This window comes from Neofelis nebulosa, chromosome 1 (assembly GCF_028018385.1).
Source record: "Neofelis nebulosa isolate mNeoNeb1 chromosome 1, mNeoNeb1.pri, whole genome shotgun sequence".
NCBI classification, from domain to species: domain Eukaryota; kingdom Metazoa; phylum Chordata; class Mammalia; order Carnivora; family Felidae; genus Neofelis; species Neofelis nebulosa.
In genome coordinates this window covers 114654167-114726255 of record NC_080782.1, presented here as the reverse complement: position 1 = coordinate 114726255, position 72089 = coordinate 114654167, and the positions used below count along the sequence as shown (strand labels likewise).

Genomic DNA, 72089 nt, shown 5'->3' with positions numbered 1-72089 from the left:
TCTCTCTGTCTCAAAAATAAATAAACGTTAAAAAAAAATTAAAAGTTGTCTTCAGCAGAAGAGTTTATTTGAATGATCTGGTCTGTCTTTAATGGAAATAGAATTTGAGAACAGTTCTGTAAAGGCTGGCTGGTGTGTGTCTTCAAGGGGAGAAACTCTGAGCTGCTTGTTCTCTGCTTCTATGCCATCAGAAGTCAGGTGTATGCTCACCGGCTCCCCCTACAGCAACAAAGGAAGCACCTCACCTGGGGACCTCCGGTCTTGTCATTCAGTATCATATACCCAGGGCTGGCTTGAGGATGTAGCAGGTGGCAAATTCAGAACACAAATAGTAGTACAGAGTATACTCTTAGGCTCTCAGTGTAGTGGCAAAATCCTGAGTCTATGAAATGTGAAGAAAGGGCATGGTGTCTGAGAGAAGGCAACAAAACCGCGTCTCCAGAGGCAAGCTGGAGTGGGCGGCCAAGCAAGAACCTACTCCCACACCGCCTTCTACCGTGGACCAGGCGCTTATATGATCATCCGTAACTTCTTGTATGTGTCTACTTCACTGGCTTTCGAACTTCAGCATGCATGAGAATTATTGGAGAGCTTGTTATAACACACAAGTTGTTGCCATCACCTGCCGTCCTAGAGTTTCTCATTCAGTAGGGCTAGAGCCTGAGAATTTGCATTTCTCACAAGTTTCCATCTGGTGCTGCTGGTTTTGGCACCCCATTTTGAGAATCCCCAGTTTACTCTATCCTTTAACTAGATTATACATCTCTTAACAATGGGGACTTTAGCTCCTCCTTGGTCTCTCTCCACCTAGCTCAGTAGTAGGACCCACACAGAACCTGCTTATGTAATACTCACTGACCAAATACCTTCAAGGGTTGTTGTGTGTGTTGGGTTTCATGGTAGCTCTGCTGTCTGTGGTGACAGTCACTCGGACACTTGATCTATATGTTTCCCCTGCTTGGGTTGTAGAGACAAAAGTGTTCTGGGCCGATAACTGCTGTTAAAGCACTTTCCCTCTTAAGGGCATTTCTTCACTTGTTGCTTTGAGAAATGAGCATACTCTCTTTCATGAACAAATGCTGCTAGTGACAGGCCCTAATTTCTAGAAATCAGGGCTGGTTAAATTTAATCTAATCACAAGGACAAAAGAACATTCACCCAGAAAGAGAAGCAAAATAAATGTGAAGATAAACAGTCAAGAAAGAGAGGAAGTAAGAACCTTCAGAGTCTGAAACAGGTGGCTCACATACAGCGTTTGACCACTGTCTGAGTGTGTCTGGAGAAGGATCCTGGCAGTTTGGCCCTTGGCAGTTTGGCCTTGGTGTTTACTGTCCCCAGCTGGTGGGTAGGGAAGGCCGGCCCAGTAGGTAGGTAGTGAGAGAAGCTCACCTTTTCTCAGGCACTTGCTGGTCTTCTCTGAGGGCTCTTTCTACCCTCTGTGGCCCAGTGTTTTCCTGATGTTAGGGGTCCCTCCCGTCTGGTGAACTGGTAGGTGGCCAGACATTAGAGTATTAACGACTGAAGGGCATTTTCATGTTGTTTAGTTAAGTTCCACAAATTATTGATTACCTTCCAGATGTCAGGTATCTCTAGCTACTGGAAGTAAAGAAGGAAATATTGCCCAGCCTCTTCTTTCATTCTAGTGGGAGACCCAAGGCCTTGTGGCAGGGGTGGGCAGTAGGCAAGAATGGGCTCAGTTGACTGGAGCACTTTAGAAACTGAAAGGAGATACTAAATTGAAAAAAAAAAGTTTTTGAAATGTTTATTCATTTTTGAGAGACAGAGGAAGACAGAGCACGAGCAGGGGAAGGGAAGAGAGAGTGGGAGACACAGGATCTGAAGCAGGCTCCAGGTTCTGCGCTGTCAGCTCAGAGCCTGATGTGGGGTTAGAATCTCTGAACAGTGAGATCATGACCTGAGCAGAAGTTGCCCACTTATCTGACTGAGCCCCCGCCCCCCGCCAGGCACCTGAGCTTTTGCATTTTAAAGCAGGACCCTGAGGAAGAGGAGCAGCTCTTTCCTTCAAATAACTCTTCTGGTGGAATTTAGGGTGCCCTGGCCCCTGGGGGTGCACAGGAGGAAAGCTTTCAAATGAAACTACTCTAGGTGACCACTGATAGGACCTTCTTTACTTAACAAGTATTTATCATTTGTAGGGGCAGCAAAAGTCACTTGATAGTTCCTTGTTCCTCATTTCAGAAAAATAAGAGACCAATTGATTAACTCAGAGCTCTTGAAAACAGGGAGAAGCCCTTACCCCACCTTTCCCATACATACCTCTGTCTCTCTCCCACTCAGTAGAAAGTAAGTAAAGCCAAGGTCAGTAACAAGGTAAGCCAAGGTAAGTAACAAGGTCAGTCCCAGGCTAGGAGATATCTCATCATATAGCTCTAAACATTTAGACAAAGCTAAGTTCTTTGCATTACAGCTAAATGGCATCTACTGGGCTTGTCACTCTCTCACCTGGCCTCTGCCCCATGTCCTCCCTTCATTGCCAGGTTTCTTTTCTAATCACCTGGCCTGGGCTTGCTTTCTCACCTGCTGAGAGCACATTCTCACAGTAGTATAATTGCATAGCTGTGGCTTATATTTTGCTACTACTTTGGGTACAGTTTGCTGCAAGTAAGGACATTTACAATCCCTGGGAGATGTTGAAACAGTCCCAAAATGGCAGACATGCAAATGCTCTGCCTGATTAGCTGCTACTTATTAAAACATATGGTTTAAGGACTGAGTACCAATTTTATGTTTCCATATAGTACTGTATGGTTTTATATAACAAGGAAAATTGCAGAATGCTGATGTTTATGGAGCAGTCAAATCTGTGCATTTCATAGGCATAGACCATGAATTCTAACTAGGAGTTTCATGTTTATAGAGGCTTTTTGCATTATTTATTTTTAACATTTTTTATTCCGATGAGGATTGAGTTCTGTTTGTTTCCCTTGTTGGATTATACTTCTATCCACTGTCTTTCCTTGAGATTTTTCTGGGTATGCTAACAGTATGAAAAGCTTAAGGTTTTTCTTTCAGAAAAAAACTAAGAGCCCAGCATCTGGTTAGGTAGATGGTTGTTACGGGTTGAATTGTGTTCCCTGAAAAAGATGCATTGAAGTCTTGGCTTATAGTCTCCAGAATGTGACCTTATTTGAAAATAGGGTTATCACAGATGTAATTACTTAAGATGAAGTCATGCTAGAATAGGGTGGGCTCCATATCCAAAATGACAAGTGTCCTTATAAGAAGATGGCAATTTGAAGACACAGACATTCATGGAGAATGCCACATTGAAACAGAAAATGGCCCTGTGGACACCTTGATCTTGGACTTTTGGCCTCCAATGCGGAGACAACACATTTCCATTGTTTTAAGCTGCCCAGTTTGTGGTAAGTAGTTAATACCCCCTTATCTACAGTTTTGCTTTACGAGGTTTCATTTACCTGTGGTTAACTGTGGTCAGAAGCAGGTGGTCATTCTTCTGACAAATTGTCAGGTTGGTAGTAGCCTAACATTTTGTCACAATGCCTGCGTCATTCACCTCGCTTCTTCTCATCACAGAGGTCTTTTATCATCTCACATCATCACAAGAAAGGGAATGTAGTACAATAGGATATTTTGAGAGACAGAGGCCACATTCACATAATATTTTTTTTAAAGTTTATTTATTTATTTTTGAGAGAGAGAATGTGAGTGGGGCAGAGAGAGAGGGAGACAGAGAATCCCAAGCAGGTTCTGCTCTGTCAGTGCAGTGCCCGACGTGGGGCTTGAACTCCAGAAAGTGGGACAGCCATCCTTCACACTGTGGGGTTCCTTTGTGTGGATTGTTTTAAGCCTCCTATTCTGCTCAGTGGCTTTTCCATTTCCTTCCTTCTTGGTTTCAGCCCCTTGATAATGGGTAGGATGATGGGTAGGATGCTCATGGTCCTGACAAGACCAATCATTATGATGTATTCCTTGGCAACAGTGGCACATAATTCAGAGCCAGAAAAGGTATAATGTCCTTCCCCGTAGTGGATAGAGAAGCATTGAAAGTAAGTGCTTCCTTCCCATTGGAATGCTAACTGGGACTACAGGAAGCCATATGTATTTTTTTTTTCCTGAGGTAGAGAAGGCCTGTCTGCAGTGAGTGAACTACTGAGAAGTCCTGAGTTTTTGAGTTCCCGGGTCTCATCTCCAGGCTGCCAGTCTTGCCTTTCTGACCTCCATTTTGTGACCTACTGTCAGATTCTTCCTAACTACAAGATTCACTACATTCCATTTCTACTTGCACTAGTTAGAATTCCTTCTTGTCATTTATAACAATCCAGCCCCACCTGCAAATCTTTCCTGAATCTTCTTCCTCTCCCTCTTTCCAGGTAAGGAATTATTTTCTTTTACTTCCATTACACCTTATAAATCCTCTTAGAGTATCAGACAATAATTTTTTTTTTTTTTTTTTGGTTTGTACATTGCTGGATCCCAACAGACCATGAGTTTCTTGAGAACAGAGGCTTCATCTTATTCATTTTTATTTCTTAGTGCTGTGCCTGGATTATATCTGTGACCCCCATTTTTAGGGAGCTTGACTGGCTACATGATCAAATGAGTAATGAACTAGCTCTAATGGGATCACAAAATGTTAAAGCAGTAAAGGAACCTAGAGTTTTTCCTACTGTAATGGTTTTCAAATTCTAGAAGCTGAATCCTTTCTTCAAGTGAAATCTTAGGTTGAAAGTATCCTGTGGTTCACCCAGGATACTGCCTGCCCATCCTTTTCTCTGACCCTCCTGCCCCACAAGGTGACCTCTGTGGAACTTTTAGGGTTTTGTGGATCATTGTTTGGTAACCATGTTTTCTTTTTTTTTTTTTTAATGTTTATTTTAATTTTTATTTTTGAGAGAGGGAGAGACAGAGCACAAGCAGGGGAGGGGCACAGAGAGACACAGAATCTGAAGCAGGCTCCAAACTCCAAGCTGTCAGCGTAGAGCTTGGCCCAGGGATCAAACTCACAAACGATGAGATCATGACCTGATCCAAGATCAAGAGTCAGGCGCTTAAACATGTTTTCTTAGAGTCATTGAGCTTGGGTTTCTCCATCTGGCTTCCTTTCCTTATAAAGAGATTTTGACATGTCATAAGGTGATGCTATTATACCACAAATACTTCCTTCACATACGTGCATGCACTCAGGTACACATACACATCCCTCTCTCAGGTCCTGGTGAAAATATTGAAGAAGATGATGTACATAACTCAAAGTCTCATAATCTGTGGAATTCACAGTGGCTATTGACATTCTGGCAATAGGACCAGCTCAAAGGATTAAAGCTTGACCAGAGTTTATGTGGGAGAATCTACTTTCTGAATTATAACACCTTTCTCAAACCCCTTTCCAATTATGCTCCTCAATCTACTACTCAACATCATCAGAACACCTCATGTCCTATCATAAACCACTGACCTGCCATGAGAGATTGAAAGGCAGCATATTAATACGATATTCCTCTTCTATTAAAAAATGTTCTTGTTAAGGTTTTAACTTACCTTACCTTTTCAGGATTTTGGTATCTGGTATCATATAGCTTCTACTTGTTTACAACAGTGAAGTCCTCAAGTATATTTGGGTGCTCCCAACATCTTGCTACCAGGATGACCCTTTCCTATGCTTGGTATTAGGGAATAAATGTAAATTTTGAGGTTGCTGGTACTATCAGTAGGAGACTCTTGAATTCACATTAGGGCAGGGTGTCTGAACTCATTTGAACAAATGATACTCTACAAATTATAGTGAATTTAAAAAGCACCAAAAGAACTTATTAAATGAAATTTGCATGTAAATTACAGTATATAGCAAATATGGAATCACTATGAATTAATTGCTGCAAGAAATAAATTTTATTAAATTTTTAAAATAATATTAATGGGACAAAATTAGATAAGTGAAAATTTTGTTAAGAATAAAAAATAGGGGCATCTGGGTAAGCATCTGACTCTTGATTTCAGCTCTGGCCATGATCTCATGGTTCATACGATTGAGCCCTCTCAGATGCCGTGCTGAGCGTGGAGCCTGCTTGGGATTCTCTCTCTCCCTCTGCCCCTCCCCCTCCATAGGCATGCTCTCTCGTTCTTGCTCTTTCCAAATAAAAGTAGGTTGAATTTTTCATTTTGTTAATGATTACTTTTTCTGGCAGAAACTTTTTAGTTTGATGTAGTTCCTTGTTTACTTTTGATTTTGTTCCTTTGCTTTTGGTACCAAATCCAAAAAATAATCTTGGCCCAAACCTATGTTAAGGAGCTTACATCCTGGATTTTCTTCTAGGAATTTTATGGTTTTAGGTCTTACATTCAAGTCTTTAATCCATTTGAATTGATTTTTGTGTATGGTGTAAGAAAGTGGTCTAGTTTCATTCTTTTTCATGTGGTAGGCTAGTTTTCCCAATTATTGAAAAGACTGTCCTTTCCCCATTGTATATTCTTGGCTCTTTGTTGTAAATCAATTGATCATGTAAGTGTGAGATTATTTTTGGGGTCTCTATTCTGTTCTATTGATCTACATGTCTGTGCCTATACCATACGGTTTTAATGACTATAGCTTTGTAGTATAGTTGAAAATCAAGGGGTGTGATGCCTTTAGCTTAGTTCTTGTTTCTCAAGATTGATTTGGCTATTTGGGATCCTTTGTGGTTCCATACAAATTTTAGGATTATTTGTTCTATTTCTATGAAAAATGCCATCGGAATTTTGATAGGGATTGCACTGAATATATATGAAAGCAGTGTTTTAAAATTTTTTTAAAAAATGTTTAATTATATTTGAGAAAGAGAGAGAGATAGAGTGAGACAGAATGCAAGTAGGGGAAAGGCAGAGAGAGAGGGAGACACAGAATCCAAAGCAGGCTGACAGCTCAGAACCTGATGTGGGGCTTGAACTCACCAGCTGTGAGATCATGACCTGAGCCAAAGTCAGACGACTAACCGACTGAGCCACCAGGTGCTCTGAAAGCAGTGTTTTAAATAATTTTTCTATGTCTGCTAAATTTTACAATGATATTTCTGAGTCAGACTCCCACATCAAAAGCAGTTTAGAACCCATCCATATATATATATATATATATATCCATATATATAATATAATATATATCCATATATATGTATATATATTATGTATATATATGTGTATATATATGGATATATATTTTATATGGGTGTATATATATATTTATATTTGTAATGTGTATTTATTTATTTGTTTTGAGAGACAGAGAGCGACAGTGTGAGCAGGGGAGGGGCAGAGAGAGAGGGAGAGAGAGAATCCCAAGCGGGCTGTGCATTGAGTGCAGAGCCTGATGCAGGGCTAGATCCCATGAACTATGAGCTCATGACCTGTGCTGAAACCAAGAGTTGGACATTCAACTGACTGAGCCACCTAGGCACCCCCCCCCCCATTCTTATACATTTTAAAATTACAGTCTAATTTGGAAATTTCATTTTGCATTAGGAATGTTGTAGCAGAATGAAGATGAATATCACCTATACATTTTCTAATATTCAAGTCAATATGAATTAGATTGCTTTAAAATTCATTAATTGCTTTGTATTGGACAACCTCTTTCTCAGTTTCTTAGAAACTCAAGACAGAAATTTTTCATTTTTACTTTGGAGAATTCCAAACTTTTGCATGTTTTATTTGGACACACTTTGAGAGCTACAAACCTGTCTACTTTTTATGCAAAGTATCTTTCTTTTAGAAATAGCATTGTGGGGAGAATGTGTGTGAGGTATAGATGTTCAGTACCCAATAAAATAAAAAATATCAATCCATATCCTAGACCGGCCATCATTTATGAGATGACTGTTGGTAGACAACCTGCCTTGGAGATATGGTTTGCCCTGCTTACAACACCAAGAAGTGCTCTGCGAGCTCACCATTTAGAAAAATGCCTGGTACCTAGTGTCCCAGCTGTCTGTGGGTTAGGTGAGGTAATCTCTCATATAGTATTTCATTGCTTTGAGACACCAGTGGTTGCACCATTGATTTAATAATAGCTTTTTAGGGGGCACCTGGGTGGCTCAGTCAGTTTAGTGTCTGACTCTTGATTTTGCCTCAGGTCACGATCTCACTGTTGGTGAGTTTGAGCCCTCATCAAGTCCTGAGTCTGGCTCTATGCTTACATAGACTTCTTGGGATTCTCTCTCTCCACCCCCCTCTCTCTCTGCCCCTTCCCCGCTCGCACACACTTGCATGCTTGCATTCTCTCTCTCTCAAAATAAATAAATAAACGTTAAAGAAAAATAATTGCTTTTTAGGAAAAAAATCTGCCACATCAATTACTGATTGCGTTGATTCTAGAAACTTTAAAATGTGAAAAAAATTTTCATTTTAGAATCAGAGAAATAATAAAGCTACACACATGTGCCTAGCATTTTTCTAATTTTTGTATATTTAGAAGAAAAATATTGCCTCCTACATATCTCTATCATACATATAATTTATTGGAGCATGGTTTGGAAATATTACTGTAAATTGAGAGGGGATACAGAATGTCATTGAACAGAAAAAAAAAACTGTCATAAAAGTGGTACTAGCCAAAGGAAGCTGAAATGGTAAGGAAGGCAAGCTAAAGGCAGCAGATATTCAATGAAATATTTCAGGACTAGTAAAATAAATAATATTCACTGACAGCAATCAGGACCCCATAAGCAGATTGCCAGCAAACTGTTCTCTGCTCCCAGGGAATGTCCCCACAAAAAGAAATTAGTGTAAAATTTGGGCAATTGTTTTGCAAACCACAAAAGAGCATCTGAATGTTGTGTTGTTTTCCACATTTGTTCTTGCTTAGCTGAGAACAGAAAGCTGCAGATGGCCATCAGTCATGAATTTTGAGGCTGAGAGTGATTTCTTGGCCATTACGGATAGTTTTGGGAGGGGCCAGACTCCCACGGCCTTGAATTCAGTCATTGCCCTTTCTCTCTCTTTCTGTGGCCCCATTCCTCCCAACCCAAGGTATCAATCCTGCCCTGTTACTGTGCAGGATGGAATATGCCTGGAGGGTGTGTGTGTGTGTGTGTGTGTGTGTGTGTGTGTGTGAATATAGCTTCACATTTCTTCAACTGCTGATTCTTTGGGGCCAGATTAGGAATTTGCAACTATCGATTCCGGCTCCCTCAACCTCCAGGCTTTTAGTTGTTCCGTTCATTAGCACTTCCCCCAGAATTTGGCCAAAATACAGAAAGGACATGGTTTCAAAGGTACATATTTCAAAGTATCCCAAAAAGATTCATTGGAGAAGTAGGTTAAAATTGATAAAGAGAAGTTTTCAGATCCTGTGTTAGGATGTTGGCTGACCTGAGCCAGTTATCAGGTTCAGACTTAGGAGTGTGAAGGATGCCATGCCTGAGTGTCTACAGAATTCTAGTGCAGCTGTTCTGGCCCTGTTAGAAGACAATTGATAGTTAGCAACAGAAATTTTTTCACCCCTTGTTTATTGTTGCTTTTCATTATTATTATTTTAATTTTTGTTGTGGTAAAATCCATATAATACAAAATTTATCATCTTAACCATTTCTAAATGTATATTTTAGTAGAACTAAGTACCTTCACACTGTCATACAGCCAAGCTCCAGAAACGTTCATCTTGCAAAACTGAAATACTGTACCAATTAAACAACAACCTCCCACATCTCCCTTCCCTCAGCCCCTGGCAGCCACCATTCTATTTTCTGTGTCTGTGAATTTGACTATTTTAGATATTTCATATGAGTGGACTCATACAGTATTTGTCCTTTTGTTTCTGGCTTATTTCATTTAGCATAATGTCCTCAAGGGTCATCCATGTTATCATAGGTGTCAGAATGTCCTTCCTTTTTCAGGCTGAATGGACAATTTTAAAGAATCCAGAGAGTTGACCACATTGGCCAGGCACATAGAGGGCACTTAATAGCTATAGGATAATTTTTATTTTTCAGGTCATGTTTCTTAAAGTGATTTAAGTATTTGTGTTTCCAAGTTTCAATAAGCAGAACCAGTAAGAATGCCTTGTGGGTGTGGATGATGGATGGAGGAGACCTATCTGAGGATGCTCTCAGAGTTGCCAAATGTTCTACAAATGGTCTCTGCCCTTGCTGGCTTTTGTAAAAAAACAAAACAAAACAGAACAAAAAAAAAAAAACACCTTCCTTTTTCACTTTGAGTGGTGGTCTCAAGTTAGGTGGGTCATGATTCTGCCCTCCTCCATGGGATATTTGGCATCGTCTGTAGGCATTTTTTTTAATTAAAAAATTTTTTTGTTAAAAAAACTTTTTAAAATGTTTATTTGTTTTTGAGAGAGAGAGGCAGAGCATGAGCTGGGAAGGGGCAGAGAGAGGGAGACACAGCATCTGAAGCAGGCTCCAGGCTCCGAGCTGCCAGCACAGAGTGCGACCCGGGGCTCGAACTCACGGACTGCAAGATCATGATCTGAGCCGAAATCGGACGCTCAACTGACTGAGCCACCCAGGTGCCCCTGTAGGCATTTTTGATTGTCACAACTTGGGGTGTGGTGGTGTGCTGTTAGCATCTAGCGGGTAGAGGCCAGGGATGCTGTTAAACATCCTACAATTCACGGGACAGCCCCCCACCGCCTCCCAAAAAGAATATCTAGTCCACAGGTTAATAGGGCTGAGGTTGAGAAACCCTACCACAGAGGCAGAAATTCAAGAAGGTCACACTGTGTATGTAAGTTCAGTCAACAGAGAACTTCCAATCATTACACATACTGATGATTCTCCTCTCTGAGATCTGGCATATACTGAAATAGAACAACGTCCATCTACGTCAAATGCTCAAAGTTGATACAAAAGATCACATCAACAGAGGCTTTCTTACCTAAACACCATTTATCTAAACACAAAGCCCTTCAAACAGCTGACATTCAGGGAACACAGCCTCTGCCCTGCTCTGGGAGCCCCAACCCAGAATATTTCATGCTAACGTAAACAGGATAAGTCTTTTCAGCTGCAGTGCTGTTTACCAGGAACCTGCTAGAATAAACTAGGTTGTTAAGTTTAATTTAGTCAGCAGCAGTAAACACCAGGGTTCTTCCATTTGTTGAGAAGCAACAAATGTGTGGGCACATCTGACAGATGCTGTAATCTGGATTTGCCAAATTCTGAGGAGCACTTTGGAGGGCTTTTTTCCAAGCAAATGATGAACTTATCGATAATAGCCTCACTCCCTGACAGCAAAGAGCCAATTTAAAAGTGGAAGAATAAAGTCTCATGGCTTTGCTCTGATTGGGGGGTGGGAATGGAAATGACCCCTGGTGTTTCCCATTACAGCTGGGAATCAGTGAGTCAGTGATTGAGTTGAAAATGAAATAGGAAAGTTTTGTATATAATTTTTCTCCCCATAGGTGGAGAAAATACCATGTAATAAAAATCGTACAAGACTTTTTCATCTTTGCCACATTAGAATTCCCACCTAGAGGAGAGCAGGGAAAAAACTCTCAATACTGAAAAGAAATGCCATGTAGCTCAGCATCCCTTAGAGGTCCAGTGCCACCCTACTTAAGAGCAGAGGCATCCCTTTTTGTTGTAAGTATATTTCCATGCCAAAATGGACAGACTTTGGTCTAAATCTGGCCAATCTGGTTGAACTAGAGAAAGCTCAAGTTCAAGTGTGGTAGGTAAATGCCTCACAGGGAAACACAAGTGAGTTCACTTCCAGGGGCTCATTTCACTTATGCCCTTTCTATTATTTCCTCCTGTCTTTTGCTCCATTTGACATATTAGAGTTATAGTTGGTCCTCAGTGCAGTGGTTAGGAGTCCAGGCTGTAGATTAGAATCTGCAGGTTTGAATCTTGGCTCTGCTACTACTAGCTGAGTGTGTTTTTGCATATCATTTTCCTCCCTTGCAAAATAAGGATGAAAATACCTGTACCTACTTCATGTGGTTATGCTGGTTTAAATGACAGTATTTGTAAAGCACCCAGAACAGCTCCAGGTGAATGGTGAATACTGTACTTACTAAGTAAATAAAATGACATTTGACATCTTAAACTGGAAGCTCTAAATTCAGGCATTAGACTGCAAGCAGACTTGGAGTCTGGAGCTAAATCGTTATGGGGTGCAGGTATCCTAAAAGTTAACCTGAATTTACCAAATAGCCCACTTCTGCAGGTCTGATTTTAACTGATTGTAGAAGCCTCCACCCTCTTAGGCCTGCCCTGCTAAGGGTGCCAGACATCCTGGAAAAAGTGGGAGGTGGTTTTTATCAGACCAGCAAGGGACAGATATCTGCCTTTCCATCCACTGGGTAGGTGTGATGTTGAACTAACTGCAAATTGGGTGAAGCTGGGAGCTGAATATCAGAGGACAAACTCTGTAGGACCTCTGGCATGGAGCTGTTTATGGCAATTCAGGCAGGAGGTGACAAGACGTGGGTCAAGGGGGCAGAACCAGCAGCTCACACCAGCTGTGGGATATGGCTGTCCTCACAGTCAACTGTGATGAGAGAGACTACAACAGGTGACTTATTCAGTGGAGAAAAGGGAATTGGGAAGGGGTATTTGCAGCCTGTATGGAAGAGTTTTTTTTCCCCCCTAGAGTTTCTTTATTTATTTTGAGAGAAGAGAGTGAGCAAGCATATGAGCGAGTGGAGGAGGGGCAGAGAGGGAGGGAGAGAGAGAGAATCCCAAGCAGGGTCCGCACTGATGTGGGGCTCAAACTCCAAGAACAGCAAGATCATGACCTGAGGCGAAGTCAAGAGTCAGACGCTTAACCAACTGAGCCACCCAGGCACCCCCGTGGAAGAGTGTTAATGCCCACTTCTCCTATCACAACCTGCTAAACAGTGAGGGCTTTAGCTTCTTCCTCCTCTGGGCCCCTGGAGTCCTTCATCTCAGGCTCACTTCCCCTAGGAGGAGGGGTGAAGACCAGTGGTCTACAATTATGGACATTTGGGGGTCTCTCAATGAAACAGTAAAGTTCTGCTTGATTACCCTACAGTGAAGCCCATCAACTGTAAGCTCTGCGTGTGCACTGGAGCTTCTGTTTTAGTGCTCTCTCCTTAGATGTGAAGGCGGGTCAGGGACTGCTTGAACCAAGGCCAGCTGAGCATAGTAAGGAGCAGGCTGGCACTTCCATCCCAGCCTGGTTCTCTGACACCTTCTTTCTCTAGAGCCCTCCTATTTCCCTGTGTAACAGGGAGGGCACAGATGGCTTTGAAGGAAAAAAACAAACAAAATGACTTGGAAAACAATTGTATACAAATAGCTTGCCTACTCTCTTGAATCCTGAGAAAGTTCAACCAAAACAGCATGAAAAAATTTGCAAGTCTCAAGTGCCTGTGTGCGGGCTAACATGGACACGGCTCTAAAGAGAGAGATTGGTAAAAATCATACACGTTGCTGCCTGTAAAATTGTTACTTCCCACTTTATGTTTTTCCTTTGAATTTCCTATGGACAATATTCTTGGTATTTGAGGTTGAAGAGAGTAGGGAAGGAGGCAGGAAGGAATTAATTATTTCGAGGAGAGCAGAGTGGAATTAAGACTGGTAACCTAAGGGTGACTATTCCCCATCTGCCTTGAATTTGGGAGAAGAAAGGCTGGTTTTGAGTAGGGGAAGCCTAGTGCCTGGCACACCCACTGCTCCCTCAGATTTAGCTTGATTTTTATCCATCTCCTTGAGGAGAGAAAGGACTGGCCCTCTGAGAGCAGAGGGCTCAGACCTAACTGCTCCTCTTGAATTGTCCACTTCCTTATTCTTAAAGAGAACTTTTCAGAGGTTAGCTCTCCCTGAAGGACTTTTGGAGCCCATAAATGTGCTCTCCAAGCCCCAGGAAGGCCATGGTTTTTCTGAAAGGCTAACAACATAATCATCCCACTAACTGTTCCCAGGGCTGATTTTTCAGCTTCATTGTCAGGATGCTTCATATCAGGCCTTGTTATGGGTTGAATTGTGTCCCCCCAAATTTGTGTGTTGAAGTCCCCAGTACCTGTGACTATGACCCTATTTGGACAATGGTCTTTGTAAATATAATTGGTTAGGAGAAGGTCATTAGGGTAAGTCCTAATTCAGTATGACTCATGTCCTTATTTATTATTTAAAAAAATGTTTTAAAAATATTTATTTAATTTTGAGAAAGAGAGAGAGACAGAGAGACAGAGTGCAAGCAGGGGGAGGGGCAGAGAGAGAGGAAGACACAGAATCCAAAGCAGGCTCCAGGCTCTGAGCTGTCAGCACAAAGCCCGATGTGGGGTTCGAACTCATGAACTGTGAGATGATGACCTGAGCTTAAATGACTGAGCCACCCAGGTGCCCCATCAGTATGACTCATGTCCTTATAAAAAGGGGATATTTGGAGACAAACAAAAACAACAGGGAGAATGCTTTGTGAACAAAGAAGGCAGAGATCAATGTGATGTTTCTATAAGCAGGAAGTACAGAAGATTGCCAGCAAATCACCAGGAACTAGATGAGGCCATAGAAATCCCTCATGGTCCTTAGAAGGAACCAGACCTGCTGGCACCTTGATCTCAGATTTCCAGCCTCCACAACCGTGAGACAGTACATTCCAGTTGTTAAAGCCACCCAGTCTGTGATACTTTGTCACAGCAGCTCTGGAAAATTAATACAGGGACCACTTGAAGGTTTGGACTTCCCAGAAGCAAACACACAAATTCATCACTGCAGGGATAATCGACTCCACGTTGTCCACACAACCCTAGATGTGGCTTTTGCCAATAACGTTTTGTGCAGTGACTCTTGGTTTCGTTATGTTCCGGATACCCCTATATCTCTCTGGTGGAAAATTTCCTTGCTGCTTGAGGGTGTGGGGGGGGACCAAGAATGGAGCTCTTTGTTTAGAATTTGCGTGGTATACATAAATAACGAGCATATGGGGAGCTTTCAAGCCAGAGGCATTTCAGAATTAGGCAAGGGAAGAGAGGCTTCATTTGTTAAAGACATTTCCTGTTCAAATTCATCAAGAGCTTCCCTACATCCTCCTTTCCCGGTGTCCTGCTTTCCCCACAAACCCCAAGTATGTAAGAGGCTTTCTTAGCAGCGTAGGCCCAGCAGGATGTTGAGAGAAATGGATAAGAAAAAATAGTACATCAAACCAGATGAATGGAAAAAGCCCTGTTTCTTTCTATGCCTGTAACTGCAGAATTGTGAAAAATGAGTAAGAAAATTTCTTCTCAGTGAACATGCCATTAAGTGTGTCTAAAGCATTTATACAAAGGCCAGCCTTTAGAAATTAACCCCGGTTGTTTCCTTTTAGATACTGGGATATGTCCTCAAGTTCTGCCTTCAGGCTTCACACAGAGACTTCTTATACTACTGGCTTGTGTCTGCCCCAGGTTGTATAGTATGGTGAGTGGGTCAAGTTTAAGGTACAAAAGTTGCTCTGCCCCAGCCCTGGCACTCCAAAAAAGGCTTGGCCCTGGGACGATTTGGACTCCTTGTTCCCTGAATGCATGATGCCCAACTTAGTGAGTGTTATTTCTTATCATCATCTGAATGCTCCATAGCAGCTTTACCTAGTGGTTCTGGAAAAGCCCTTTTAAATTACATGATTTCATTAGCTGCCAGGGAAGTAGTGAGGCGAGCTGTGAAAAAGGCAGTTGCATTTGCTTGTGTCTGGGAAGGAGGTTGCCTTCTGGTTAGTCCAAGTATCCCATTTTCACACCCCATTAACAGGGTGTCAGTCTGATTTCTTCCTTTCAACCCAAACCACAGCCTTGGGAAAGCCAGCCAGCCTTCCAGTAGCTTCTGGTGCAGATCCTCATGGCTTCTTGGTCCAACTTAGTCAAGCGGTTTCTTTTTTTTTTTAATTTTTTTTTTTTTAATGTTTATTTATTTTTGAGACAGAGAGAGACAGAGCATGAACGGGGGAGGGGCAGAGAGAGAGGGAGACACAGAATCAGAAACAGGCTCCAGGCTCCGAGCCATCAGCCCAGAGCCCGACGCGGGGCTCGAACTCACGGACCGCGAGATCGTGACCTGGCTGAAGTCGGACGCTTAACCAACTGCGCCACCCAGGCGCCCCATTCAAGCGGTTTCTTACAACAGTTTCAGAAGAGGCACTTCCACATTCAAATGTAGCCACAGGAACACATTGTAATGATAAATATACATTATCTGATTGCTTCGTATTTTGACTATGGTGCCTTCTAGACAAACCTCCTGAAGACCAATGTGTATAATTGGTAATTGGTAGTAATATTAGAAATGTAAAAGTAACAAAATAGTCATGATTTCTGCTCATACAAATATTTGCTAAATGGTATGGTGCGAGAGGTAGACTATAGAATATAAAGCATAAAACTAAAGAAGTCAGATTTAGGTAAGACTTGTTTTGTGCTAGGAAATGCATGTGGTTCTTTATCACGTCTCCTTACAGAGAAAAGAGACTGGGGTGCAGGAAGGGAGGGAAAGAGAGAGAGGCAAGGAGAGAGAAAACTTAGGTGCAGTTAGAGAACTCCCATATCATCGAAAGGGTTATTTATATGAGTGTCATGAAAAGTCATTTAAGAGTCTGAGGGGAGGGGTACCTGAGTGGCTCAGTCCATTAAGTGTCTGACTTAGGTTTAAGTCATGATCTCGAGGTCTGTGAGTTTGAGCCCCGTGTCAGGCTCTGTGCTGACAGCTCAGAGCCTGGAGCCTCCTTCAGATTCTGTCTCCCTCTTTCTGGCCCTCCCCCACTCATGCTCACATGCTCTTGCTCTCCCTCTCTCTGTCTCTCAAAAATGAATAAACATTAAAAAAAAATTAAAAAAAAAAGAGTCTCAGGGGAAGCATAAGGGAGGTAATCATGTAGTAACCAAACCAAACCATTTTTCTGATTTTCAGTAGGGTGAATCCCTTGAATAATGTTTTCAAGGTCAAGGCCCAAGCTGTTCTTTGAAATAATTGGCCTGTTGCCTGGAGTCAGTGGTTTGGCTTTTGAAGACAAGTACACGAATTAAAAACAGCTTTCAGGAAGATTTTATTCTGTCCCAAGCCTACCACAGCTACTTGCACATAGTATGCCCTCAAATAAGATTTTTGTCTAATGGATGCATACAAGATTTTATACTGAAGGGTTGTTTGTAGCAGGCGGTATCTGTTTGTATTTTTTCACTACAAATGAAGAGGAGAGACTTGTCTGAATTGCAGTAAGAGAAATACAGTTTAGAATTCCCAGCTGCAAGCAGAAAGCGTACTGGTAAGAGCTTAGCGGGGTTAATGAAGTTCTTTCTGGAAGTATTTATGGCAACATAAAGGCCAAGCATAGTCCCCTACAGAAGAAAGGGTAAGACCTTGATGCTCTGTTCCTTACTTCCCTTTATCCCTCCATATATTCTCTGCTAGGAGACCCAGCCATGCCCAGAAAAGTACTAAATCCCCGAGTGATGGGATTTTTTTTCTTATAGTCAAGATACTCTGTCTTTTTGAGGACACAAGAGTGACTCAGCTCATATTGCTGGAACCATGTTATAGTATAAAAGGGGTTCATATCACTTAAGAATTGGTTCATCTGAGAGTAAAAGAGAACTCTGAATAAAATGACAGAAACAGAATAGACATTTAAGAATTTCAGTTCATGACATCATCAGGAACCACTATTCTGCCATCATGTCTACACTCTACCCAGGAGGAAAGAAAGGATGAATAAGGGCATGATCCTTTCCTACAAGGACACTTCCCAGAAGTTGCAAAAGACACTTTTGCTTACATCTCACTGGTCGGAACTTTCATGCACATACCCTAACTTTAGAATGGCTGAGTAATGTGGTTTGTTTCTTTCTTTCTTTCTTTCTTTCTTTCTTTCTTTCTTTCTTTCTTTCTTTCTTTCTTTCTTTCTTTCTTTCTTTCTTTCTTTTAAATTTTTTAATGTCTATTTATTTTTGAGAGAGAGAGAGAGGGGCAGGCTGCAAGTGGGGGGGTGGGGTAGATAGAGAGACACAGAAACTGAGCAGGCTCCAGGCTCTGAGCTGTCAGCACAGAGCCCAACGCAAGGCTCAAACCCACGAACTGTGAGATCATGACCTAAACCGAAGTCCATTGCTTAACCCACTGAGCCACCCAGGCGCCCCAGTGTGGTTTCGTTCTTGGGCATTAAAATACCAACTAAATATCTGGGGTTCTATTCAATGAAACCAGAGGAGAATGGTTAATAGGGGACAACTTGTAGTCTCTGCTATAGGGGTAAAATGGGCATCAGGGACGTTTAATGCAAAGCTTGTCACCTCAGCCATCAAAACATTATCTTTTCCTCTAATTGTCCACACTTAGATTCCCACCAATGGTAGGCTACTCTCAAATGGGAATCCCTCAGCACTCCCCTTCATTCTTCTCTGGGTTTTTCTGAGTAGCTGAATTTGATTTTGAAATCTTGACAGCAGGAACTTAAAAGGCAAATCCTGAAGGCATTTACAAGGTCTTAGGGTCAGCCTGGGTTTCCTGGAGGACAGTACCGTTTCTAAGCTCTAATAGAAAAATGCAGAGGCAATAGGACTGGCTGGGGCCTGGGATTCTGCAGGTCCAACAAGCTCCCACGTGCTGCCATGCTGCTGGTGCCTAGACCATGGTTTCAGTGTAAGGATTTAAAGAAGGTTCTCTATGGCCGTCCAAGTCTCAATCTGTAGTAGAGTTTTTAGGTAGAGATGATGTGGTGGTGGTCAGAGTGTATCTGTCAGTGGTTCTTACATGCTGCTGTTCATAAGAATGCCTTGCAGAGCTTGTTAAAATATAGACTTCTAGATCCCAGCTAGCATGTCTCATGTAACAGGTGGCAGACATCTGAGTTTTATAACAGGCACTCTGGCTAATTTCTGATTAAGGTGTTCTAGGAGCTGCATTGTGAGTAATATTGGCACCAGGTATCTCTGCAGGCAACTGTCTGGGTCAAAAGCCTGTAAGATCCTGGCATTCTGAGATTTCTTTAAATAACGTAGCTTACAGCAACTTCTTACTCAACATGTCTCCAGAGGCATGGGAAACAAAAGCAAAAATGAACTCTTGGGACCTCATCAACATAAAAAGCTTCTGCACAGTGAAGGAAACAATCAGCAAAACTAAAAGGCAACTGAGAGTATGGGAGAAGATATTTGCAAATGACATATCAGATAAAGGGTTAGTATCCAAAATCTATAAAGAACTTATCAAACTCAACACCCAAAAACCAAATAATCCAGTGAAGAAATGGGCGAAAGACATGAATAGATACTTCTCCAAGGAAGACATCCAGATGGCCAACCGACATGTGAAAAAATGCTCAACATCACTCATCATCAGGGAAATACATGAGATACTACCTCATACCTGTCAGAATGGCTATTAACAACTCAGGCAAAAACAGATGTTGGTGAGGATGCAGAGAAAGAGGATCTCTTTTGCACTGCTGGTAGGAATGCAAACTGGTGCAGCCACTCTGGAAAACAGTATGGAGGTTCCGCAAAAAATTAAAATTAGAACTACCCTATGACCCAGCAGTTGCACTGCTAGGTATTTTTCCAAGGGATGCAGGTATGCTATTTCGAAGGGGCACATGCACCCCAATGCATGTTTATAACAGCACCATCAACAATAGCCAAAGTATGGAAAGAGCCCAAATGTCCATGGATGGATGAATGGATAAAGAAGATGTGGTATATATACATACAATGGAGTATTACTTGGCAATCAAAAAGAATGAAATCTTTTTGCAACTACGTGGATGGAACTAGAAGGTATCATGCTTAGTGAAATTAGTCAGTCAGAGAAAGACAAAAATCATATGACTTCACTCATATGAGGACTTTAAGACACAAAGCAGATGAACACAAGGGAAGGGAAGCAAAAATAATATAAAAAACAGGGAGGGGGACAAAACATAAGAGACTCTTAAATATGGAGAACAAATAGAGGGTTACTGGAGGGGTTGTGGGAGGAGGGATGGGCTAAATTGGTAAAAGGCATTAAGGAATCTACTCCTGAAATCATTGTTGCATTATGCTAACTTGGATGTAAATTAAAAAATAAATAAAAAAAATAATGTAGCTTAGTTTATTAAAGGGAAGACATTTTTTTTAAGAATTTTTTTTTTTCAACGTTTTTAATTTATTTTTGGGACAGAGAGAGACAGAGCATGAACGGGGGAGGGGCAGAGAGAGAGGGAGACACAGAATCGGAAACAGGCTCCAGGCTCCGAGCCATCAGCCCAGAGCCCGACGCGGGGCTCGAACTCACGGACCGCGAGATCGTGACCTGGCTGAAGTCGGACGCTTAACCGACTGCGCCACCCAGGCGCCCCAAAGGGAAGACATTTTACTGATCTTTGTCACCTAGGAGAATGTCGTCAAAGGCATATTCATCTCCATTTCCTGTTTTGGAGTTAAGGGTTTTGTTCCTTTTTTTTTTTTTTTAATGTTTATTTAATTTTGAGAGAGAGAGAGCATATAATCAAGGGTGGGGCAGAGAGAGAGGGAGACAGAAGATCCGAGGCAAACTCCACACTGTCAGCACAGAGCCTGACGTGGAGCTCAAACCCATGAGCTGTGAGATCATGACCTGTGCTGGAATCAAGCATCAGACTGAGCCAACTGAGCTACCCAGGTGTCCTGGGTTTTGTTCTCCCAGGAGGTTTGGTGGTGCCTTTGTCAGCTAGAGTTGCAATAACAAAATACCACAGACAAGGTGGCTTAAACCACAGGCATTTATTTCTCACAGTTCTGGAGGCCAGATGTCCAAGGTCAGGGTACCAGCATGGGTGGGTTCTGTTGAGAACACCCAGTTCCTGGCTTACAGTTAGCCTCTTTTTTTTTTTATTTTTCTTTAAATTTTCTTTTTAAAATTAGTCTGACTGACTAATTTCACTTAGCATAATACCTTCTAGTTCCATCCACGTAGTTGCAAATGGCAAGATTTCATTCTTTTTGATTGCCGAGTAATACTCCATTGTATATATATATACCACATCTTCTTTATCCATTCATCCATCCATGGACATTTGGACTCTTTCCATATTTTGGTGATTGTTGATGGTGCTGTTATAAACATTTGGGTGCATGTGCCCCTTCGAAACAGCACACCTGTATCCCTTGAATGAATACCTAGTAGTGTCATTGCTGAGTCATAGGGTAGCTCTCTTTTTAATTTTTTGCGGAACCTCCATACTGTTTTCCAGAGTGGCTGCACCAGTTTGCATTCCCCCCAGCAGTGCAAAAGAGATCCTCTTTCTCTGCATCCTCGCCAACATCTGTTGTTGCCTGAGTTGTTAATGTTAGCCATGCAGATAGCCTCTTTCTATGGCTGCCTTGTACCTGTAACTTCATGTGTGGGGGAGGGAGAGAGAGCTTGGGCCTTGTCTCTTTTTGTAAGGGCACTAATCCCATCAGGGCCCCCACCCTCATGACCTCATCTAAACCTAATCACACCCCAATACCATCAAATTGGAGGTTAGGGCTTCAGCAGATGAATTTTAGGGGCATAAAAACAGAACATAACAGGGAGATTTTGCATCACTGAGAAGAGTGCTGGCAGATTAGCTAGACGTCTCATGGGGAAGGGGCAGTTGTGGGGAAGGGGAGAGGAAGAATCAGAAGGGAGGAAGGTGGAGGGGAGGGGAAGAAGTCAACCTCTCCTGCCATCTTCTGTATGCAGGCACTGCACTAGCAATTGTGTTAGCAGTCAGATAATCGTCACCACTACCCTGTGAGGTGTAGGGACAATCCTCATTTACCTCAGCTATGTTTTAATACTCTTTGGCACATATTAAATCTTTAATTTAATAAGAGTTGGAGGAAAGGGATGGCTTTTGTGACCATAGGATGATAGAGGCCTTTTTGCCTCTACCTTTTTCACTGACTGGAAGGTATTCTTCCCTCCCTTCCTCACGCCATCCTGTTTCCAGCTCCACTTTATCACTTCTATCCTCTAATCATCTCTACTTATAAAGACCTAGTTCAGCCTTCCCGACTTGTTATCTCTCTTTTAATATAAATAAATAAATATTAAAAAAGATAAAGGGGCACCTGGGTGGCTCAGTCGGTTAAGTGTCAGACTCTTGATTGCGACTCAGGTCATGATCTCATAGTGAGATCGAGCCCTGAGTGGGGCTCTGTTCTGAGTGCAGAGCCTGTTTGGGATTCTCTCTCTCCTCCTTTTTCTCTGCCCTTCTCCCACTTATTCTCTTCCTCCCAATATAAGTAAATAAACATTAAAAAAAAGGCAATTTCAGGTTCCAAGTGGATTTCTCTGTCACCCTTTCTAGGAGTCATAGATCATAGCCTCGTGCATGGTTTCAATCTTCCATTCACGTGGAAGAGGTTTCCGCAGCCTGGGGACTCATTATATTGGCCATGTCTTTTTATTTTATGCATTTTCCATGCTTTGACATCTGGGGCCTTGCAGAGGCTAGGACTGCCCCTCTCAGGGTTAGCCAATGCCTAGAGATAGGGAGTGATGAGCCTACTAGTGTCTTTTATTTGCAAACCAGCAGATATAGAGCCCACCCCTCAACGACCTCCTTTATGGAGCTGTGATATCCCAGGCCACTGTCTGCTTGATCACATGTCCTCAGGGCTGGGTACCAGGCAAGAAAGGGCAGCCCCTGTGCCATACAGGCTATGGAAATCATTCAAGCTATCCAGCCTTAAGCCTCATCATCTTGCCTGCAGCTCTCATTCCTTCCTGTGGAAACTATAGTTAAGGCTCTTGCCCCCATTTCCCTCCCCCCCTCTCCCCTCTACCTCCTGACGCACTGGTGCTTTCCTGAGTGACCCCCTTGGCCAGGCATGCCCAGCCCTTTGGGATCTAAGTATAACACACTATTTTTTCACTGACATTCATCTCCTGATCTATAGTTCTTACTATACCTGAAAAACAAGAAACCCTACATTTTATTAGCTTATTTTTTATTGAGGCATAATTAACATACCATATTATATTAGTTTCAGGTCTACCATGTAATGATCTGATATCTGTATGTATTGCAAAATGTTCACCACAATGAGTCTAGTTAACATCCATCACCATATTGGATTTTTGTGTGTGTGTGTTGAGAACTTTTAAGATCTACATTTTTACCAACTTTCACATATTGAAACAAGGCCACTTCCTTAACAGAGCATCCAGTGTTATAGTCACATAGATATTCCCTGTCTTCTGTCCCTGCAAATGTTTGGAACTAATGGTAGTAACCTCTGCTCTACTAGAACATTGAAGTGTATATTATTACTTTTTCTTGATACTGTGATATTTTGACATCTTGGAAAGTCTTTCTAGCTGGGGAGAGACTGCCCCTCTGGAAACCAGCGCAGACCCAGAGATAGCAGGGGCTCAGCAGGACCATGCTTTTGATATGCAAACCAACCAGTCCAGAGGCAACTTCCTCCATCTGGCTCTACATCCCAGGAAGCAGTACACCTCTGCCTTAATTATCCCAGGGCCATGTATGAGACAACTAGGGACAACCCCTATAGCCAAAGCCCACCAAAATTATTCACACTAGCTGATCCCAAACTATCCTTGCCCTGGGAGGAACCCCAATAAAGGCCAGGACCTAGTTGCTCTCATTACTCCTGTCTTCTGCTTTCTGGCCATGCTAGTGTTTTTCCATGTGATCCCACCTGGTCCCATTTCTAGGACCTGGGAATGTAATAGATTTTGTCTTCTTGAGTTCTCTTGTGTCTCCTCCTGTGGCTGTACCTGGCTGATCATCTCATAAAAGAAGATAAAACAGCTGACCTTGGGGCTTCAGGTTCATACATGCCTGGCTAAAGCTCCTGGGAGAGAGCTCAGGGGACTGGGCCTTCTACTACTACTCTGCTTGTCATCCCTTCACCCCCCACCATAAACCCTGTTTTCTGTTTGTACCATGCATCATAAGTGCTGTGTGTCCATGACCCCTTTGTGAAACAGTTTCCCAACTGGGCATAAGCCACTCCTGAGTTTAAGGATGAAGTGACTTCTGTGATGACAGGAAGTTAATTTAATCCTCTGATAGATTGTGGACTAATTACAAGTGGTGGAATCATTGCTTTCTTCCCACCTAATAAATATTCCATGAATAATTGAAGCTTATTGAATTAGTTGGGCCACAAAGGCTTCCTCCTTCTTCGTTGGGAATGAAGCCAGAGCTGTGTTTAAAAGACATGTGCACAAGTGCTCATGCTAAGCAAATTCCCTGGGAGAGAGAAAGCAGAGGAGTTAGAAAGGCAGAGAAAAGCAGAAAGCAGCACCAGAGGGAAGAAAGATACCAAAGCTTCAGTAGTTTATACAAAAGGAATGGCGACACATTCCCCATGAGAACGAGATGATGCTATTTGTGCCTTTGTCTATCCTGTTTCTTTTTGTGATTCAACTGAAAGAAATGAATAATGTGGGGAGGGTGGGAAAGCTGATGGAAATTGAGAGTTTGATACCTTGGTGTTGTGATGCTGCCTTTGTCCTTCTTTTCTGACTGCCAACGAGAGCAGCCTCTCCTGCCTACTGGAGAAACAGAACTTGTTTCCACTCAGCCTAAACAGCTGGGACCAGAGATAAGGTGCAGAATTTTCTTATTGGCTCAGCAGCCTGTGCCTTTTCAGTTAGTGCAGCCAACTTGGGTGGGAGACATGGGAGATAGAGAGTGAACATCTGCTCTGTTCCCAACAGTGGAGGCAGACCACAAGGGTAGACTGTGTGGAGCTTGTGTTCTGCTTTCTCTCTGAGAGAGGAGGACCATCTCAGAGGCAGTCCTGTGAGTGGAGAAGAGAGAGAGCTCTGGACAAAGACCACCTGGGTGCAAATCTTGCCCATTTGGTGACTCCAAGTCCTTGGGCAAATTACACCATATACATGCCAAGTAGAGTTCTGAGTGCTGACGATAGAGTCTGTACAGAGGGACTTTGATTCTAATAGAGAAGATACCAGGTCTAAGAACAGGTAAAGAGAAAGCAAACAAATAGCAAATTATAATACATATTACAAAGGAAATGCAGGGGCTGAGAGACTGATGGTGAGGAAGGTGGGGAAGATAATCAAGTTGGCCATGTTCCTACAGTCAGGGGACTCATGTCCTAGTGGGGGTCTCTCTCTCTCTCTGTCTCTCTCTGTCACACACACACACACACACACACACACACACACACACACCATTAAAAGTTATAAAAGAAATAAAGAAGAGCCTGAGAGAGAGAAAGAAAGAAGAAAGGCAGCGGCACATAGGTGGATGAATCTACTTTATGTGGGTTTCAGTGAGGTCAGGGGTGGCCTCTAAGGAGGTGACACCTAAGGCAATAAAAGATGAGACAGCACTTGCTCTACAGCAATGGGAGAACATTCTGATTCCGAAGACAGCAAGAACAGCCTATACAAAGGCCCTGAGGAGAGAAAGAGGTTGGAGCTCTAGAGGAAGTGGCAGAAACCCAGTGTGTCTGGAGTGTCTGACACAGGATGAAGCCAGGGAACCTGCTGGAGGCCTCCTCACACATGGCCATGCAGGCTTAGGGATTTTGGATTCTCTCCTAAGTGCAGAAGAAGGTATTTTAGGCAGGGAAATGACACAAGCCAGTTTTGTGTGTGTGTGTGTGTGTGTGTGTGTGTGTGTGTGTGTGTGTGAAGAGGTTCATGTCAGTTATTTTTTTCTAGTATTATTTTATTTATTTATTTATTTATTTATTTATTTATTTATTTATTTATAATTTACATCCAAGTTGGTTAGCTGTGTACACAAAGGCACAAAATAGAGCAGTGAAACATAATTTTGATGTCACTGAAGCAAATATCCATCTTGGCAGAATGGAGACAATCCAGTAATTTTAAAGGACCTTGGGTCCTTAAGAAAGACAGTCACCCACAGGTAGCTGGAGCCATGTTCCATGTATTACTGAGATATGTGCAAAAGGTCTAACTGTAATAGGACAAGTGACCAACCAGAGGAAGGTAAGAATTCCCAAATCCCTTAGAATAAATGAAACAAATTTCAAAGAAGCAAGGAGTTGGTGTCACTGATTGACAGTCCTTTTTCCTTCTTAGTGGTACATAAAGAAATGGTGTGTCTTACAAATTGCTGGCATCTTAGATTCATTGAAATCCTGTATTTCCTAGAATGCCATTTCCTGATTTCTAGCCCATGTATCGACTCCAGTCTTACCTTTCCAGTAGATTTACAGAGAAACAAAGCATAGCAGTTATCCTCAGACTGGTGGAAGATGTGTTTCTCGACTCCCTGTTCCCAGCCTCTGATCCCATATACCACAAAAGTTTTTATATTGAGGCTTGATGAGTTATCAAACCTCTAGAGAGGTCCATAGGCTCCCCAAGTGCTTGGAGAGGAAATTGCTACCTGGAGGGACAGTTCTCCTTAGCTGGGGTAATTCGACATTTTATACCTACAAGTCTTGATGGAATAACTGAGAATAGGCCTTAAAATATGATTCTAAAAAGAAATCAGGCTTCAATCAAATAAAAATTCAGTAAAATAGGAACATGTGACCTACAGCATTGCTGCTATTTTTGTTCAGGATCCTGATGGCCAAGACCACAGTGTCAGATGGCCTTGCTGAGGAAGCTGGTACAGAGGCTCCTCAGATGGAGATGATGGACGCATAGCACTTTATTTAAGTAGAGTTGAAGTTGCATAAACATATCTATTTCCCCAAATGAAAATAAGCATGATCTGCTTATGTATATGTATAAAAGATAATGCTGCTTTTCAAATACGATCTTCCCCACATGATGTCCTCATGGATAAATGGCTTAAGTGTGGTCTCTGTGAAGATGAGTTTAGAACTCTGTCCTCAGAGTTGAAAAGAAACTAACTTAAGTAACATCTAGAGGTCTGTTAAAGGGCCATGTACATAAAGGTAGGAATCAGAATCAGAGATGGATGGAGAAACTATGGAGGTGGAGATTTTATTTTCAAGATAGTTCAGGTGCTGTGCCAGGTATCCCGCTTTTGTTTCCTGGTCCTTCCCACCTCCCTCATTCTCTATGGTTTTGTTTTTTTCTCTACCTGGCTCTGCTCTGAAAGTTGACCTGTGTGGATTCCACAAAATGTCTCTCTTTCTTTTGGCTTCCAGTTTTGTCTGCTCAATGCAGAGCCCAGTGGATCAGAAGAGAGGGATGGATGAGGCCCAGGACTCCTCATCCTGGTTCCCCACTGCGAGGTCACCTAAAACGACCATATCCATCTGTGGAATCATAGCTCTTCTCAAGTTGTGGTCTCTCCACATTCTCTACTTCTAGGTTCCCATGCCTTCTCCTTCCCTTCCCCTCTTTAGGCCTCGTCAGTAACAGTTTGGCTACTAATAAGTTGCAAGTTACTTCCTTGTCCCTGAGGCTCCCCTATATCCACACCACAGCTTTGTAAATAAATTCTCCTTATGTTATCTTGACTTCAGGTGTTCCATCTGCTTCCCGCAGAACCCTGATGGTGACAGGTCCAGATACTTCTATTTTCATGGGGAATGTTGTCCTCTACATTGAAAGTGAGAAATTGGAATTATTCTGGTTCATTTCATTAGCCCTGAATTTCAGGAGATAAATGCAATCTGACCTATGAGCTACTTCCCTGACCCTTTCTGGGTGTCCAGAAGTTTGGATGAGTTTAGATCATTGATTTTTGGGGTTTTGGAGCTCTAGGTCTGGGACGAGGAGGGTGACTTATTTGGAAAGTTATGTGTTGGCTTTAGTGTTCATCTGAATAAAATAGTTTAGTGATGACCATTTCCACATCTCTTACTCTTTAGCTTGTCCAACCCTTCTCAGAATAGCAAAATCAGAGACAAGTTCAAGCCTGAAAATTAGTGTGGAAAGCTAAAAATTTTTTGTTTCTCCACAGTGGAGCTTGAATAATAGTAAAAACTTGCTGAATATGGAGTTCGGTGAATTTGTCTTTCTAAAGAGAATTAAACTTTAAGATTTTGTAGTTACAATTGCAAGGGATACCTAAAGGGGGAGTAGGGTTTCTGTGGATAGTTGTTGAGGATGTGTACTGATACCTGCGGGGGGCACCATTCGTACACACTATTATGCAGTGCACAACCTGCACAACTGTGTGCAGTAGCCCAAGGAGGGGCCATAATTACCTTCAATGCTGATGTGACACAATTCAGGTGGAGCTGAAGTATTGTCCACACTGCCTTTGGCCCTTCTGCAATTTAAGCTTATGCCTTAACTTCAAATATCCAATTTATGGTATGAATTTTGCTTTTATTTTTAGCTCTTTATGTAATATAGCTAAATATTACACTTAAGATATTTCATTGTTTGAGAATGGTAATTTTCAATGGTAAATTAAATTTGAGAAGCACCAGGATGAAGAGAAGGAACAGTGGATCTAGTATTTGGAGACCTGGATTCAAAACTTGGCTGGACATTTATGAACAGGTTCCTTTGGGACTCTCAAAAGCTCATGTTTCTTAACTGTAAAACAAGATTAATAGTTGTTATTTTGTAGATTTCAATGGATAAAGAAGATTACATATTTGAAAGAGCCTGACACACAATAAATGCTTGGTAACTATTGGTTTACTCTTATGGCAAAGCCCATAAAAGAGAAATAGCTTCTTATAATGCTGTTATATATAAGCTTTTAGAAAGACGTGCCAGTTTAGAAACATCTTCATGCTAGAAGAGCTGAGAAGCTTAAGAGGGCCATTCAGTTGGAGTTGAGGCTGGCTGCAGATAGGATTCAGCTCCAGGGATAGAAGTCTGAAATAACTTAGATCAGAAACTATTCCTTGGCTTGTGCTTTCCTCTCTAACATCTTGAGTTTTCCTATCTATTGACAGGGTCATCTGGTGAAAAGGCATTTATCTTTGCATTCAAATGTTTGCACAGCCTCTTTTGTGATTGGAAAAGTCACATTGTTAGAGCCAGGTTTTTTCACCTTTCTCCTGATTTGGAATTCATCTCATCTATTGATGCTAGATATTGGGGAGGTGATATTTAAACAAAAGCATGGTCCTTCCTATCAAGATATTGGGATATCCTCAGTGTATAGATGCTCTCAAACACAGTATGTGTGAGGTCCAAAAAGAAAAATAAGGTAAAACCATTGGGTGAGGTCTCCAGGGATGGTCACCTCTGCAGTAGACTCTAGTTTGCTGGATTGCTGATCTCAACTCTGCTGGTCATGTGTCTTGAACATTGTTTTCTATTGTGATAGGTTTGGGGAATGGGAGGTGAAGGATGTTATAGAGAAGGGTTTGATTTGAAAAGGGCCACCATCTGTTCTGCTAATAAATGACTCCTGATTATTAAAGCCAAATTTTTCCATCTTTTGTGATTCCAAGAGTCAAAACAAGCAAGGAGGATGAGTTCCAGTAACAATAAGGGTATCTTACATTTGTATAATGCTTTGTATTCTGGAAAGCAGCTTTGCCTCTGTAGTCTTATTTGACCCTCATATAAACCCAATGAGGTGGTTTGGAAGGCATTATTTTCTTTATTTTACAGCTGTGGAATCCCACAAGATATTAAATGTCTCACCATGATGTCATAGCATGTAAATGATAGAGTCCAGGTCTCCTGGGTCCTACTCTAGTATTTTTTAATATTATACTGAATCATCTTGAGCATTCATATTCTTCTTAAAATAATTTAAATGAAGATTTAATGCTTATGTAATATGTGCACATGATTTAAAATTCAGAAAGGTATAATAGATATGGAATGAAAAGTAATTCTTCCTTTTTTCCACTCCCTCAGCAATGTATTGACCCTTTGTGGATGTAGTTGCCATGCCTTGTTATATGTTCCTTTGGTGATAGTCTGTGCATTTATGAGTGTAACTGTGTATCTCTCCCCTTTCTCCAAGGACTTAAAAAATAAGGAAAACTCTAGGGAAGTTTTCCTGGAGAAGTCAGGAAATGATCTTACTTGGAGTTTATGAAAAATATAGCTGATCTTTGTAGTTTACCTTTTGAGGGGTCTGAATGGTCCATTTTAGCTTTACAAATATAAAAGACAATAGCTTTGCACTATAGATCTTGAAAGTAATTGAGACACATTTTTTTTTTTTTATTTATTTTTGGGACAGAGAGAGACAGAGCATGAACGGGGGAGGGGCAGAGAGAGAGGGAGACACAGAATTGGAAACAGGCTCCAGGCTCCGAGCCATCAGCCCAGAGCCTGACGCGGGGCTCGAACTCACGGACCGCGAGATCGTGACCTGGCTGAAGTCGGACGCTTAACCGACTGCGCCACCCAGGCGCCCCGAGACACATTTTAAAGAAGTCCTTACTGTGAAACTTTTTCCTCAAATGATAGTAATAATAGTAATAATAATAATAATAATAATAGCAATAATAATAGTTATTAAGAGACTTACTAAATGCCAATTACTATTCTAAGTACTTTTTGTGTAGTATTTACTCTCACGCTACTATGATAAAGGTACTATTATTATCTATTTTTACAGCTGAGAAAACTGAGTCTCAGAAAAGTGAAGTAATTTTCCCAAGGACACACATATAGTAAATATTTGAACAGGTATTCAAAACCTGACCCCAAAGTGCACATTCTTAACCATTTTATCAGTGTGAAGAAAATAATTCTTGAAAGTTGAATAGCTCCTGGGAAATATTCCATTTAGAAAGCAGGAATAGTTGGATATCTTGCCCTTTTCACTCCTGGCTTACTTCTGTTGTTAAGGTTGTCACTTAGTCTTGGTCTGTTTTTGCTTTCTATCTGAAGTCCTTCTCATTTCCTGCCTAAAATTACGATTGAGAATATGGAATTTACTTTCTGGTTCATAAGGTAATTTCCTATATTCCTTTACAATCTCTAAACTAGGGCTCTAAGAGCTTTCTTATTAGTGTTTGACAATGTTTTCTAGGACTTGAAGTCATCTAGTTGGGACTTGAGAAATGGCAGTGGGAGAAAGCCACCTAATGTAACAGAACTTTGGGTCCTTCCATACCGAGTTAGAGTTACCTTCCCTAATAAAGCTTCACTATTCCGCAATGTAGCAATGTATCAGCTCTCCTGATAGGGTCTATTGTATATAATCTTGTTCTCTAATTCTCTGAGGTTAAGGGCAAGGCTGGTTTTTCCTAATCTATTGGACACTGATGCTAACGTTCAGTTCACTCCATGTGAACGTCACCAGGTGAGTCCCACACCTGAACTGTTCTGCTCCTTATTCAACAAAGTAAGTCCACAGATAGTGCACTTGGATGTCATGTTATTGTCAAGCTGCTTTAGAATTTATAGGTGCTGGCTCTCTTTGCAAATCAACAGACACAGAATCTGAAGCAGGCTCCAGACTCTGAGGTGTCAGCACAGAGCCCAATGCAGGGCTCAAACCCATGAACTGTGAGATCATGACCTGAGCTGAAGTTGGACACTCAACTATAGACTAAGCCACCCGGGCTCCCTGACAGAACCTATCATTTAACTGACATTCTGAAATGTGGTTTGAGGAAAACTGGTTATTTCTTTGAAAAACAGAAATCCTCAATTGAAGTTTCTTTCTCTTAAGTCAGTGAAAAAATTTCCCCAAATACTACCGATCATTTCTGAGCATTATTAACCCATCAATGGATGCCAGAGACTCTGTAGAGAAGAAAGCCTTTGTGATGTTTTGTTGTAGTCCTGGATCACTTAGACAATGCAAAAGATCATGAGACCCAACTGCCTACTCCTGTGAGTGTTGCTGCATATTGTTGTACACTTCCTTCTTACTCATTGATAGGTAAGACTAAGTTAAAACTTCATGAGAATTAGCTGAACTTGCTTTTGATGAGAGGCCAAGAAGAAAAATCTCTTCAGGAAAGGTTCTCAAGCTATCATCTGAGTATTATACAGACAAGATAACCTGGTACTTAAAATAATGCAGATACCAGAGACACTGAATCAGAATCTCTAGAGGTGGGGTTATAGCATCGAAATTTTTAACAACCTCTCTATGGAGTCTTAAACTTATAAAAGTTTAATAACCACTGGCTTGGGGGTGACACTCATTTCAATGTAATCCGTAGGCTCTGCCTATGTATTTCCAGGTGTTTCTCCAGATACCATTATCCCAAGTATGCTAAAATGAAAGAATTTGTGTCAAAATAACACTAGCAGCAATGAAAAGGCCTAATCTTCCCAAAAGTCCCAAACATCTCCCTGAAGCTGTCACTGTTGATAGGCTCCCAGCTCTGGTTTTCCCTCACTGTTGGCTTCCTCACTTATGGTGCAGCTCCTTCTGTGCTGGGGTCTGCTTTACCCCTAGTGCACACTACCAGCATTTTCTTGTGAGTCTGTCACGAGCAGGTTGCTGTCAGTCTGTAAAAGCTCAGCTCCGAAGGTCGGACCAACTAGGGTTGGGTCCTGGCCCTGTTGTTGACCATCTGTGACCCTATGTTGGTTAAACTCTTAGACTCAGTTTCCTCATTTCTGAAATGGAGAGAATAATGGTCATACTTTATAGGTTTGTGTCAGCATTAAATGAGATGAACCATGTGCCTGACACATATTAGTACTCAGTAAATTTCAGCTGTCATGATACTAATATGAAACATGGAACCATAGCATTTATTATCAACAATACCACAATCCCTTGGTATAGGGCCATATCCTTGGGCTTGCACCTCAGTCTAGGTGATGGACTCCTCTACCCAGTCCCGGGCAGAGCAATTCTTGCCTCTTGAGGCAAGCACTCACTTGGCCAGATTGCTGTTTGTGAGTGCACAAATCCACCAATTATCCCTGCCTACTCTACATCTTTGTCTGAATCTCCCACAGGGTCTGTATACTCACATGTCCGAAGGTGAGCATCCACCTTCCCTCCCAGGCTGACCTCTTCCACATTTTCTTTCTTAGCAAAAGGTACCACCATCTTCCCAGTTGTACAAAACAAGAAACCTGAAAGTCATCCTTCATCCTGACACCACCTTACCCTTTAACCCTTGTACTGAATCTGTCACCAAGGCTGGTAAACTTAACTTTAAAAATTTCTCCAGCCCATCGGTTTCTCTCATCTTTACTGCCACCACAATAATTCAGGCTATCCTATTATTATTTTTTAATAACGTGGGCCATGTTGTTCATCCCCCCTGTTTTTCTGATTCCCCATGTGCCCTCTCCAATGCGTTCTCTCCATGTCAGACAGAATAATTCAAACACAAATTTGGTGAGAGGACCATCCTCCCCTTTCCATTTATTCCAGGATATTGTTCTTAGCATTTATTTTACTTGACATTCTTGACAAGTATATTACTTGACATTATATTGCACAGTTTTTGCTCGATTTCTGGCTGCCCCCTGGAATATGAGCTTCATGAAGGCAGGAACTTTGTGTTTATTGTAGATGAGTGCCTGACTCATGGGAGACATTTGACTCTTCAGTGAATAACCTCACCCCCTTCCAAGGCCTTCCCATTGCTCTCAGGTTAAGGAACAGATCCATAGCATGGCCCACCTGTGGACTCTGGCCCTTAAAATCTCTCTGGTTTTAGCTCCCACTCATCCCCTCAACCTTGAGCATTGAGGAAAAGCTACTTTTACCTTTCCTGAACAGGTCAGGCTACTGTCTGCTTCAGGCCCTTTGCACATGCTGTTCATTCTGCAAGGATCCTCTTTCTTCACCTAGCTGACAACTTCACCTCAGTTACATCTTCTCTCTGGAGGGATATCTATACTAGCCTCCCCAGACTAGGTTAGGTTTCCTTGTTATGCTATTGACCCTGTAATTGTCTTCGTAGCATTTATCACAGTGTGCAGTTCTGTACCCGTTTAAGGGGTTATTTGATTCATATTTCTGGTCTAGTAGACCAAAGATCTGCAAACATTGTTCACAGACCATATCTGGGCCTGCACCTGTTTTGTACAACCTGAAGATATTGTCACAGTTGTTTATTTATGTGTTGTCTGTGGATGCCTACATGCTAGAATGGAGAGTATGTGACCTCATCGACTGAAAATCTAAAATATTCACTATCTGGCTCCTTAAAGAAAAGTTTTGGTGACCCTTCTCTGGACTATAAACTCTACAAGGGCAGGGGCCATGTTTGTCTTCTACATTAGAGCCCATTGTAAGTATTCAATAATTATTAATTGAATGAATGAATGACTTCAAGTAGCTAATATTCTTTTCTCCTACCACCTCTATAGATGGTAATAAGTCTCCATTTTGGTCTCCATTCCTAGACTTTTATTTTATTTTATTTTTTAGAGTTTATTTATTTTTGAGAGAAAGAGAGAGTGCAAGCAGGGGAGGGGCAGAGAGAGAGGGAGAAAGAGAGAATCCCAAACAGGCTCCATACAGTCAGGGCAAGATCCTGTGAACTGCAAGATCAGGACCTGAGCTGAAATCAAGAGCTAGAAGGGGGTGCCTGGGTGGCTCAGTCCATTGAGCGTCCGACTTTGGCTCAGGTCATGATCTCATGGTTCATGGGTTCGACCCCCGCATCGGGCTCTATGCTGACAGCTCAGAGCCTGGAGCCTGCTTCGGATTCTGTGTCTCCCTCTCTCTCCGACCCTCTCTCTCTGACCCTCTCTCTCCGACCCTCTCTCTCCGACCCTCTCTCTCCGACCCTCTCCTGCTCATACTCTGTCTCTCTCCCCAAAATAAATAAACATTAAAAAAAAAAAAGGGCCGGAAGCCTAACCAACTGAGCCACCGGGATGCCCCTCCATTCTTAGACTTTTAATTGACTTGAACTAGTAGTTGCACAGAGGAAAGTTATGACTCTCATGCATTCATTATGATTAGTATTTGTTAAGTGTGTTGAATTGGTTGTATGCATATTGTACAGTGGCAAGTGGAATGGTTGTATAAGCAGAACTGAGAACGACATTTATTTGTGGAGATCAATCAAAGACAATAGAATTAATACCTATTGTCTTTTATTTATAATAGAAGCATCAAGTAAGTCTAATAAAAATGTTTTAGGTGGAGTAGAAGTGCATATTTGGAATGAAAAGAAAAGGAAAGAAAAGAATACATTGTCTGAATATTTAACATTCTGTTCCATTAGTTCTTCCTTCCTCATCTTGCTTTGGGATTCTGAACTCCTCATTAATAGCCCGGGGCTACAGAAAACACTTTTTATTGGAAAATAAAGTATCCATTGGCTGAATTTTTGATAGATGTTTGGGTCAACTTAATGGTTTTTCTTTTCTTTTCTCTTTTCTTCCTCTCTCCCTCCTTTCCTTCTTCCAGAAAGCAGTAGTATCTAATAAGTTCTACTGGGCTGATTTCCTGGGATTAGATAGAGTAGTGTATTTTACCAATTAGGAGTTGGTTGGCTACAAATAACATGATATCCTTGTTCAAGCTGGGTTCCATCAATGAAGAAATGTATTATGTCACAAAAATCAAGTTCAGAGGTGAGGCAGTTCTAGGTGTGAGGCATTTGTTTATTTAACAAATATATATTCTGTGTGCCAGGCATTGTTCTAGGTATGAGCAATATGGCAATAAATAAAACTGACAAAAATCCCTACCCTCTCAGAGATACACTCTAGTGGGGTCAGGGAAGATCATTGTAGGGCCATAGTTGGCCTTTCTGAGACTTTGGGTTTTACTCTGAACAGTATTGAGAGTCATGGAAGGATTTTGAGGAGATGAGTGACTTAAATTGATCTAGGTTTTTAAAATGTTTATTTATTTATTTTGAGAAAGCAAGAGAGAGAACTCAAACAGGGGAGGGACAGAGAGAGAGAGAGAGAGAGAGAGAGAGAAAGAGAGACAGAGAATCCCAAGCAGCCTTTGTGCTGCCAGTGAGGAGCTCACTGTGGGGCTTGAACCCATGAACCATGAGATCATGACCTGAGCCCAAACCAAGAGTCTGACACTTAACTGACTGAGCCACCCAGGAGCCCCAAACTGATTTAAATATTTAAGAGGATCCCACTGGCTGTTGTGTTGAGGATAGTTTGTAGGGACAAATTCATAAGGGTAGAAGCAGGGAAATCAGTAGGCTACCACAGTAATTCAGACCTTGGACCAGGGTAGTAGTGGTGGAAGCATTAAGAAGTGAATGGAGTCTGTATACCTCAGGATGAAATATAGTGAAATTTCAGGAGCTAGAGATGATACTACTGTTCTGGTGGTTGTGAAATGTGCCTGAAAAAAATGTTTAGCAACAGAAATCTTTGTAGGCATAGAGTGGTTTTCATTAAAATAATAATAGCAGCAACAGTAACAAACAGAAAGATAAATAAAAAAAAGAGACTCAGATTCTATAGACCTCTGAAGAGCATTTGTGTCAGTTATTAATTTATTACTAACCTCTTAATTCCATCTCTATCCTTCATTACTTGCTCTGAGATGATGGATATGGACCCTTTAAACATTCTTCTTTGCAGCAAGAACAGTGATGTTGATAGAAGGCACTGATAAGGCATTAGAGGAGGAAGGGGGCTATTCTTGCTGGTTCCAGTACGTTCAGCTCATCAGTCTTCCATATTGACATGGCTGATGAATATGCATACTGTGTGCCTGTAATGGCATTTTGCCAAATTTACCTGACATAGATTCTAGGCAGCATGATAAATGATGAATCAGTATACATTCTACTTCCGTGATCAGAATATGCCACATAACAATACTGCCACTGTCACATTCAGTGCAGTCATGAAGATGGTCTGGATGCTGTTATCCACTAACCCACATCAGATGGTCTCAGTTTTTCCTCTGTTCAGGATGAATGCCATGTTTTTCTGCTCTGCTCTTCTCTCAGAACCAACAAAGGGCAACCGAACAGGGTTTAGAAATAGCTTTGATTGTCCCATACCTAGAAGTGGAAGGGCTAGCCACTTCACACTCCCTGAAACACAAGTGACCCACATTTCCCTTTTGTCGTGTCTTTTTTGTGAATTTTATTTATTTATTTTGAGAGAGAGAGAGAGAGAGAGAGAGAGAGAGAGAGAGAGAGAGAATGAGGAAGCGTGAGTGTGAGTGGGGGAGGGGCAGAGAGCGAGGAAGAGAGAGAATCCCAAGCAGGTTCCATGCTCCATATTGAGCCCAACATGGGGCTTGATCTCATGACTGTGAGAATATGACCTGAGCTGAAATCAAGAGTTCTCCACTTAACTGACAAAGCCACCCAGGCGTCCCTGTGAATGTCCCTTTTTAATGTTTCTCTGAGATACTCTCACCCCACTCCACTCCTGGTTTTGCTGCGTAGGTCCCTTTGCTGTGTGCCACAGAAAGTTGACAATAGGTCATTTAATGCCTTGGTGCTACGTGTCTCAGGGCTAAGTCCCATTCTGTTGTTCATTTCTGCTTATCAGCTGCAATTCTTGACATGATCCATATCTCTATCTGATGCTATCACTATGTTTGTAACATACTTCCAAAGTTTTACTCTTGCCCTGTCCTAGATCAGATGTCACTGGTTCTCTGTGTATACCTGGGATTGGCCCTGCCTCTCTTGAGTCTGGTCTCTGATTATGGATCCTTGCCTGGAATTCAGTACGTTTTGTCCCCTTTTTTGCTCTGATTATCTTCCTACCAGCTCTCTGCCTCCAATTCAATACCTCCTTTGCTTCCTCAGGTTGAGTATCCAGTGCCACTGCCTGGAAGCAAAGAATTGACCCTGATTTGGTCTAATTACATTAATTGTGAATCTAGAGCCTAATAAGAAACCATCTGGGGTTTATTGCATTCCATTTATATATGGGAATATATCATATACCAAGATATCAACAGTGGTTATCTATGGATGATGTGATTGTGAGTTTTAAAAATTCTCTTCTCTTTTATTTTACGTTAGGCTTTCTATGATGAATATACATTACTTTTGTTGTAAGAAAAAGAACAAAGTTATTTATTTTTCTGACAGGAAGCAGCATTTATTGGTGGGCATGAATGGGGAAGGGCAGTGCTGAGGTTCTCATGAGTGCAGAGCCTGCCATTTGTCCAAGGGGCCACGATTAGGGATGTATTTGACCCCATAGCCGTCTGGGATGAACCGCTTTTCAGCCACCATGTCTTCAAATTTGTCTGCATTAAACTTAGTAAAGCCCCACTTCTTGGAAATGTGGATTTTCTGGTGGCCAGGGAACTTGAACTTGGCCCTATGTAGGGCCTCAATCACATGCTCCTTGTTTTGCAACTTGGGACGGATGGACATGATGACTTGGCCAATGTGGACCCTGGCCACTGTGCCCTGGGGCTTTCCAAAGGCACCCCACATACCTGTCTGGAGCCTAGACTGGAGAAAGAGTGAGGCCAAACCTCAATGTCTACTGGAAAAAACTGTCTCCAAGGTCCATTAGGGCAACCTGTACAATCAACAGGCTGCATACACTACCAAGGAGGCTGCTGTTTGCAGCCATTGCACACTGGGCCCCATGGAGAAGAAAAAAGTTACTTTTAATTTAAAAATGTATACAACCCTTCATCTTCACAACTGAAAAAAATGGCATGCCTTCCTGGTTTTTAATATTAAAATTTCCATGAGAGAAATAATTCAGAGATAACCTCATTTAGCTGTGATTTGGGGAGGGAAAACTCAGACTCTCCAAAGGAGGTAAATCTTATTTTTATCATTTTCCCCTTCTTATTTTCATTGCTACATGCACATCTCCAGGGAGAAGTCATTTGAACATTTGAACTTCCTGAACACATCCTAGTTAGAATAAATATCTGTAGTTGTTAGAGGTACCTCAGGGGCCTGGTGTTACTGAAATTTGAATATATCCTCCATTTTGGAAGACAGGTCTATAATAAGGACATGTCTACTGTTGTTTTGGGACCTCATTTGCAAGACTTTCCTTTCAGACCTACAGTTTGGACAGGGTTCACGTGCCAAGGTGTATGATGAAAAATAACCAGACCCAAAATAAACCAGGCAACAGGACAAGTTTTGAATTTTAATGCATATTAATAGTGTTACTCCATCTTGGGGCTGCATTCCAAAGAGAGATTGAAAAATAAAGGTAGGTATTTGGAGGTATATTTTACTGGGTGACATTGTATGGTGCAATAAAAGCTGACAACTGCCGTGTTGGACAGTGACTACTTAGGGGCTCACTTACCATTCGTTTATTTTTGAATCCATGAACTGTAGGGGTTAAGAACATAAACTCCGAAGCCGAACCGTGTGAGTTTGACTCTGCTGCTCACCAGATGAGTGACTTTGGGGAGCTACTTACTCTATATGTGCCTCAGTTTCTTCACCTATAAAATAGAGATAGTAGAATCTCAGAGTTGTCGTGAAGATTAAATAAATTAATAGGTGCCAAACATTTGCATTTAGAATCGTCCTTGGCGCATAGTACGTGCTGTAGGAGGGTGAGCTGCTCTTGTTGTTTTCATTCTTTGGGGAACTGGGTAGATGAGGAATTGTTGAGATTGCGGTATGGCAGACATTCTTGTGTGGTTAAATCAACAATCCTTCTCAATCCTTCTTCTCTTACCCTTTTCACCAGAAAGGCAAGAAAAGCTAACATTTGCTCTTGCAGTCGACCTTGCAGTGAAGGATGGTCATACACACAGCTCTACCTAGGAGACATCAGTGAAATTCTATGGCACAATTGTTTGGGATGCTTTTGCTTTCCCTATAAAAGGGACAGTTGCATGTGTCACTGCTCACCCTTCTTACTCTTGCTTGGATCATGTGATATTTGCCACTTTAGCAGGAATTTATAACCCACAAGATAACAAACAACTAGAAACCAAAAGAATCTCAGAGATACCAGATCTAATATCCAGAAGCCTGATGTACATTAAATTTGATAAGCCCTGTTCTCAGGTATTCATTTTTGTTGGACACTCATGGAGCATTTAAGTGTTAGGTGCTTTATTAGGCACTGTGGATACAAAGGTGGGTAAAACAACAACTTTTCCCTGGAGGGGCTTACATTCTGGTAGTAATTTCAGTACAAGGTTGCTTGCAAAAATGTTAGCAAAGCAGGAGGCTGATCTGGAAGATGTACAAACTCTACCTGGTTAGGAAGGATATTTCAGTCCTGTAGTTCCAATCAAATGGATGGTTTTACCCTGCTAACTTGACTCTGTGGATGTTCCCTCTCTATATTTGTGAATGTAACATTTAAAATAGTGTCATCTCCACTTTGATAAAATTGACAGCATATCATATGGAGCTAATTCCATAAAGCCAACTTAATACCTCCATCAATTTTCAAGATAGTTAAAGTAATCCATTACTATCTATTTTTGTTATTATTTTACCAAAATTATTTTCCTTCAGAGCAATTCTTTTGCATGGAAAATTCACAAGGACAGTTTGCCAGCTTATAGTTGTGTAGTTGTTGTATTATATTTTGTGGTAACTATGTCAACCAGGCCTAATTTACTCAGTGAAATATTGCAGATTCACATTTAGTCAAGAAGGGTTGATTTGTCTGTCAAACTTAATTTTTACCATGTCATATTTTAGTTGTGGTTAGTTTCATATGATTTTGATTATTTTTCATAGGATAATTTTAGGTTTACAGCAAAATGTAATTCTTAGATAAGGTTTAAAAAAATCTTTTAAGGCTTCCACTTATGGGATGAATATGTCACAGGAATAAAAGGTACAGCATAGGGAATATAGTCAATGATATTGTAAAAGTGATATATGATGACCGATGGTAGCTACACTGTGGTGAGCGTAGTGTAATACAGAGAGAAGTTGAACCACTATGTCATACATCTAAAACTAATATAATATTGTGTGTCAACTATACCTAAGTAAAAAAAAAAATCTGTTAGAAGTTTTCCACATACATTTTTTACTTTGTCACTATTTTAAGTTGATTATTTCTACCTGTTTCTATTCGAGTTAAATATTTCTAATATTTACTATAAAATTAAAAAATTAAGGGTTATTTAGTTTTCTAAGCTCATTCATGAGAAAATTGGACCAATATATCTCAGCTATTCCAGGATGAAATTTTAGGCAGTCCCTGGGAAGAATGGAAGGAAGGCCCACTGAGGAAAATGCTGAAGTGCAGGGAAAGAGGATTATCAATAGAGCACCACAAATGAGGAAAAGTGAAGGAACAGAACTAAGGGCACAGATGGAAAGCTCACTTTGAACTAGAAGGCAGGAGTAAAGGTTGGTGCATACGTTACTTTTCCCAGTAGAATAGGAGGCTAACTAAGTTCTCTGCTTAGTAGCAAGGATAGTTGAGGACTGGGTTATGTAGTGGGGTATGGAAATGATTAATTTGTCTTGGCCTGCAGGCTTTTCCATCTCCTTTCTGGTAATAACACTCTCCTTCATTTGAGATTTGGCATGGAATCTAGACTGAGTCATCAAATGAAATGAGGGAAGCCTTGTGTCAGTCTAAGTGAACACAATCAGAAGGTCAGTTTGAGTCATATTAAATTTAAGGATGTCTGTTACACATCCAAAAGGAAATATTAAGTAGAGAACTGGATATATAAGTAGACATGTGGATGTATAAGTTCAGAGCTCAGAGGAAAAGGTAGACATCATCTGAGTAGATGGCATCCAATGACAGAACTGGATGGATCAGAGATCATGTAGATAATTAGTCTCCATGAATTGGAAAGGAGGCCAAATAAGGAGTCCTGGAGCATCATTTAGCTCTACAAGGTGGGCTGGAAGAAGAGGAAAAGGTCTGAGCTAGGAAGAAAGCTGGAGAGCATAGATTTGATGAAAAACATGTTAAAAAAATTAAAAAGGTGTGAGGGATTCACTGTGCAAATGATGCTACAGGTCATGAAAATTGAGGACTGCGCTGACATTGGATCTGGCATGGTGAAGGTTTTTGGCTTTGACAAGAGCAGTTTTAGTGGAGAGTAGAGATTAAAAGTCACATTAGACTTGGTTGAAAGAGACAGAGTGGGTCGAAGAAGAGGAGAGGAAGTGTAAGTAATCTTGCAGGGAGCAGAGAAATGGAGTAATAGTTGGATGATGGATGTGGGGTTAGGGGAACGTTTTGGTTTTGTTTTGCTTTTTGTATTGTTTTGCTTTTTAATAAGAAATATTACATCACACATATATGCTGGTGGAATGATCCTATAGCAAAGGGAAAACTGAAGAGGTAGGACACAGAGGGAATAACTGTAATGGCGAAGACCTTCAGAAGGTAAGAGGGGATGGGAATAGTATCAAGTGGAGGGTTTGGACTTAGGGTCGGGGACAGTTCGTCTTTTGTCATTTACATGAGGCAGAGTATATGGTACAGATGAGGCTAGGTTGGTAAAATTACTGATAGGGAAATGAGGCAGTTTTCTGTTGATTGCTTTTAGTTTCTTAAAGAAGTAAGGAGCAAGATTATCAGCTGTGGTTTCCTAGGGTAAGGTCAGTCAGTTTGGATCATGTAAGAATGTAAATAAATTAACACTAGTGTTGGAAACATTGAGGTCATTGGTGACCTTAACCAGAGCCTTGACCAGGCTGTAGGGGTAAGACAGGTAGTGCTGGGGCTGGGGAAGGAACTGGCTCTCTAGGAGCAGGAGCTCTGTGCTTCTTCTGTTATCCTGCTGAAGCCAGGATTCAGACTGGAGGAGGGGGGGGGGTGGCCACAATATCACTGGCAGTGAGGATATTTCCAGTGGGAAAAGTTAAGAGAGGAAAGATTTTTTTCTGCTCTGGTTCCTAAGGGTTAGCATGTAAGCCTGGTATTTTGTCTACTTGCACAAAAGAAGAAGCCTGACTCCAGAGAGGAGAAGATACCTCGAGGAAGGCTAAGGCAAGCAACAGTGAGAGAGAGAGAGAGACTGAGTGAGACAGACAGGGACACATCATATCCACTGTTGCATCCAACTGTGCCATCCATTCGTCCTCCCATCATTTCCAAATTGTGAAAATAAACAAAGACCACTCAAATGAGAACAAGAAAAGCCTATTTATTTAGAGCTTGCTTTGGTGAAGGGGTCAGCCTTCATCACTGTTGCTTGCCAGAGACTCAAGGACAGTCAGAGCAGTGGGAAGGCTTTATATTGGAAAATGTAAAGGCTTCAGGTATGTCCTAATTGGAGGTTGTTGGTATGGGACATCCTGTGTGATTGGTTGGGGAGCCATACTTCACTTTGTCTCGTTGGTCCTAAGTTGGAAGCAGGGTCAAAAATTAGAGAAGCGGGAAGTTACTGACCAAATCTTGAATATTTTGAGCCAATGGCCATGAGGGTTGTTGTTTGACTTCCTGGGGTGGTTGCTACAGAGATTGTGGATAAGAGTTCTCTTTTTATATATGGTCTGGCCATTGTCTGTTTCTATATTCAGTTTCTCAAAACCTCTATATTCTCTTTTTGCTTAAGCTAATTTACACTGGATATCTGTTGTTTGTGATTGAAGGACTCCTGACCACTATGGTAAGGGAGTTTGGGGGCAATTTGAAAATGACATTGGAGGTTGGAGGGCTGGGTGGGTAAGCAAAACAAACCCCAGAGATGATAATCACCATTTTTAACATCTACTTTATTTAAAAAAATGTTTTAATGTTTATTTATTTTTGAGAGAAAGAATGAGTCAGAACACAAATTGGGGAGGGGCAGAGAGGGAAGGAGACACAGAATCCGAAGCAGGCTCCAGGTTCTGAGCTGTCAGCACAGAACTGGATGTGGGCCTCAAACTCACTGATGGTGAGATCAAGACCTGAGCTGAAGTCTGACACTTAACTGACTGAGCCACCCAGGTGCCCCTTGAGCATCAACTTTCTATCAGGATCCTACATATATTGGTTCATTTAATCCTCAATAACCCTGTGATATAGGGTTATTTTCTCTCTTTTTCAGATGGGGAAATAGCCTCACAGTAGGCAAGTAAGTTGCTTCAAGTTAGGAAGGGGCAGAGCCAAGGATTCACACTTGAGTCCTTTGTTCTGAGGTGTAGGGTTTCTGCTCTCAGGTTATGCTACTTTGGATCAAATAGAAAATGGATTTTCTTCCTTCCAGGTCACCAGCTGGTGACTCTATACCATGACTCAGAAAAATACCTACAGATTGTCTGCATGTTTCCTGCATCATATTTAAAGAATTCCTAGCAATGTGTGTTAACACATCCTTTATGGCTGATTTATTGGTAGATGTCTATTTTGTGACCTGACTTTATAAAGAGCAGCTGTGATATGCATGAACACTTAATTTTGAATCCTTGACCAAAGTTTTCTCTCTTTCTTATCTTACTTCTTGAAACTCATACAGCGTTCAAGATGATTTATTGATGCTAACAATGATTATGATGGGCAATTCTGCCATGCAAATTGATCTATAAATTTCACATTGTATGGTCCAAGAGACATCATGTCTTGATGATAGTAGTATGTGTTAAAATAAATGCACAAACAGTAAGAAAGAAATTATCAGTGTATTATTGAAGGAGCATTTGGTGAGAAAGTTATTTTCCAACATGAGGAAGAAAGTCTATCCCTTAGGAGAGCTGTGGGACAGGGAGGGAAATAGTCTTCATGAGGGTGGAAGGGTTCGTTAGAACTAAATAGAAATTGACTGGCATGATTTGAGAACTCTGTTCCCCAGTCAGATCAAATCACATTGCTTTAGCCAAGAAAGACCATGTATTTATTTTGTTTTGTTTCATACATTCATGTAATCTCCATGGATGATTAGGCAATTTCACTGCTTTCTGGATCTTGATAGAATTGAAACAAGCTCATCTTTCCTCTTCTGTAAGATTCTTGGTTAGAATTCTTGATTTTCTCTTGTTCCCTCTCCCCCTCCTTTAAAAATCTTTCTCTCTTAGAAACTTGTGGTAAAGATGACATGTTTATTATGTGCAGGTGATAAAAATTATTGATATACCTAATGAGGCACTCTTAGTCTTCAAGTCATAGAGAAGTTTTTCTTTTAGCATTTGTATGATTTGATATACTTTACCTAGTTTTGCATACTAATACATTCCAGGAAAAGAAGGAAAGATGCACTTGGAGAGATTACAATGATACCCAGGGCTGGTCCAAATCCTTAGACCTGTGAATTTGTTGTAGTCTCTCACGTGTGAATTTGGTTAACACCTCATTAATTTATTAAAGCCATAGAACAAAAAGCTGGATAAAATAATGGCTGTGTTTCCAGAATAATTTTCCACAGATGGCTGACTGAGTCTAGTAAACAAAATAAAACAAAACAAAAATCAAAGGTGTCATTTGGCCTGTTGTTGATGGTTGCCTCTAAAACTTCTTATTCCCCTTTTGGAATTTGGCCTTGGAAATGGGCCAATGAATCAGCCAACCTTCTTGCAATAATTAGTATTGATTTCAGTTAGACCCAGGAATCTTCACTGGATTTTATCTACTCAAAGTCACAGCAGCTTTTTTAGAGGAGATTTTACCCTGGTGTCCATATGGGTAGATGTCCTTCAAGACAATGACATGTAAGCTTTAATGTGCAAAAATATTTTGATGTAAAGGATGAATATCAACATTTTTCTTGAAGTGAGCAATGGTGGGCTTGCTTTAAAAATGATGAAAAATTTTCATACATATAAATTAATATTGATAATATCAAGAATAGCTAAATAACATCTGTGTAGTCACCATTTACCTTAAAAACTAGAACATTCCCTGTAAATTTTAACACTTGTCATATAAATCTCTCTCCTAATCTTATTTCCTTTTTGCCCCATGTACTCCCCTTCTCCATGAAACCACCATCTCGAATTGTGTGTTTATCATTCATTGATTTTTAAAGTATTTTTCCGTATTTGTATTACCCATAAACAATACATTATTTAGTTTTGCATTTAAAAATTTCACCAAACAACATCTGCTCATATGTAATTTCCTTTCCCACCCCTCAATATAATGCTTGGCAGTTGGTGTTTGTTAATAATTCTGTGATGGGCAAATCAAGGGCTGTGTGTCTAGTGGAGGAGGAGAAGTAGACACAAATGGAGTGAAGTCTTGGAAGACAGAGTCTGTGAAAAGAAATTGAGAAATTAAGGCACTGGGATAATGTATATGCAGATTAAAAGTTGGCTGTGATGTTATAAAAACAATGCTTTTATAATGGATTTTTATGAAAGACTCTAGATTTAAACAGACCTGGGTTCAAATCCTACCTGCGCCACTTAGGGGAATTCCAAAGGAATATTGTTCCTATGTCACCTTTGGAAAAAGTAGGGTGAGAGTCGTTCTGAAAAAGTTTAGGTTAAGATGTTGAATGTGTTATATGGATTCGAACGTTTTCTTTTGAATAAATGAAACATGACCAACCTCCCAGACATCTGTCCTGGAAATGTTGTTCAGACTGAAAATATTCTGTCCTAAGGTCCTGGCAGGGTATGGGGGTGAGTTGATATGGGAAAGGCTAGTGATGATGAGGCATTTCCTTTCCTTTTCTCCACCTCCTGCATTTTTAAAAGTGGGTAGTAATACAAGCTCACTTTACTTGGGCTTGGTGAATGAGTTAGGGAAAATCTGAATGTGTCCCAATTCTTGCTTCTCTGGGTAGTTCATCAAAATAATTTGGAACAACTGCATACTTGCTATGTAATCTTTTAAAGTCTTTGTTTCCTTGTCTGTTAAATAGAGATTCTATCTGAATTGGGACAAAGACAAATGAGATGATGCTTGTAAAAATGCATCATTTTATTGCATAGGTGCAATGCCTTGTTCATGGTTGTATTATTATTATTATTAATGCAATTACTTGTTTCAAAGGCTCAACTTAGGAGTGACTGAACTATGGAAGTCTCCTCTGACTTTCCTCTGTCCTCATTCCTCTTCTCAAATCTCTTATGTGTTTTTTTTGTTTCGTTTTGTTTTTTGAGCACTTAGTGTTTTTTAGCATTTGCTGCTTATGTCAGTTATAGCTTTTAACATTTTAGTGCAGAACTTGCTTACTTTTTTGTCTTTCACATTAGTCTGTGAGTTCCTGGGTATGGAGCTATTCCATGATTAGATGATTAGATTAAAATATGATTAGATAAAAATATGCCTTAAGACATTACTATTATATTGACTAAGTATGATTTCGTATGACTCATTTTCGCATATTTATCAGCAGCATTCATTAATGTTAATTTAGTGTCAATGAGCTGTTAACTCTCCTAAACACTTGAACCATAGACCAGCATGGGAAATAGCCACCTTGTATCACCATGAATGAAGAGCCAAAATAAGATATGGACACAACTCTTGGAAAACTAAAACAAACAATTAAGACAACCAATTGGAGCTTAGAACCCACATCTCAAGTGAAAACATCTTTCTGGATTTTTTAAAAGTCTGAAAGTTTAAAATTTCTGTTACTAGTTTAATTGAAAACCGATTACATCTGCGGAAAATTGTTCTTATGTCTGATGAACTGCTTTCATAATTAGGAATCCAACAGTTTAGAGCTGTAAATGGGAGGAAAATTTGTTGAAGTTCTTAGCAAAAGAAGGCATTTTAAAACAATTTTTGGCCATTATTTTCATGAGAGAGTAGAATCTTCATTTTTTTGAACAAAGAAATGAAGCTCGGGGTGGTTAAGAAATTTATCCAAGGAAATTTTAAGCGGGGGTGGGGGAGTGGGAGTCACAATTCCAAGTTTATATTACCTCTCTTAATTTTTTAAAAAAGTTCCATTCCGCTGTAGTGGGCACAGTCCATCAGATACTGCAACATTTGGAGTGTCTTAGTGGGTCCACAGGTGGTGCCTTTAATGAATAAGATGCTCTAGGCCATTAATTTTAGTTAGAATTTTCTTTACAATTAGAAGTTGCCTTTGTGTGAAATTTTTAGAGTGTAGCTTAATAGGCCTTGTACAGAAGCCCACCCTCCCTTTTCGGTTAGCTGTCTCTGCTCCTTCCTGAGAACTCTATCCTGCAGGAAGAGAAGGGTGAAGCACTCACCTCTAGGGATAAGTTTAGCTCCTAGGTGCATAGCTGGTCAAGGGCAAGGAGTCCAATGTGAACTCCAGAAGGGTCAGGGAGTTATACAGAGAATCAAGGAAGTCTGTTTTTTCACAAAACATGCCAGGACGGAGACAATAACCGCTGAAAAATAACATTAATAAGTGGCATCTGTCATTCGAAGAGCTCAAAGTATTTGGGAATATTTCCTCACTGAGCTGTGAGTCACACCTATGTTGTATCTATGGATCATTTAATGAACGAGAAACTGCATTTTAGCTTAAAGTTTGCTCTTGTGACTCAACGAGGAGTTGGGGAATGGACAAGAACAGAACCCAGGTTTCAAGTCTTTTCACTCAAAATAACCATGGGGGTGAACAGATGTTGGCAAGTGACAGTAAGCATCTTTGTTATATTTACAACATTCATTGGCCATTATTTTGAACTGGGAGAATTATAGAGAGAGGGAAGTAGCTTCTTTCCTAGAAGAACTTCCAGTTCAGTTTGGGAGCTTTGGCTCATAGGCAAAAACAAGAAATAGATGAAGCTAGCATATGCTAAGTGCCAAATAAAGAATCCAGACAGGAAGTTCAGAGGAGGGAGCTGTTGCCTAGGCTGAGGCAGTCAGGGAACACTTCATATAGAAAGACCTCAAGGGAGCTTTGAGGAAAGATAGAACCTGGATATAGAGAGAGGCATGGGCAGGTGATTTACAGGTTGAGAGATGTGAGGGGAGTGGGAGCTGCATGGAGTCTTTTGGGGGTGCCCCACAGGTATAACAACTGAGAGGCAAGTGCCACCTGAAGTGAGTTATTATTTTGTATTTTTTATTAAAATTTTTAAAAATGTTTTTATTTATTTTTGAGAGAGAGAGAGAGAGAGAGAGAGAGAGAGAGAGAGAGAATGAGAATGAGGAGCAGGGGAGGAGCACACAGAATCCAAAGCAGGCTTCAGGTTCTGAGTTGTCAGCACAGAACCCATTGCAGGGCTCAAACTCACAAACTGTGAGATCATGACCTGAAGTCAGCCACTTAACTGATTGAGCTACCCAGGCACGCCCTGAAGCAAGTTCTTAAAAATGCTTTAGAGCCTGTTTGATCAGGAAATGAGCTATCTTTTCTCTGAAATTCCTTGAAGTGTAATTTCTTTTGGTCTGAGGTAACTGACCCTGTCCAACGGACCCTTCTTTGTTATGATGACCAGCCCAAGCTTCTACTTTGCTGGTTGAATTTCTTTTTGGCACAGTTCTGCTGAGAGGAGCAGTCCCTCTCATTGCTTCCTTTTCTGAATGGAGAAATTGTTCATGCCTATAGGGAGTGGACCAAGGCAAACTGGAGTAGTCCAGTTTTGTGAAAATCAAAAGAAAGATTTTAAAGAGAGAACGGTCAACGGTTTTGACAGATGCAGAGAAGTCATGGAGAATGGGGTTCTGTGTCTGATTTTCTATGGTCAGTAAAGTACAATTACATATTAGTTTATTCTTTTTTTTTTAATTTTTTTTCAACGTTTTTTATTTATTTTTGGGACAGAGAGAGACAGAGCATGAACGGGGGAGGGGCAGAGAGAGAGAGGGAGACACAGAATCGGAAACAGGCTCCAGGCTCCGAGCCATCAGCCCAGAGCCCGACGCGGGGCTCGAACTCACGGACCGCGAGATCGTGACCTGGCTGAAGTCGGATGCTTAACTGACTGCGCCACCCAGGCGCCCCCATATTAATTTAGTCTTGAATTAAGGTGATGCAGAGAATATGAGTCAGCAATTGCTAGCTGTTCTGCCTAAACTCGAATAACCTTTCCTATGATTCTTACAGTTGTTAAAAAAATTTTTTTTTAAATTCCACCATTATCTATATTAATAAATTTAAATTCTGCTTTAAAAAATTCTTTTTTAATCTACCCTCCTTCAAAATGCATATATCTGATGCATGTGTTCTGTAGGCTTTTTATTTTGTTAAAGAGTTATTATAGCCTGTTAAGAAAGTAAGTTTATTTCAACATTAGGCAGAATGGTGTGATTAATATTAATATTCTGAAAGAAATTATGGAAAATGGTTTTAAGTTGAAGTATCAGTGCAACTGATACTCATTACTAACTTCCCAGTAAAGCTTATACATTTTTTTGCAGGGAAGTTGAAGGAGGCCTATCAGTGGAAGAAAGGACCCAGTTGATTTCCCAGTTAGAAAAAGTCCAGAAATGAATCAATGGGAAGGAGAGATGCTTTTAGTAGGGAAGTAAAGGAAGAGTGAAATGGACAGATTTCTTTGGGAGGGAAATATTTAATTGTAATGTAAGCTATTAAAGGAAAAATTGTTAATTTCAATTCAATACCAATATCACAGCAACTATATTTTACTTTTTGAAATATCCTGCCCCTGCCGTGTTAAGTTACTGTCCATAATCATGCATTTTTAAAAACATTGTGGGGCGCCTGGGTGGCGCAGTCGGTTAAGCGTCCGACTTCAGCCAGGTCACGATCTCGCGGTCCGTGAGTTCGAGCCCCGCGTCAGGCTCTGGGCTGATGGCTCGGAGCCTGGAGCCTGTTTCCCATTCTGTGTCTCCCTCTCTCTCTGCCCCTCCCCCGTTCATGCTCTGTCTCTCTCTGTCCCAAAAATAAATAAAAAAAAACGCTGAAAAAAAAAAATTTAAAAAAAAAAAAAAAAAAAAAAAAAAAAAAAAAAAAAAATAAAAACATTGTTGTAATATGGGGTATGTAAAACGAAATATTCTGCCTTTGACTTAAGATGCACCTGATGTATGTGGATATTTCTACTTGGTCTTTATGAGTAACTTTCAAAGTTGCAATGTTATATTCCAGCACGGCTTCCTTTCCATTCCTGGATCTGGCCAGTGACTTCCATTTTTCTCTCTGATGATTGTCATCTCACAGCCCAGGAGCAGAGCCAATGAGAAGTTTGGGTTTAGGATCTTGAAAATAATTGCTTTTAGTTGATCTTGCCAGGGATATGCTGTCAGTGGGCATGCCGTGCCTCTGTCAGGCTGCAGAAGACCATTCAACAAGAGAAAAAGGCCTGTGGAGCATAAGAGAGAGGAGCTCTCAGGAAGTGGGAGAGGTGCTAAGATGGTGGGTGGTGGTGGTGGTGGGGATGATGGCTTCCTTTCTCATCCTTGCCCTGCCTCTCCTTTTCCTTTTGACTTTCTCTTTCTGCTTATGTTCAAGCTCTCTGCATCCCTCTTGCTTATCCTCTTGTGGTTCCTTCTTTATCTCTTTCCAGGGACTTCTGCCTGTGCTTGGTATAGTTCAGAGATTCTCAACCCCATCAATGCCTACCTTTTAAATACATATTCTGTAATGTCCCTTTTATTATCTTGAGATGAAATTTATAGGTCATTGAAGCACAAAACACATAACTAAATAATCAATATGAGGTTCTAACTATAATACAAAGAATAAAAGGAAATCAGTTTAAAATAAAGTGATGCGGGGGGGGGGGGTGCCTGGGTGGCCCAGTCGGTTAAGCATCCACATTCAGCTCAGGTCATGATTTCATGGTCCATGAGTTTAAGCCCCGCATCAGGCTCTGTGCTGACAGCTCAGAGCCTGGAGCCTGCTCTAGATTCTGTGTCTTCCTCTCTCTCTGCCCCTCCTCTGCTTACTCTCTGTCTCTGTCTCTCCCAGAAATAAACATACATTATAAAAACAAAATAAAATGATGCACACATGCAGATGCTCAGGCACAGCCATACTAGAAGTCTTACTGAAAGAGACAGATGCTTGTAGGTAGTGATAATGAATGTGCTCGGTTTTAAAGGAAACAGACATCATTTAACTGGATATTGTTGGCACTAGAAATATTTGACAGTGTGCAGTAAGGGCAAGAGAAACGCAACATCTTCTTTTTAAGGCAACTCTCGTTCCTTCCCATTAAATGCCAGTTGTACCCCATGGTTCATTATGACAATCAAAACTGCCCTGGTAACATTTTAAATACCTGTAGGGTGGAGTTGCACTTCCATTAAAAATCACACCTGTGTTGAAAGGCATACTAAATTCTGAGCTTAGGAACCTGGGCCCAAGTCCCATTTTTCTGCAGCTATGTCTTGATGAACAGGACCAGTGGGGTTTTCATGGTTGCTGGAACTTTCTGATTGGTGTCTGGGAAGGGCTTTTTGAATGGGAACCAATCCTCTAGGGAGATCCTACTGATTTCTGTGACACAGTCACACAGTATGCTTGGCCTGGTGTGCATGCATCACCTCTTTTTTTTAGAAAGCAAGCCTCCTCTCTCCTTTAGCCATGAGGTTCTGGACTCCACACTAGAACTCTGAGGTACACAATGCATAGTGCATAGCATGGTATGGGATTCCACACACAGTATCCTGCCCTCTGTGCCACACAGGTGGACTTACTACCCAGTCTGGGCCAATCAGAATCCTTCTCTGGGAGTTTTTACATCAAAATTGATGGAAGAGAATTCTCTCTGTTCTGGCCATGATGCTAGATGGTATGAGTTCACATGCTTCTAGAAGTTGTAGTTCTAGATTGTGGAGAGAGCTGGCACATGGAAGCAGAAATAGGAGAGATACTGATATCTGGTAGCAGTCTTTGAGGTAAGTAGTATCTCTGTCCCTTCCCCTACTTGCCTATGCTAATTTGAAATGTATTTCTGATATGGGAAACCTACAGAATCCTGACTAACATAACTGCATTTCCACAAAATCCTGTCTTTATCCAGGACTCTAGTGCGATGCAGCTCTTCCAGAACTGTGCTGTGCCATTTGATAGCTACTAGTCCTGTGTAACTTTTTGTAAATACACTTCATTTTTTGGGAGCAGTTTTAGTTTCGTAGAAAAATTGAGCAGAAGGTTCAGAGATTTCTCACCTACCCCTGCCCCTCCACATGCACATCCTCCCCCAATATCAATATTCCTCACCAGAGTGCTACAGTTGTCATAGTTAATGAATCTATAAGACACATCATCATCACTCAGAGTCCATAGTTTACATTACAGTTCATTCTTGGTACAGTTCAGTCTGTGGGTTTGGACAAATGTATAACGACATGTCTCCACCATTATAGTATCATACAGAGTATTTTCACTGCCCTAAAAATCCTCTGTGGTCTGCCTATTCATTTCTACCTCTACTGTAACTTCTGGCAACCATGGCCTTAGTTTTGACTATTTGAAATGTGACTAGTCCAAATTGAGATGAAAGTGTAAACACACTGGATTTCAAAGACTTAGTACTAAAAAAAGTATAAAACACTTCAATAATTTTTATATTGATTGTATGTTACAATGATACTCTTTTGGATCTATTGGGTCAAATAAAATATACTGTTAAAATTGATTTGTTTCTTTTTCCTTTTTAAGTGTGTCTAGAAGAAAATTAAAAACCACATGTGACTTCCATCTGTGGCTTGCATTATAATTCTTTTGGACAACTCTTCTCTAGAATACCTACCCCTAACCCTTACCATTCCCCCATCAACTTTCCTAGTAATTGAGCCGACAGGTCAGTTTTGTAGACTTATATACAGAAGAGTTCCTATATGCAGATCTCAATTTAAAAGTATTATTCTGCTATTTGCATGTGAACTTTGGCTATAAGACTGGAGGGATTTCAGCTGCTAGTCCCTTACCAACACCTCTGTTTACAGTGATCAGCAGTGCCATGGCTTAACAATTCCAGCTAATGATATGCTGCTGGTTTCCAGCCAGTGCATAGTGATTTTTTCTACGAGAAGAAAGAAGCCTATAATCTTGTCCTTTCACTCCATTGACATTTATTAGTGCTTTTCAAAAAGGCAGTGACATAGATTAAGGAATTCAGGTTGCAGGTGCAGTTTCCACCATATTTTAGCTGTTGATGGAATACGAGATTTTATGTGGCTGTCAGCAACTCCAGTTTTGTCATTGACAGTAATTGTGGGGTATATGAACATCAGAGATCCCTAAATTATAGTTTGACACATTACACAAATTAGGTCTTGATTAGTCCCTGGAGAGGTTTCATAGTAATTGATTGAGAGAGGTGAACTGGCATACACACATACGTGTGTGTTCTTACACACATAGATACACAATATGTGTGTATGTGTGTCTGCATATTCTGAAATGTTCCTCATTCCTAGGAAGTGATCAATGCCCTATAAATGAACATGTAGGGTCTAGATTCTGAATTCGCTAGCTCAGAGAATATTTATTGGGGTCACAAGTGTTTACTGAGGGCCTCCGAGCTAGGCAGAGTATACTAATCAGTATGCTATTGATTATTTGGGGGCTACTGAGAGTAATAGTCACTACCAGAGAACTTACTGCAGGAGTCCACAGGACTCCCAACCTAGCAGGGAACGGGAAAATGCTGAAAGGTTTTGCTGAAGAATCATAGTGCAGTGAGAAGTATATGGAATATTGAGTTACAAGATAAGACCTGAATCTGAGTCCTAGAAACCATCATTCACTAGCTGCTATGACTTCAGGTATGTTCATTAGCATAGTTTCCAAACCTATAATAATGGTGTTAATAGCGATAAAAATAATAATCTTAAACTTGTAGGGTTGTTTAGAGGATTTGAGATGACATACCTAAGAGCAATTTTATTAATACAAAAACACCTTTATAAATATTATGTAACTTCCTGATTAATAAATACTTTGGCTCTAGGGAATTGTTACTTATAGTTTATACATATAGGGTGGCAATTTTCAAAGAACAATTGAACATGAAATACATTAATAGTAAAATTCCACTGAAAATTTGATAGTTTTGGATTACTCTGAACACATTTTAGTTTAGGTTTTTAATGTAGCTTGTCATTATTTTTTTAAAAAAAATTTTAAATGTTTATTTATTTTGAATGTGGGGGAGGGAGAGAGAGAGAGAGAGAGAGAGAGAGAGAGAGAGAGAGAGAGAGAATGAGTGGAGGAGTGGCAGAAAGGGAGGAAGAGAGAATCCCAAGCAGGCTCTGCCCTGTCAGTGTAGAGCCCTATGTGGGGCTCGATCTCATGAATCAAGAGATCATGACCTGAGCTGAAATCAAGAGTCAGACACTTAACTGACTGAGCCACCCAGATTGCCCTAACATGGCTTGTAATTCTAAATTGCCACACTGATTACTCTAGAAGATATGGGAGACTAGGATAATCAGTTTATCCTTGGGATGAACAAAAAAATACTTTTCTATACAGTGTTTTAAAATGGACCCTGTCCTTTCTGTGATCTTCATAGATGCTCTAATGATAGTCCATAACTAAAACCTAACATCTTTTGCAATTTGCTGAGTAGATTCTATTAACTGCTGGGCTAGGCTAGACCAAAGAGACTGGTCCATGTTCAAGGATGGGTGAGAATGATGCCTTGGAGGTTGCTTTTACTTGATTTTCTCTATGGTGGATTATCAGCAGTATAAAGGATACATATAATATATGACCTGAGTGGATGTGGGTTCCATTGCTTCCTTTGTTTTTCATGGAGATGCCTTCACAATTTGTTGGCCTTGGCCAACCTTGATAAGTTGAAAGTTTGTCTGCTTGAAAGAGCACAGAATCAACTGCCTTTTATATCTGGCATCCATAAGTATCTTATTTGGGCATATAATGAAACCATTTGCCCTCCCTCTCAGCAAGCTGAGTCTCTGAAATCCAGGCTTTGGGGCTTGAAATTCTAACTGGTCCCGCACTGTGACAATATACTCTGGCCAGGCTATGGGCTACCTTGTTCTTAGAGGGACAGTTCTTACATTAGCTGTGTGAATTTAGGGTATCTAAAACACATACCTGGGTTTATGGTCTACTTTAAACTCTGTTGTTTAGATGAGACAGGTAGAAACAATGTTAAACATTCAAGAATTCAGGATTTAATGGGGCGCCTGGATGGCTTAGTCAGTTGAGCGTCCGACTTTGACTGGGGTCATGATCTCACAGTTTGTGAGTTCGAGCCCCGCGTTGGACTCTGTGCTGACAGCTCAGAGCCTGGAGCCTGTTTTGGATTCTGTGTCCCCCTCTCTCTGTCCTTCTCTTTCTTTCACTCTTTCTCAAGAATTAAAAAAAAGGGGTGCCTGGATGGCTCAGTCGGTTAAGCGGCCGACTTCGGCTCAGGTCGTGATCTCACAGTCTGTGAGTTTGAGCCCCACGTCGGGCTCTGTGCTGACAGCTCAGAGCCTGGAGCCTGTTTCAGATTCTGTGTCTCCCCCTCTCTGACCCTCCCCCGTTCATGCTCTGTCTCTCTCTGTCTCAAAAATAAATAAATGTTAAAAAAAATTTAAAAAAAGAATTAAAAAAAAGAATTAGGGAGTTAGTTCATTGGATTTACACTGTCCTTTCTCAGTGATCCTGTTTTAAAATATAATTCCCCCTGAGAGGGCACCAGCGTGTTATTCAGAATTAGTTTTTATCTGCTTTATTAGATTTCTTCCATAATGGGACTAAGGCTGCATAAGCACATTGGATCACTGTGGAATGAAACGAAGTTTAGAAAGGTGGGTGACTGGGCAGAAAGGGTAAATAGAGTTCACTACAAATATATTTACGTCCTTTATGATTTTGTTTAGGGCCTGTCTAGCCAAAATGACTGCTTCTTTGGCTTTCTCTATAGTCAGTCTTGCATTTTTCCTCTAAAAGCAAACTTAGTGGAATTGTTCACAGTGGAACATTAGAGCCTGCTCTAGGCAGTGGCTGAACAGGTAGCCCCAGCTGCTGCCTCTCAGTCAGTCACTGCTGTCAGGTGCAGAGCAGCGTTTCCATTGCTGAAGGACATCCTTTCCCAAATGGCTTGTTGGTTTTTAAGGAATAAAGGTTGGGTTTATATGTGTGCCCAGTTTGTCAAAAGTGGTTTAGGAATTCTCTCTATGCCTTGTTTCTCAGCAATGGCCGTGGATGAGTATTACGTCTTTCAAAGTGAGTTGGAGACTGGGCCCATGACTAGAAGAACTAATAGCCAAAGAACTTTGGAAAAATGTATAGATTATCTCCATATATCCATCCATCCATCTACCCATCCATCTATTCATCCATATATCCAGTCTTCCCACCTTACTAATTTCACAAGTGTTTATTGAATACCTGTTACTGTGCAGGGCACTGGTTAAATGCTATCGATCTAGCAATAAGTTAGATGTGGTTTCCAACATTAAGGATTTAACACAAGAGATAAAACTTATGTGCGCTAAATTTACATATTCAGTGAGCATTCATTATAACCTGCTGCCCATGCAATATATCTTACCTATATTAAAACATTGAGAAGACACAGTCTCTGTCTTCAACAAGCTTGCACCGTGTGACTGGATTAGTTAAACAACCAAAATAACTCTGAATAAAGGCATATTATGATACAAGACATGAAGGAGACACAAAGATAATGCCTTGGGAATGAGCAGGAAGGTCATACATTTAGTTGAGCGGTACTGAGGGGAAGGGGAAAGTGAAAGTCTTGAAGAAGGTGAATTTGAGCTTAGAGATAGAAGATGGATTGGGTGAAGAGAGATGGAGTTACTGGGAGGAGCAAAGACATAGAAGCAGGGAATGTTTAAGGGAGAATGAGATGTCCAGTTTAAATGAATGTAAGAGTACAGAGATGGGAGTAGCAGGAAAGTGGAACATCTGGAATCATTGGAGATATGTTGAAGGTTGTCAAGTGGATGAGTGACCTGAGAGGAGCTGAGAACTGGGAACTGGCAGCGACTCACAAAAATGAGGCAGAGGAAGTAGACATGGTAGGTGGAGAGATCCATTCAGGAAGCAGTTAAAATGGCTCTCAGAGAGAGGTAAAGCATGTTTAAACTCAAGAGGAGTAGAAAGAAGTTTCAGGTCTAGGGACCTTGCAAAATCTCTGTTATTTGGCAACTAATTAGACAGTACATTTCCATAGCAATATTTAAAAAGAAGAACAGAAAATAATTATTGAGCTCTTTTTATGTGCCACACACTGTGCTAAATGGGTTTTCTCATTTAATTTTCATGGCAACTGTTTATGGTAGGGAATTTTATTATCTGCACATTACTGATGAGGAAAAGGCATTTTCTAGAGGTTAAGGTACTGGTTAGGTCACTTAGCTTTACATGACAGAGTCTGGATTAGAGTTGCCATCAGTCAGCCAGCAGGCCACTCTGTGTCTCCAGGCTACAGCCCAATAGAACAGCCTCTGCAAAGCCTTTTTGCATATGGTTTTTATGCTCTCAAGAACAACAATGGCTTTGCACTAAATAAATATAAGATCAATGTTATTTTCCATATATAAATGAATATTTAATGGATGCTGTATTATTAATTTTCTTTCTATCTCTTGGAGCCAGACTGCCTGGCCTTGATTTCCATCCAGCTCTGTCAGTGACTAGCTGTGTGCTTTTGGGAAAGTCACTCAACTCCTGCGTGCCTCAGTTTCCTCATCATAGTGAATATAGTAATAGTACCCTCTTACAGAGTAGTTGAACAGATTACATGAGGCAAACCCTTTGAACGGTGACTGTCACAAAGTATGTGCTATGTATAATAGTTATTATTATTGGATTACTTGGAAGTTGCTAATTTCTGCCTCATCAGATTTTCCTTTTAGGGCCTGGCTCTGCTATCCTACCCCCCCACCTCTGCAACCTACCTCCTCCATCAGCTCTTATACAGGTCTCAGTAACTTTTCTGTTGTCGACTGTCATAAAAGCCCAGTTCTAAGGCATCTTGCTTTATCTCTTCCAAGGCTTTGCAGTTAATGTGGAGGCAGTCTGTTTTCACTGGCAATTGTCTGGACAATACAGTCAGACAGAAGTAGGTTCAAATGCTGGTTTTATCATTTAATCACTATTTGACCTTGGACAAGTTAATCATCTTCCCTTTCTTAATTAAAGCAATACTGGGTGATGTATGTAACCAGTAAACTTTCAAGGCACAGCCTTGATCCAGGAGAAGCTTATTTTTAGTAGAGTAAGAAAACAAACAAACAAACACAACAGGTGTTCCTGAGTAGAGGGAGAATGCAGGTGCCTTTTCAGGTTGTGGTCTCCTGTAGAAGAGAAAGGAGCATGGAGAATGATGTTTGGTAGTTTTCAGGGCCAGAACTTAGAGTTGTCTCATCACTTTGACTCACTTTGTAAAGACAGTAAGCATTTATTGTCACACTTGTGGGTTTTCAGGCTGGGTGCAGCCCCACTGATTTGGGCTTGGCTGGGTGGCTTGGTCTCAGGTCCACTCCCCATGTGTTCATCCTTGGGTTCAGGCTCAAAGAACAGAAGCTACCTGAAGGAAGCTCTTCTCAAGGTGATGGCAGGACCATAGGAGGTCTATTTATTTCCTAGGGCTGTCATAGCAAAATACCACAAACTGGGTGGCTCAAAATAACATAAATTGATTCATTCACAGTTCTGGAGGCTAGAAGTCTAAAATCAAGACATTAGTAGGGCCATGCTCCATCTAAAGGCTCTAGAGAAGAATTCTTCCTTGCTTCTTCCAGCTTTTGGTGGCTTCAGGTGTTTCTTGGCTTATGGCAACATAACTCCAAACCGTCTCCATTATCTAGGTTGGTGTTCTCTGTAGGTCTGTGTTCTTTTTTGTCTCTTATTGGATTTTAGGGTGCACATTACTTCGGTATGATCTCATCTAAATCTTTACCTTAATTATATCTGTGAAGCCCCTATTTCCAAATAAGGTCACATTCTGAGGTTCCAGATAGACGTGGTTTTTTGGGGGGACATTATTCTACTTACTACTAGAGAAGAAGACCAACCAGACAAGTGCATCACATGTGCTTATCATGGCCAAAGCAAGTCACATGTCTAAGCCCAAAGTGAAGGGGCAGGGAAGTAGAACTCACCCCTAGTGGAAGGAATTGCAGTCTCTTGGCAGAGGGTGTAGACATAGGGAGAGGTAAGGAAATGGGCCAATAATTAAACCCATCACAAGAGCATAATTTGCTGTGAGCCCAGAAGTAGAGGAGATTGGTTGGTGGCTCTGTAATAGTCCCAGACCTCCACACCCTCCTCTGTGTAATGGATTTTTGGGGAAGTACATATCTCATGGGGATTATGAATATTAAGTGATAATATATGTGAGCTGCTTAGGACAGTATGTGACATATAGTAAGCACTAAATTAATGTTAATGATTATTGTCTTTATAGAACTTCCATTCCTCCTCTTCCATCTGCTTCACTTCTGTTTATTATTCTCTTTGTTTCCCCCCATCTTTTCCTAATTTTCATGAACACAATTAATTTCCATTTTACATAATTCACATAAACTAGAAAAGAAATTTTCTTGGTGATGAATCCTGTTACGTTAGAATTTAGAATAAGGAAGTCTCAATTGTACGGAGAGAGAATTATTTAGGACATTAACTGTGAAGACAGTGCATAACAATGGACAATTAACAAGGTAGACAAGTGCTTTGACCTCCTGCAAGGGAGGTTGCTGTGAGTGCAAGTATTTGGTGAGGCTATCACAAAAGGAGTGGGAATCAAGCTGAAGTATTACCTTTACTGAGCAGAAATGATCCAACTCAGTTTTGAAGCAAAGTTGATCAGATAAGGACAACATGGAAAAGGATGCTGTGTCATCACCCAGGCTGGCCTCTTGGCTGAGAGTTAAGTACAAGTACCGTGGGAGCAATTATACTCTGTTTGGAATATGAGTTGTTCTATGCTAATGAGTCATATTTTATCATTTCCGGGAATTGATGCCAAGAAAGGGACTGTTGTCACATAAAAGCTTTTAATAAAAACTATTTATTTGGTGGAGTCTTTATGTTTCACTTTTGTACCAAAATAATTTCTGAATGATGATTCACTACCAACCTACATGGCAGGCACAGACGCAGCCAATGTGAAATGATGTTAACGCTCATTGTTTTCATTTTAAAGAGCTAGCATGCGGCTTTTGCTAAGGTCTCAGGATTTCTTGAGATTTCTATGAATGCAGAACTGCAACCCAGGCAGAGTGTTATGGGAAAGGATATGACTTTTTAAGGACTGCATGCTTAGTTGAAGCGCACAGGAAGCCCAAACACTGCAAATAGACCCAGGGACTCTTGGTTTTCTTTTGGCTGTGGATGATGTTTGTAATCCTGAAAACAGAGAGCAATTGTTTCTACTAGCTATATGAGTTCAAATTTCTGATTTGGTTTAAATGTAAACTTTTATGTTAAGATAGTAAAATGGGTTCCCCTGCAAAGCATGGAGCAGGCTTCCCCGTGTTCAACATGCTTCTGTGCAGAGCAACAAACTCTTCTGGCCAAGAGAAGTGGGTGTGGGTTACAAACTTGAAGCCCTTAGCTGAAGATGGAGAAAGGGCTCTTAGACTTTGAAGTGGGAAGCAGCCTCACCCAACAGAGGACAGAGCTGTAAGAAGCCCTTGCAGGAAGTTTTGCACATGTGTCACCTGGAGAGTGAGGGATCACCCTTCTGTCACTGATCTCTGGGACCAGGAGGTGATCAGGTGCTTTTTGGTCCCTTGTCCACCATCCACGAGCCTGTGTGAGTGGTGTGGGGGGAAAGGGTGGGGGAACAGAGGTGGGTGTGGATGTGTAAAATAGGGGATGGAGAGGAGCCTGGAATACCAAGACAAAGGGTAAGGTGTCCATGATCTGCTTTCCCTTGTGCTTTACTGCTATGTCAATGGCATTCAAATGCGTGCATTTAGCTTTTCCTTATTTTTTAAAAAAATTATTTATTACTTAATTTTTATCCAAGTCAGTTAGCATATGGTGCAAGAATGATTTCAGGAGTAGATTCCTTAATGCCCCTTACCCATTTAGACCATCCGCCCTTCCACAATCCCTCCAACAGCTTTCTGTTTGTTCTCTATGTTTAAGAGTCTTTTATGTTTTGTTCCCCTCCCTGTTTTTATATTATTTTTGCTTCCCTTCCTTTATGTTCATCTGTTTTGTATCTTAAAGTCCTCATATGAGTGAAGTCATGATATTTGTCTTTCTCTGACTAATTTCGGTTAGCATAATCCCCTCCAGTTCCACCCACATAGTTGCAGATGGCAAGATTTCACTCTTCTTGCTTGCCAAGTAATACTCCATTGTGTGTGTGTGTGTGTGTGTGTGTGTGTGTGTGTGTGTGTGTGTGTATCACCTCTTCTTTACCCAAATCATCCGTCAATGGACATTTGGGCTCTTTCCATACTTTGGCTATTGTTGATAGTGCTGCTATAAACATTGGGGTGCATGTGCCCCTTCAAAACAGTATACCTGTATCACTTGGATAAATACCTAGTAGTGCAATTGCTGGGTTGTAGGGTAGTTCTAGTTTTAATTTTTTGAGGAACCTCCATACTGTTTTCCAGAGTGGCTGCATCAGTTTGCATTCCCACCAGCAGTGCAAAAGAGATCCTCTTTCTCTGCATCCTCGCCAACATCTGGTGTTTCCTGAGTTGTTAATGTTAGTCATTCTGACAGGTGTGAGGTGGTATCTCATTGTGGTTTTGATTTGTATTTCCCTGATGATGAGTGATGTTGAGCATTTTTTTCAGGTGTCTGTGAGCCATATGGAGGTCTTCTTTGGAAAAGTGTCTATTCATGTCTTTTGCCCATTTCTTCACTGGGTTATTTATTTTTTAGGTATTGAGTTTGATAAGTTCTCTATAGATTTTGGATACTAATCCTTTATCTGATATGTCATTTGCAAATATCTTCTCCTATTCTGTCGGTTGCCTTTTAGTTTTGCTGATTGTTTCCTTCGCTGTGCAGAAGCTTTTTATTTTCATGAGGTCCCAATAGTTCATTTTTGCTTTTGTTTCCCTTGCCTCTTCAGACGTGTTGAGTGAGAAGTTGCTGTGGCCGAGGTCAAAGAGGTTTTTGCCTGCTTTCTCCTGGAGGACTTTGATGGCTTCCTGTCTTACATTTAGGTCTTTCATCCATTTTGAGTTTATTTTTGTGTATGGTGTAAGAAATTGTTCCAGGTTCATTCTTCTGCATGTGGCTGTCCATTTTTCCCAGACCATTTGCTGAAGAGACTGTTTCTATTCCATTGGATATTCTTTCCTGCTTTGTCAAAGATTAGTTGGGCATACACTTGTGGGTCCATTTCTGGGTTCTCTATTCTGTTCCACTGATCTGAGTGTCTGTTCTTGTGCCAATACCATACTGTCTTGATGATTACAGCTTTGTAATACATCTTAAAGTCTGGGAGTGCGATGCCTCCAGCTTTGGTTTTCTTTTTCAAGATTGCCTTGGCTATTCGGGGTCTTTTCTGGTTTCATACAAATTTTAGGATTATTTGTTCTAGCTCTATGAAGAATGCTAGTCTTTCTTTGATAGGGATTGGATTGAATATGTAGATTCCTTTGGGTAGTATCGACATTTTAACAATATTTGTTCTTCCTATCCAGGAGCATGGAATCTTTTTCCATTTTTTTGTGTCTTCTTCAATTGCTTTCACAATCTTTCTATAGTTTTCAGTGTACAGATTTTTCACCTCTTTGGTTAGATTTATTCCTAGGTATTTTATGGTTTTTGGTGCAATTATAAATAGGATCAATTCCTTGATTTCTCTTTCTGTTGCTTCATTATTGGTGTATAGGAATGCAACCGATTTCTGTGCATTGATTTTATATCTTGCGACTTTGCTGAATTCATGGATTAGTTCTAGCAGTCTTTTGGTGGAATCTTTTGGGTTTTCCATATAGAGTATCATGCCATCTGCGAAGAGTGAAAGTGTGACCTCCTCCTGGCCAATTTGGATGCCTTTTATTTCTTTGTGTTGTCTGATTGCAGAGGCTAAGACTTCCAATACTATGTTGAATAACAGTGGCGAGAGTGGACATCCCTGTCTTGTTCCTGACCTTAGAGGGAAAGCTCTCAGTTTTTCCCCATTGAGGATGATATTAGCAGTGGTCTTTCATATATAGCTTTTATGATCTCGAGGTATGATCCCTCTATCTCTACTTCTTGAGGGTTTTTATCAAGAAAGGATGCTATATTTTGTCAAATGCTGTCTCTGGATCTATTGACAGGATCATGTGGTTCTTGTCCTTTCTTTTATTAATGAGGTGTATCACATTAATTGTTTTGCAGATATTGAACAAGACCTGTATCCCAGATTAAATCCCAGTTGGTTGTGGTGAATAATTCTTTTAATGTATTGTTGGATCCGGTTGGCAATATCTTGTTGAGATTTTTGACATCCATGTTCATCAAGGAAATTGGTCTATAGTTCTCCTTTTTAGTGGAGTCTCTGTCTGGTTTTGGAATCAAGGCAATGCTGGCTTCATAGAATGAGTTTGTAAGTTTTCCTTCCATTTCTAGTTTTTGGAACAGCTTCAAGAGAATAGGTGTTAACTCTTCTTTAAATGTTTGATAGAATCCCCCTGGAAAACCATCTGGCCCTGGAGTCGGTGTTTTTGGGAGATTTTTGATTACTAATTAGATTTCTTTATTGGTTATAGGTCTGTTCACATTTTCTGTTTCTTCCTGTTTCAGTTTTGATAGTTGATATATTTCTAGGAATTTGTCCATTTCTTTCAGATTGCCTGTTTTATTAGTGTATAATTGCTCGTAATATTCTCTTATTATTGTTTTTATTTCTGCTTTGTTGGTTGTGATCTCTCCTCTTTCATTCTTGATTTTATTTATTTGGGTCCTTTCCTTTTTCTTTTTGATCAAACTGGCTAGGGGTTTATCAATTTTGTTAATTCTTTAAAAGGACCATCTTCTGGTTTCATTGATTTGTTCTACTGTTTTTGTTGATGTTGTTGTTTGTTTGTTTGTTTGTTTTTGTTTCTGGTAGCATTGATTTCTGCTCTAATCTTTATTATTTCTTATTTTCTGCTGGTTTGGGGTTTTATTTGCTGTTCTTTTTCCAGCTCTTTAAGGTGTAAGGTTAGGTTGTGTATCTGAGACCTTTCTTCCTTCCTCAGGAAGGCCCGGATTGCTATATACTTCCCTCTTATGACTGCCTTTGCTGCATCCCAGAGGTTTGGGGCTGTGGTGTTATGATTTTCATTGACTTCCATGTACTTTTTAATTTCCTCTTTAATTTAGTGGTTAGTCCTTTCATTCTTTAAAAAAATTTTTTTAAATGTTTATTTATTTTTGAGAGAGAGAGAGAGAGAGAGAGAGAGAGAGAGAGAGAGAGAGAGAATGAATGGGGAAGGGGCAGAGAGAGAGGGAGACATAGAATCCAAAGCAGGCTCCAGGCTCTGAGCTGTCAGCACAGAGCCTGACACGGGGCTTGAACATGCAAACCACGAGATCATGATCTGAGCTGAAGTTGGACACTTAACTGACTGAGCCACCCAGGAGCCCCGGTCATTTCATTCTTTAGTAGGATGTTTTTTGGTCTCCAAGTATTTGTTATGTTTCCAATTTTTTTTCTTGTGGTTGATTTCGAGTTTCATAGTGTTGTGGTCTGAAAATATGGATGGTATGATCTTGATCTTATTGTGCTTGTTGAGGGCTGATTTGTGTCCCAGGGTGTGATCTTTTCTGGAGAATGATCCATATGCACTCAAGAAGAATGTATATTCTGCTGCTTTAGGATGAAATGTTCTGAATATACCTGTTAAGTCCATCTGGTCTAGTGTGTCATTCAAAGCCATTGTTTCCTTATTGATTTTGTGTTTAGATGATCTGTCCATTGTTGTAAGTGGGGTGTTGAAGTCCCCTACTATTATGGTATTATTATCAATGAGTTTCTTTATGTTTGTGATTCATTGTTTTATATATTTGGGTGTCTCATGTTTGGAGCATAAATGTTTACAATTGTTAGGTCTTCTTGGTGGATAGACCCCTTAATTATGATATAATAGCCTTGTTCACATTTTGTTGCAGTCTTTATTTTAAATTCTAGATTTTCTCATCTAAGGATGGCTACTCTGGCTTTCTTTTGTTGACCATTAGTATGATAGATGGTTCTCCATCCCCTTACTTCCACTCTGAAGGTGACTTTAGGTCTAAAGTGGGTCTCTTGTAAACAGCATATAGATGGATCTTGTTTTCTTATCCATTCTGTTACCCTATGTCTTTTGATTGGAGCATTGACTCCATTGATGTTTACAGTGAGTACTGAAAAATATGAATTTATTGCCATTATGATGCTTGTAGAGTTGGAGTTTCTAGTGTTGTTCTCTGGTCCTTTCTAATCTTTGTTGCTTTGGTATTTATTTCTTTCTCTCTCTCCATATATATATATATTTTCATCTTTTCTCCCCTCAGAGAGTCCCCCTTAAAATTTCTTGCAGGGCTGGTTTAGTGGTCACAAACTCCTTTAATTTTTGTTTGTTTGGGAAACTTTTAATCTCTCCTATTTTGAATGACAGCCTTGCTGGATAAAGAATTCTTGGCAGCATATTTTTCTGATTCAGCACATTGAATATATCCTGCCACTCCTTTCTGGCCTGCCAAGTTTCTGTGAATAGGTCTGCTGCAAACCTGATCTGTCTTCCCTTGTAGGTTAAGGATTTTTTTCTTTTTGCTACTTTCACCATTCTTTCCTTGCCTGAGTATTTTGTGAATTTGACTATGATATGCCTTGTTGATGGTTGGTTTTTGTTGAAATTAATGGGAGTACTCTGTGCTTCCTGGATTTTGATGTCTATGTCTTTCCCTGGGTTAGGAAAGTTTTCCACTGCTATATGCTCACATAACCCTCCTACCCCTTTTTCTCTCTCTTCATCTTCTGGGACCCCTATGATTCTGATGTTATTTCTTTTTAATGAGTCACTGATTTCTCTAATTCTTAAATCATGCTCTTTTGCCTTAATCTCCCTCTTTTTTCCTGCTTCATTATTCTCCATAAGTTTGTCCTCCATATTGCTGCTTCGCTGCTCTGCCTCATCCATGCTGACTGCCATGGCATCTATTGGAGATTGCAGCCCATTTTTAGCATGTTTTATTTCATCCTGACTAGCTTTTACTTCTTTTATCTCTGCAGAAAGGGATTCCAATATATTTTCAACCCTCACTAGTATTCTTATAATCATGATTCTAAATTCTGGTTCAGACATCTTGCTTATATCTGTGTTGATTAAGTCCCTGGCTGACATTTCTTCATGTTCTTTCTTTTGGAGTGAATTCTTTCACTTCATCATTTTGAAGGAAGAAAAGGAATTAATAAGAAAAACAATTAAAATTAAAAAATTAAAAATATGACAAAGAAATAAAATAAAGAATGCTAGATCCTAGGTGTGTTTTGGTCTCATTGTTGAAAAAAGCTTGATAGATTAGAGAAAAAAATGGAAAGATAATAAAAGGAAAAAAAAAGGAAAAATAAGGAAAAAGAAAATAAAAAAAAGGAAAATGTTTGAAAACGTGAAAAAAATGAATATAATAACAAAGAATAAAATGAAATGATAAAAGTAAAATAGAATTTAAAAAATTTACAAAAAAGTAAAATATATAGTGGAAAAAATTAAAGAAAAATCTTTTTAATAAAAATGGAAAATAACAATAATTTTTTTTCTCTTTCTGTATCCAAGAATAAGAAAAGAAAAGAAAAAATTGAATAAAAGGACTAGCAAACAGAATGAAGTACAGTTGAAATTACATCTGGTTTCCCCTAGAAGTCAATATATGAAGCACTTTATGGTCTGTAAACTAAGCAAGCAGAGAGACTTGTGTTTGTAAAGAGTGCTGTTGGCCCAGTTGGGTGGGATTTAGTGTAATGGCTTCTTTCTCCATTAGATGGTGCTTCTTAGCTTACTGGGGGTGGATTGCTGTGGCACGTGTAGGCGTGTTCGCAAATCAGCAGGAGGAGTGAAAATGGCATCATCAGCTATGTAGTCTCTAGTATCAGAGCTCTATCCTCTCCATGAGTGGTGTTCACGCACCTGTCCTTTGTCCCAGCTTTTGTCCACTCCCCATTTCTACACTCTCTGTAACCAAGCTGTGAGGCTGCCAGGCGGCACCTAACTCCTGAGTTTTATCTCAAATGGGGCTGTGTTTCCCAACCTCTCACTTCTGAGGGACTGTGCCTTTGACCTGCTTCAGATCCTCTGCAAGAGGGTCTCAGTGAGCAATGGCCAGGTGCTGGCCTACTGCTAGGAACGTTTGGGAGACTGCGCTACTGCCAATGCCCAGAGACTGTGGATGGGTGCCAGCCCACCCCAGAAAAAGTTCACATGATCATTTCAGGGATTATGGAAAATCACAAAACCCATCTGGCGCCAGGCTTTCCCCTTAATGTCCTTGTTCCAGCACCAGCGAATGTGGCTCTTCTCTGAGGTCTGCTGGAATCACCTGTCGGGAGTCCACACAGCCTCTATCAAGTGTCCTCCCAGCACAGGAACTGCCACTCCCTGTGTGACCCACAGAGCCATTGGATCTCTCTCTCTGCTCCTGGGGATTCGCCCTTCGCACCAGAGCACTACCAGGTATCAAGCTGCAAAGTTTCAGACTCTATGCTTCCCCTGTTTATAGAATCTTAATGGAATTTAAACCCTCTCCTTTCTCCTTTATCCCTTTTTTGTTCAGTCCCTGGGGTTGTTTCCACTTTCTCTCCAGCTGCTTTTGGGAGGGTGTTTTCTGACTCTCCCTTTGTTTCTGTCCTCTCTCTGCAAGCAAAAACAGCTCCTTGCTCTCTGCAGCTTCTCTTTCCCCCAGTTCACCTCTCCACACTGTGTACCTGCTGAATTCTCAGGTTCAGGTTGTGGAGAGGACTCTTTCCTGGCACCTTGAGAGGGAGCATGACTCTGCTGACTCCTTGATTTGGACTTCTAGCCTCCGGACCTGTGAGAGAATAGTTTTATGTTATTTGAAGCTCTCTGGTTTGTGGTAATTTGTTATGGGAGTGGCGAATGGGCAAAATAGGTGAAGGGGAGTGGGAGATACAGGTTTCCAGTTATGGGATGAATAAGTCATGGGAATAAAAGGAACAGCATAAGGAATATAGTCAATGAAATCTTAACAGCCTTGTATGGTGATAGATGGTGGCTACACTTGGGGTGAGCACAGCATAATGAATAAAGTTGTCAAATCACTCTGTTGTATACCTGAAACTAACATAAGAAATACATGCCTCATTTAAGGGGGAGCACTTATTACTATCCTCTGCCCAGTGTTGCCAGAACTTCTAAGTTTTCCAGACGACGTGAAGAAAATACTGATTTTCATGTGAATTCTTCTGATTTTAATGGTTGGCATTTAAGTTCAACTTTTTAAAATGCTTTGTGGCCAAACTGCATTGCTGATGGCATCCCTTGCTAGGGGGGGCTTCAGTTTACAGCCTTGGTGCCACAGAGTCACTCTCGAAGGTTCTAATGATGGAAGGAGGCCCATAGGTACTGGAAGGATATGATATACACCCAGAGATGATAGGTGAGATAGAGGTGGCACGTCAGTGTAACAAGAGTGCTTTCATTAACAAATAAAAGCTGGAGGGGTGCCTGGGTGGCTTATTCAGTTAGGCATCTGACCCTTGTTTTGGCTCAGCTCATGATCTCACACTTGGTGAGTTTGAGCCCTGCATCAGGCTCTGTGCTGACAGTGCTAAGCCTGCTTGGGATTCTCTCTCTCTCTCTGCTCCCTCCCCTGCTCATGCTCTCTCTCTCTCTCTCTCTCTCAAAATAAACAAACTTAAAAAAAAAAGAAATAAAAACTGGAATCCAGTGATATTGAGAACAAACATTGGGAACAAACAAGGCTTTCTTTAAATATCCATTGATGGAGGATTTGGTACTGAAAGACTGTACTTGTTAAAGTTCATAACTTGTACTAGTTCATAAAAGAATCATAAAATAAATGTGAGTACTCGATACCAAGGGACCTGACCTATAAAGGAGACATCTCTGTAGATGATGCAGAATAAGTGAAACCAAACAAATGGAGGAGACAGGATGGGGAATTGTTCTGTTAGCCACGGTATTTAAGAGCTATCACCAGTTCTTTAGGAAGAAGAATTAAAAGTCGATCTCAGAATTCATTTACATGTCTACATGAAGTCCTGAGTTAGAATTAAATTTGTCTGGGGCGCCTGTGTGGCTCAGTTGGTTGAGTGTCCGACTTTGGCTCAGGTCATGATCTCACAGTTCCTGAGTTGGAGCCCCACATCCGGCTCTGTGCTGACAGCTTGTAGCCTGGAACCTGCTTCGGATTCTTTGTCTCCCTCTCTCTCTGCCCCTTCCCCATTCAAGCTCTGTCTCTCTCTCTCTCTCTCTCAAAAATAAATAAACATTTAAAAACATGTAGTGGGAAGATGGTGGCGTAGGAGGATGCTGGGCTCACCGTGTCCTGCTGATTACTTAGATTCCACCCACACCTGCCTAAATAACCCAGAAAATCGCCAGAAGACCAGCAGAACGGATTCTCTGGAGCCAAGTGTAGACAAGAGGCCCACAGAAGAGGGTAGGAAGGGCAGAGAGGCGGTGTGTGCTACATGGACTGGTGGGAGGGAGCCAGGGCAGAGGGGTGGCCCGCAGGCAAAGCAGAGCCCCCGAGTCTGGCTTGCAAAAACAGAGGGCCGGACGGAGTGTGTTCTGACAGCAAGCGGGACTTAACATCTGGAAGGTTATAAGTTAACAGCTCTGCTCGGAGAGTGGGAGAGCTGGAGGACAACGGGAGGGAGAGTTGTTGAGCCCATGATGACAGAGCTCAGATTGGCAGGGAACAAAGGCGCTGGCCAGCGCCATCTCCCTCGCCCATCCCCTAGCTGAAACCACAAAGGGAACTAGTTCTTGTCAGGGAACTTGCTTGCACCGCGCAAACACCCAATGCTGTGCTTCTGTGGATCCATCCCTCCGGTGGTGGGTCTGACTCCCTCCCGATGCCTCAGGGCCCCTCCCGAAGTGGATCTCTGAAGGAAAAGTGAGCTGAGCCTGCCCCTCCCGCCCCTGTGCACCTTGCCGATCCACCCCAGCTAATACGCCAGAACCCCAGCACCACAAACCTGGCAGTGTGCAAGTAGCCCAGATGGGCCACGCCACCCCACAGTGAATCCCAGCCCTAGGAAAGGGGAAGAGAAGGTACACACCAGTCTGACACCGCTGACACCCCCAGCGGTGGGCTGGGGGCAGACATCAGGTCTGACTGTGGTCCTGCCCACCAATTCAAGTTATTCAAGACAGCATAGGGGAAGTGCCCCGCAGTTCCGCACCACTCCGGGGACTATCCAAAATGACAAAATGGAAGAATTCCCCTCAAAAAAACCTCCAGGAAATAACGACAGCTAATGAACTGATCAAAAAGGATTTAAACAATAAAACAGAAAGTGAATTTAGAATAATAGTCATAAAATTAATCTCTGGGCTTGAAAACAGTATAAAGGACAGCAGAGAATCTATTGCTGCAGAGATCAAGGGACTAAGAAACAGCCAGGAGGAGCTAAAAAATGCTATTAATGAGCTGCAAAATAAAATGGAGACGACCACAGCTTGGATTAAAGAGGCAGAGGAGAGAATAGGCGAAGTAGAAGATAAAATTATGGAAAAAGAAGAAGCTGAGAAAAAGAGAGATAAAAAAATCCAGGAGTATGAGGGGAAAATTAGAGAACTAAGTGATGCACTAAAGAGAAATAATCCACGCATAATTGGTATTCCAGAGGAGGAAGAGAGAGGGAAAGGTGCTGAAGGTGTACTTGAAGAAATCATAGCTGAGAACTTCCCGAATCTGGGGAAGGAAAAAGGCATTGAAATCCAAGAGGCACAGAGAACTCCCTTCAGATTTAACTTGAATCGACCTTCTGCACGACATATCATAGTGAAACTGGCAAAATACAAGGATAAAGAGAAACTTCTGAAAGCAGCTAGGGATAAACGTGCTCTAACATATAAAGGGAGACCGATAAGACTCATGATGGATGTCTCTACTGAAACTTGGCAGGCCAGAAAGGAATGGCAGGAAATCTTCAATGTGATGAACAGAAAAAATATGCAGCCGAGAATCCTCTATCCAGCAAATCTGTCATTTAGAATAGAAGGAGAGATAAAGGTCTTCCCAAACAAACAAAAACTGAAGGAATTCATCACCAGTAAATCAGCCCTACAAGAGATCCTAAGGGGGATTCTGTGAGACAAAGTACCAGAGACATCGCTATAAGCATGAAACCTACGGACATCATAATGACTCTAAACCCATATCTTTCTATAATAACACTGAATGTAAATGGACTAAATGTGCCAACCAAAAGACATAGGGTATCAGAATGGATAAAAAAACAAGACCCATCTATTTGCTGTCTACAAGAGACTCATTTTAGACCTGAGGACACTTTCAGATTGAAAGTGAGCGGATGGAGAACTATTTATCATGCTACTGGAAGTCAAAAGAAAGCTGGAGTAGCCATACTTATATCAGACAAACTAGACTTTAAGTTAAAGGCTGCAACAAGAGATAAAGAAGGGCATTATATAATAATTACAGGGTCTATCCATCAAAAAGAACTAACAAATATAAATGTCTATTCATCTAATTCAGGAGCCCCCAAATATATAAAACAATTACTCACAAACACAAGCAACCTTATTGACAAGAATGTGGTAATTGCAGAGGACTTTAATACCCCACTTACAACAATGGATAGATCATCTAGACACACGGTCAATAAAGAAACAAGGGCCTTGAATGATACATTGGATCAGATGGAC

General features: G+C 40.9%; 1 protein-coding gene and 1 non-coding gene across 2 annotated transcripts; both read right to left on the bottom strand.

Moving 5' to 3' along the window:
- Window positions 1-37668: 37668 nt before the first annotated feature.
- LOC131512768 (large ribosomal subunit protein uL16-like) lies at window positions 37669-38041 on the bottom strand. The gene has a single exon (XM_058731897.1). The coding sequence runs from the start codon at window positions 38039-38041 to the stop codon at window positions 37739-37741; it is 303 nt and encodes a 100-aa protein (XP_058587880.1). The 3' UTR covers window positions 37669-37738.
- A 60-nt stretch (window positions 38042-38101) lies between these two features.
- LOC131489926 (small nucleolar RNA SNORA70) lies at window positions 38102-38237 on the bottom strand. The gene has a single exon (XR_009250828.1). It is a non-coding gene; the product is annotated as a small nucleolar RNA SNORA70 (small nucleolar RNA).
- Window positions 38238-72089: the final 33852 nt, after the last annotated feature.

Coding starts and splice junctions, on each gene's coding strand:
- LOC131512768 (XM_058731897.1), bottom strand. CDS start 38,041: ATGTGGGGTGCCTTTGGAAAGCCCCAGGGCACAGTGGCCAGGGTCCAC.